This window comes from Zea mays, chromosome 1, assembly GCF_902167145.1.
Source record: "Zea mays cultivar B73 chromosome 1, Zm-B73-REFERENCE-NAM-5.0, whole genome shotgun sequence".
Taxonomy (NCBI): domain Eukaryota; kingdom Viridiplantae; phylum Streptophyta; class Magnoliopsida; order Poales; family Poaceae; genus Zea; species Zea mays.
Window position 1 is genome coordinate 197025049 of NC_050096.1, and position 71263 is coordinate 197096311.

At 48.8% G+C, this 71263-nt stretch overlaps 3 protein-coding genes and 1 long non-coding RNA gene across 4 annotated transcripts; 2 read left to right on the forward strand and 2 right to left on the reverse strand.

Annotated features, from left to right (window-relative positions):
- The first annotated feature begins 20442 nt into the window (after window positions 1-20442).
- Window positions 20443-21734, forward strand: LOC109943717 (uncharacterized). Its single transcript, XR_002266796.1, has 3 exons — window positions 20443-20520; window positions 21021-21090; window positions 21636-21734. It is a non-coding gene; the product is annotated as an uncharacterized lncRNA (long non-coding RNA).
- LOC103642718 (uncharacterized) lies at window positions 21733-23902 on the forward strand. The gene is made up of 6 exons (XM_008665927.2): window positions 21733-21795; window positions 21964-22035; window positions 22471-22644; window positions 22731-22803; window positions 22995-23053; window positions 23506-23902. Exons 1-6 carry the CDS (start codon window positions 21733-21735, stop codon window positions 23800-23802), a joined length of 738 nt encoding a protein of 245 aa, XP_008664149.2. The 3' UTR covers window positions 23803-23902.
- Window positions 23903-33906: 10004 nt separating this feature from the next.
- LOC103645163 (uncharacterized) lies at window positions 33907-35461 on the reverse strand. Its single transcript, XM_020543094.1, has 5 exons — window positions 35451-35461; window positions 34937-35084; window positions 34416-34856; window positions 34176-34343; window positions 33907-34109 (listed from the first exon to the last, which is right to left on the reverse strand). Exons 1-5 carry the CDS (start codon window positions 35459-35461, stop codon window positions 33942-33944), a joined length of 936 nt encoding a protein of 311 aa, XP_020398683.1. The 3' UTR covers window positions 33907-33941.
- Window positions 35462-47139: 11678 nt separating this feature from the next.
- On the reverse strand, window positions 47140-48961 carry LOC103642738 (UDP-glucuronate 4-epimerase 6). Its single transcript, XM_008665940.3, has one exon. The coding sequence runs from the start codon at window positions 48780-48782 to the stop codon at window positions 47430-47432; it is 1353 nt and encodes a 450-aa protein (XP_008664162.1). The 5' UTR covers window positions 48783-48961; the 3' UTR covers window positions 47140-47429.
- Window positions 48962-71263: the final 22302 nt, after the last annotated feature.

Here is a 71263-nt window from a genome sequence, read left to right on the forward strand (position 1 = left end):
TACATCATTCGGATAAATTCCTTCTCTCTCTTTCTCATGTATCTCTCTAGTTTGTGTAGAGGCGAAGCTATAAGCCTTAGAGAGAGAAATGCTGCTGAGAGCTAGAGCAAAATCTTGAGCACATTGCTACTCTGCTGGAGTGCTGTCAAGAAGATTGCAAGCATCCATGGCGTTGTTGTAACTAACATCAACATAGTGGAAGGCTCTATCTGTCGTATTGACAGATCTGAGCAAACGGAGGAAGGAGTTGAAATAGACTCCAAGCCAAGGTGTGGCTAACTCCAATGAGGACTAGGCAAGCATTTCAGGCTTGGCCGAACCTCGGGATAAATCCCTGTGTCTGTGTGCTCTGCTCTGTGTTGTGTGCTTGTTCTCTGTCTTATTCGCTTTTCACATCTGCACTTCAATACTTATATGTGGTACAAGCTATCTTTCAAGTGCAGGGCATCTTTAAGACAGGAACTTCAAATCCCGTTGTAATCTACTCGAAGGGCCTTTCATTCCACTGCGATCCAGCCTTCGAGTAGAGTAAGAATTTCCAGTTTTTACATTGATAACTATTATTCGCCTATTCACCCCCCCTCTAGGCGACATCCAAATCCTGTTCTCGGGCATAGGGAACTTTCAAAAGGCCAAAAGAGTCAAAGGAAGACAAACAAAGGATCGAAGAAAAGGTGTTGTCTGCGCAGCACCGGACGGTTCGGTGTCATTCACCGGACAGTCCGGTGCATGGTCTGCGGAACTCGTCGCTCTCGGGTTTTTCCCTAGCTACGTCGGCTATAAATCAACGGACAGTCCGCACGAGGTGCCGGACAGTCCGGTGCACCAGCCGTGCAACGGCTACCTGCCACGTCGACAAGCACCAACGGTCATATGGCGCACCGGACGGTCCGGTGCCCCACAGAAAAGGAAACCAGCAAATTAGGAGATTCTCTGTCGCGTCCTATGCTCATACTGTTCACTGTCCGGTGCGCCACCGGACAGTCCGGTGCACTAACGAACAGAAGGCAAGAATTGTCTACCAAATGGAGTTCCAATGGCTCCTAGCTGCCTTGGGGCTATAAAAGGGACCCCTAGGCGCATGGAGCACTACACCAAGCATCCATTGAACATTCTGAGACGCCTAGACTCCGCAACCACGCAATCAGATCATCGTGTTTGAGATTTGAGCACCTTTTGAGTTCTAAACTCCCTGCACCGTGTTGTGTGCTCATGTCTTGACTTGTGTGCGTGTGATTGCTGCGATTCTTGCGTGTGTTTCTTTCCCTCCCTTACTCTTGTGCTTTGTGTTGTGATCAACCTTATAAGGGTGAGATATCCAACTTATGGAGATTCCTCACAAACGGGAAACGTCTCTAAAGAAGAAAACTGTGGTATTCAAGTGGATCATTGGATCACTTGAAAGGGGTTGAGTGTAACCCCTATCCATTGGGATGCCACAACGTGGAAGTAGGCAAGTGTTATACTTGGCAGAACCACGGGATAAAATCACCGTGTCTCTTGTGTTTCTCTTCATTGTGTTGGTTTCTCTTCTTGAGTTCTCGCGTAATCACTTGTGCTATTGTTCCAAAGTTCAATACTCACTCTAAAGGAACAATCGAGTGAAGAGTTCTCGCTTTAGCAACTTGGCTTCAATCTTTCTAACATTCAAAATCAAGTTTGGACTATTTAGTGTTGAATTTTACAGGAGATCACCTATTCACCCTCCCTCTAGGTGCTCTCAGCACCGCACCTCGTGCACGCCTCCACAATCAGACGCATGTCCCACCAGTCCTCGACCATGCCGGCAACACGGGCCACTCCACCACGTCCTCGCACAAGTGCGTGTCCCAGGTGTCAACCACCGCGGTTGGTCACTTGGCTGCTCTGATTCGTTAGTCAAGACCTAACACTCGCCCTTCATCGCTCCTGGTCCATCAGCATAAGCCCACATGACCTTCACCTCAGCCATCGACCACCTTTCCTATGCTCCACACCTGCACGCCACAAGTCAACCAACTTGGTTTCACAAGCATAATCTCACACTCTGGTCAGTCCACTTACCACCCTAGAGTGTTACCCGTTGACAATCACTCATCGTCAACCTGAACCACAAGGGACAAGTCAACCTTGTGTTCGCAATCTCCCCCTTGATGAGTGCATTGTCAACACCACCATTTGAGCATATGTAAACAAAAATAGGTAGAAGAAGAGAAACACACTCAAATGACCATAAGCCAGATAAAAGCCAGACAAGTCATTTAGAGTAAGCAAAACTTGGTCCCCAAAGAAATGGGCAGCGACTCAACACGACCAAGCAAGAAAAGGCTAGCCCTCAACTAGAGGCAAAAGCAGGGTTCAACACCACTAGCCAGAAGCCAAAATCTCATCAGAGCACAAAAGGCTTTATCAGAGCATAAAAAACCAATTCAGAGCATAAGATCAGCACAAAAGCTAAAATCAAAGCTAGTTCCTCTAGAAGGAGGCAAACGACTCAACTCAACTAGCAATAGCTCCAAATAACATATCTCGCCCTCTTGAATGAGAGGAAGCCCGAAAGACAAAATTCTCCCCCTAGATAGAGAAAATGGGAAATCTCAAAATCTCTCCCCCTTGTTGACAAGTGAACTCATCAAGCACGGATAGGGGTAGAAAGAAAAACTCCCCCTTGACAAGAGAACCTCCCCTAGGAGAAAAAAAACAGAAATGCAACAAAGAGTATGAAATAGAGAAAATGCATGAGCTTCAGGAGTATACCAGCCAGAGTGTAAAAAATGCTATAAGTGATGCTGTGCTAAGCATGCAGCAATAAATGCACGTGCTAGCAGATGCTCAAACTGGGCATATGCACAAGATATGTGAAGTGTAAGTATTTTGATTCAGTTTTAAGCATTTCAAAGAGATGTTCACCACAAAGACAACACTAAGCAAATAGTAAGCAGGAAATCAACTAAGTGCCAGTCACAAGTGAACAAGGTGAACTACCCCAAATAGTGATCACTCATCATGCTAGAAACATATCTGAAATAGATACCATTTGAAATTTTCAAGATTTATCGGATTTTGCAGCGGATTCCAAATTTCATTGAAAAGCATGTGAGTGCGAGAGGTTGTAAGCATTGTCTTTGTCTAACTTTTCAATCGGGTGCAGCCTATGCAGACAAGCAATCAGAAGCTAAAAACACCGGTTTCGATCGTCCACTACACTGCTCAAGTTCATCCAAAAGTGCAAATGGAAGGAGTCTTGATACCGTGATGTGGTGGCAAATACAAACCCATCTCGATCTTTCTAATTATCACTTATCTTGATTTCAAATCTTTAGCACGATATGAATAAATCAAGACAAGTGAATGACTCAAGGCATGAGATAGCCACCTAGCACACTAGTAATAGCAAAAAGGATTTCAACACATCCTACGCATGCTAGGTGCCAATCTTAATGGTGAACAATTTTAGATTGAGCATGTAATAGTCAAGTTCACAATTATGAAAACAACTTAGCTCAACAATATTGTATCAATATGAGCAAAAAGAGCCTAAGCATGCCATATCATTATCATGTACACAAAGAACATACTACTAGGAGCAGAATCACATTCTAGCAGTTATACAAGTGAAGCTCCATATGACATGCAAATATAATACAAAAGAAAGTGAAAGCAGAAAATAAAGAGAAAAGACCAAAAGGGAGCCCTCTATTCAAAAAGGGAAACAAACACCCAATTCCCCTCGCATGAGCAAAAGTTTTTTGATCAAGGGGTTTGGTCAAAATGTCTGCAAGCTGGCGAGTGGTATCAATATAGCACAATTCGAGGTCGCCTTTCTCATAATGACCACGAAGAAAGTGAAAGCGAACATCAATGTGCTTGGTCCTCAAATGTAGCACAGGATTCTTGGCAACACTTATGGCACTCGTGCTATCACAAAGCAGAGGCACATGATGAAAATCCAAGTCAAAATCCCATAAGGTAGGCATCATCCAAAGTAACTGCGAACAACAGCTAGTGGTAGCAACATACTCGGCCTCTATGGTAGACAGGGCAACACTAGACTATTTTCGAGAAGATCATGAAACCAACGAAGTACCCAAAAACTGACAAGTCCCAGAAGTAGACTTGCGCTCCAAAAGGCAACCCGCAAAATCAACATCAGAATAACCGCACAAGGACAGAACGGACGATGAGGAGTACCACAAACCAAACTCAGGAGTGAAACGTAGGTACCTCATAATCTGTTTCACAGCCTTTCTGTGAGATGTGCGTGGGGAAGCTTGAAAACGAGCGCACAAACACACTGCGAAGTGTATGTCCGGCCTCATTGTAGTCAAATACAGGAGAGAGCCAATCATGCTTCTGTACTCCTTATGGTCCACGGACCACGGGTTCGTCATCCTCATCAGTGTCAAGTGTCATCGAGGTGGACATGGGTGTCAAAAGAGGCTTGCCCTCGCCCATGTCGAACTTCTTCAGGACGTCCTTCGTATACTTGCCTTGATGTACAAAGGTCCTGTCTTGAGTCTGCTTGATTTGCATCCCAAGAAAGAAATTCAGCTCGCCCATCTTGCTCATCTCAAATTTCCTGCTCATAAGATCTGAAAATCTAGACACAAGAGCATTAGAAGAACCACCAAAGATGATATCATCCACGTAAATATGGACTAAAAGGGTATCATTATTATGCTTGAGGAGAAAAAAGAGTTTTGTCCATAGAGCCCATTTTAAAACCCTTAGAAAGCAGAAAAGATTTCAAATGCTCATACGAGGCTCTAGGGGCTTGTTTCAAACCATACAAAGCCTTTTGGAGTTTAAAAACGTGGTTTGGAAACTTGGAACTCTCAAAACCAGGGGCTGCCTAACATATACCTCTTCCTCTATATACCCATTCAAAAAGGCACTTTTGACATCCATTTGAAAAAGCTTAAAACCCTTTGAAGCAACAAAGGCAAAAGGATCCTAATGGCCTCTAAACGGGCAACAGGGGCAAAGGTCTCCTCATAATCAATTCCCTCTTTTTGGCAATACCCTTGGGCAACCAACCTCGCCTTGTTTCTCACTACCAAACCATCCTCACTCTGTTTGTTTTTGAAAACCCATTTTGTACCGATGGGATGACAGTTAGAAGGAGGTGGCACCAAAACCCAAACCTAATTTCTTTCAAAATTTTCAAGCTCCTCATGCATAGCATTAACCCAGTTAGGATCAGATAAAGCATGTCCAACATCTCGGGGCTCAAAAGTAGCAACAAAAGTTGAGTGAGCAAAATGAGAAATGTGTTGTGACCTAGAGCGAGTGACTCACTCATGAAGCTCCCCGATCATCTGCTGAGGTGGGTGACGGCGCTGAATATGCTGTGGAGCCTCCCTTGAGGAAGTGGCCTCCCCCTCAACAGCAGCTTCAACTCCTCTAGTCTCAGCATGAGCTGGCTCGAGCGGACCCCAAGTGGTGGAAGGAGTGGGGTCGGGTCCATCAACCGTTGTAGTGGAAGCAGGCTCGACTGGGGCGGCCTGTGGAGTTGGCTTGAGAGCAACCCAATTAGCGGTGTCGTGCTCCTCCTCCACAAAGATGGTTTGTCCCATCTGATCTAGACCTGGAGACTCAAAGATAGGGGATGGACAAGGTGCAGTCTCATCGAATGTAACCTCACAAGTCTCCATAATGTGGTTAGTCTCTAGGTTAAGAACACGATAAGCATGAGAATGTAATGCATAACCCAGAAAAACCCCATCAGAAGACCGGGATTCAAACTTGTCCAGATTACCCTATTTTAGCACAAAGCATCTGTAGCCAAATACCCTAAAATGACTGACCTTGGGTGGCCGTCCAAATCGCAACTCATAAGAAATTTTGTTCAAAAAAGCCCAAAGAAAGATGCGATTGGACACATGGCAAGTAGTGTTGATCGCTTCGGCCCAAAAATGCCTAGGAGTCCTATGCTCATCAAGCATTGTCCTGGCCATCTCAACAAGGGTCCGATTTTTGCATTCAACAATACCATTCTGCTAGGCACATACAGAGAGGAAAACTGATGCTCGAGTCCCAAAGAAGCACAAAAGGTTGCAAATTGAGTATTTTTGAATTCTGTGCCATTGCCACTGCGTATAGCTCTCATGGCATTTTTAGGAAACTCATTTTGCAACCGAAGAATCAAATCTCGAGCATGAGTAAAAGCCTCATCCTTTGTCATCATAAAGAACACCCAAGAGTAGCGAGAGAAGTCATCGACAACCTGAGAGCACCTAGAGGGGGGTGAATAGGTGATCCTATAAAAACTTGAAACTTAATCCACAAAACTTGATTAAGGGTTAGCACAATAAAGCCAAGTGGCTAGAGAAGAGTTCTTGCACAACACAATAACCACAATAAGATCAACACAAAGATGGCACATTGGTTTATCCCGTGGTTCGGCCAAGTCCAACACTTGCCTACTCCATGTTGTGGCGTCCCAACGGACGAGGGTTGCACTCAACCCCTTTCAAGCGGTCCAAAGACCCACTTGAATACCACGATGTTTTGCTTGCACTTTACTATATCCCGCTTGCGAGGAATCTCCACAACTTGGAGCCTCTCGCCCTTACAAAGATGTTCACAAAGAAGCATGAAAGTAAGGATGGGATGAGCAACACACACAAGACACAAAATCAGAGCAACAACACGCACACAAGTCACAACATGAGCTCTCAACACAACTCAAAGAGTTCTCTACTCAAATGGAGCTCTAGTTGCTATCACAAAGAATCGAATGCGCGGAATTGAAGTCTTGGTGCTTAGGAATGCTTAGAGAATGCTTGATATTGTCCTCCATGCGCCTAGGGGTCCCTTTTATAGCCCCAAGGCAGCTAGGAGCCGTTGAGAGCATTCCAGGAAGGCAATTCTTGCCTTCTGTCGCCTGGCGCACCGGACAGTCCGGTGCACCACCGGACACTGTCCGGTGCAGATTTCTTTCCTTCTGTGGCGCAACCGACCGTTGAAGATCCAGAGCCGTTGGCGCACCGGACACTGTCCAGTGCACACCGGACAGTCCGGTGCCCCCTTCTGACCGTTGGCTCGGCCACACGTCGCGCGCGGATTACGCGGCCGACCGTTGGCCCGGCCGACCGTTCGCTCACCGGACAGTCAGGTGCCTCACCGGACAGTCCGGTGAATTATAGCCGTATGCCGTTAATCGCTTCCCGAGAGCGATGACTTCGCCTGTGAATAGCTCACCAGACAGTCCGGTGCACCACCGGACAGTCCGGTGATTTTTAGCCATACGCCGTTGATCGCTTCCCGAGAGCAGCCAGTTGACAGTCGCCAGCCTGGCGCACCGGACACTGTCCGGTGCACCACCGGACAGTCCGGTGCACCCAGACTGCGCAGAGTCTTGGCTGCTTAGCCAAGTCTTTTCCAAATTGGTATTTTCCTGTTTCTAACACTTAGACACAATACATTAGTCTCCAAAACAATGTACTAAGTCTTAGAAACATACCTTTACTCTTGATTTGCACTTTGTCCATCAATTGGCATAGATTAACAATTAAGCACTTGTGTTGGCACTCAATCACCAAAATACTTAGAAATGGCCCAAGGGCACATTTCCCTTTCACAACCACAAGCACATACCACTTCCCTCCAAAAGAGCAAACCCTGGCTAGACCAACAGTGTCCATATGAAGCAATTCGCCAGGATGCGAGGTCATCACCTTGGTGACTGGGGAATGGGAAGCGATAATCATTTTGCCATGACGACAAGGGTGACAGACAAGATCTTTCTCAAATTTTAATTTAGGCAATCCTTGGATGAGGTCAAGTGAGCTCAAACAACACAAAAGATCAAAGCTCAAGTGACCTAGCCTCCTATGCCACTTCCAAAGAGAAGAGGAAGATCCTGCTAACAAACATCGAGAAGGGCCAGAAGAATGTGAAAAATCAGCACCGAAAACTTGACCAAAAGGGGAAATATGGCAAATAAGATCCCCACGGGCATCCAAAACTCGAGATAAGCCCTTTTTAAAGCGCACTTCATAGTCATCCTCAAGGAGTTGTGAAACTAAAAGCAGATTGAAATGCAGATTCGAGACCAAAGCAACATCCTTGAGAATAAAGCTCTCGTTCACCCGAATGGTGCCACGAGAAACAACCTTACCTCTTGACATATCCTCAAATGTGATGTATTCCTTACCAATCACGGGGTCGAGGCTGGAGAACCATTTTGAGCTTCCGGTCATGTGGCACGAACAGTCGGAATCCATGAGCCACGTGTTCTCTAGGCCTCCGTCCTGCATCAATAGTAAGACCCGGGGTGAGCAAATGGCACATCACTAGGGTAAGTAAACTGTGAAGAATGCTAGTGCTGCGGCATTTGCCCCTGAAAAGTGTTAGGAAAAACACCAAACATCCCTGGTCACGAAGGGAAGTGATCACCACAAGAAGGAAATTGTGGTCCGCTGGGGAAGTATGAACCAAAGCCTCTGCCACATGGTCCTTGGCCATATGGCACACGACCAGCATCCCATCGGACACGACCACCACGTGGTCTCACTGCCTAAGGCCTAGCGGCAAGAGGCAAAACACCTCTAGGCCTCCTAAGACATCTCTGCTAAGCATGAACACCATGAGAGGGGTGGTTCATGTCCTTCCTGCTCAACTCAGAAACCTGTCGCTCATCTCTCTTCCTCCTAAAGCAAAAAGAAGCTAGATGCACATCCCTCTCACAATATTCACAATGGTACCTCACCTCTCTCTTGGGTGGATTTTGTTTGTGGGGGGGCTTTTGAAAGTCGCCTAGAGGGGGGGTGAATAGGGTGAAACTGAAATTCTCAAAAATAATCACAACTACAAGCCGGGTTAGCGTTAGAAATATAATAGAGTCCGCGAGAGAGGGTGCAAAACAAATCGCAAGCGAATAAGGAGTGAGACACGTGGATTTGTTTTACCGAGGTTCGGTTCTCGCAAACCTACTCCCCGTTGAGGAGGCCACAAAGGCCGGGTCTTTTTCAACCCCTTCCCTCTCTCAAACGTTCCCTCGGACCGAGTTAGCTTCTTCTTCTCAATCAAACGGGAACAAAGCTTCCCCGCAAGGGCCACCACACAATTGGTGCCTCTTGCCTTGGTTACAATTGAGTTTTGATCACAAGAACAAGTGAGAAAGAAAAGAAGCAATCCAAGCGCAAGAGCTCAAAAGAACACGACAAATCTCTCTCGCTAATCACTAAAGCCTTGTGTGGAATTGGAGAGGATTTGATCACTTTGGGTGTGTCTAGAATTGAATGCCTAGCTCTTGTAAGTGGTTGAGAAGTGGAAAAACTTGGATGACTTGAATTGTGGGTGGTTGGGGGTATTTATAGCCCCAACCACCAAACTAGCCGTTTGGTGGGGCTGTCTGTCGCATGGTGCACCGGACAGTCCGGTGCACACCGGACATGTCCGGTGCGCCAGCCACGTCACCAAAGTCGTTGGGTTCTGACCGTTGGAGCTCTGACTTCTGGGCCCACCTGGATGTCCGGTGGCGCACCGGACATGTACTGTAGAGTGTCCGGTGCGCCACTACGCGCGTGCCTGACTTCTGCGCGCTCTGGCACGCATTAATTGCTGTTGCAGGTGACCGTTGGTGCGAAGTAGTCGTTGCCCCGCAGTTACACCGGACAGTCCGGTGTACACCGGACATGTCCGGTGAATTATAGCGGAGCAGCCGTTGTAGTTTCCCGAAGCTGGCGAGTTCCTGAGGCCGCTCTTCCTTGGAGCACCAGACACTGTCCGGTGTACACCGGACAGTCCGGTGAATTATAGCGGAGTTGCCTCTGGAATTTCCCGAAGGTGACGAGTTTGAGTTGGAGTCCTCTGGTGCACCGAACATGTCCGGTGGGCACCGGATAGTCCGGTGCGCCAGACCAGAGGTGCCTTTGGTTGCCCCTTTGCTCTTTTGTTGAACCCAATACTTGGTCTTTTTATTGGCTAAGTGTGAACCTTTGGCACCTGTATAACTTGTACACTAGAGCAAACTAGTTAGTCCAATTATTTGTGTTGGGCAATTCAACCACCAAAATTATTTAGGAACTAGGTGTAAGCCTAATTCCCTTTCAGCTTTATTTTTGGATGGCTGAGAAGCTCTAGGAAGGGGTCGCTAGAGATGTCGGGAAACATGTCAAGTGTGTTCCTAAGATGATTAGGTTTTGGAAGCCACACTTGTTTCTGAGGAGGAGCTCTCATAGGTTCATCAATCACACCATCTCTCACCCAACAGGATAGACCTAGATCTCAACTTGTCGCGCTCATCTAGCAAGGTGGAGTACTTGGTCTCCAAAGTGGTGATTTTTGACATGTGTAGAGCGCACTCATCACATTCACTCTCGTCGGACACCTCAACTAAAGCTCTAGCAGACTCAAGTTCCGTAAGCGTGCTCTCGTACTTGGATCTAAACTCTCTCCTCTCATGAGCAGCCTACCTAAGCAACTTATCCTGACTAGCCAAAGCAGCGTTCAACTATTCTATCTCAGTGGCGAGATCATCGACGGAAGGTAATACCTCAGAAGTAGTGACGTCGCCGATGTCTTTATCGTCGCTAGTGCCGACCGCGTTCTCACCAAGTGCCATGGTGCAGAAGCCTCCTACGGTGTCGGCGATGAAGCACAACCCATTCAGCTTGTCCTCAACCCGCCTCTTAGTCTCCTCGTCGCTCGAGGAAGATACAACATCGTCGGAGTCATGGTCGAGGTCGCCGAGGGAGGCGAGGAAGGCACACTCCTTGATCTTTGCCTTCTGAAGGTACTTCTTCTTGAGTGCCTCCTTGTTGAGTCCTCCCTTGGACTTGTACTTGCCGGAGGAGCACTTGCCCTTGCACTAACCAGAGTGATGGTCGCGCGGGCCAGACTCCGATTTGCCCTTCTTGGGGCGGCTGGCAACGAAGTGGTCGGGATCGCCACAGTTGTAGCATCCGTCCTTGGACACACCATGCCGCCGGCTCATACGGTTGTTGTGGAACCACGTGAACCGGCTGGCCACAAGTGCCAGCTCCTCATCCCAAGGTTCTCCACCTGCTCCTCTGTAATAGACAACAAAGAAGATAGAGAAAACATAGCAGGTGAGGAGTTAGAAGCAGAACCACCTCTAGAGACCAGGGCCATGGTGGGTGCACTAGGGTTCTCAATCTTGGCCCGAGTCTGGTGGTCAATCTCTATGGACTTGAGCTTGTTGAAGAGCTCGTCCACGGTGAGAGTCTTGTAGTTGGGCGACTCGATGATCGCTGAGACCTTCACCTCCCAAACCCTCCGATCTAGATCATGTAGTAATTTCAACGCTCTCTCATGATCACTATAGGGTAGCTGTGCCTTGTTGGCACACATCTTATTCACAATTGACTGGAACCTGGAGAACATGGAATCAATGGTCTCTCCAGCCAACTGTGTGAAGTTCTCGTACTCTCGCCTGTACGTCTCAAACAGTCTGGTCTTCAGATGATCGTTGCCCTCATGGAATCTCTCGAGGGTAGACCAGATCTAATGAGCTGTAGTCGGTTGTCCAACTCACTCAAACTCACTAAGCGAGAGACACGAGAACAAAGTGTTTCAAGTTTTGTTGTTTGAATCATGGAACTCCATTTGAATTGGAATGATCCGGTCGCTTGTAGCATCGAAAATCGCGTCGAGGCAAATTTCCCAAACCTGGTAACTGATGCTCTAAAGATACGTAGACATGCAAATCTTCCAGTATGGGTAATTGGTCCCATCGAAGAACGGAGGTTTGCCAACACCTTGTTCCATGTCGCCTACGTGGATTTCGAACCGATTAGGGAAGAGAAATCCTTAACCGGCTCTGATACCAATTGTAGGAATGGTAAGGCGACCAGAGGGGGGTGAATGAGAGCCAATCAGATTTATGTCTCCAAACACTCAAAATTAAGACTTCACTTCAATTAAGATGAAGCAAGTGCTGAAACCATAAACACATCAGCGAACGAGTGATCTCATGATAAGAAAACGTTCCTAATGCTCACATGAGACCAGCAAAACAAATAGATCACAAATCGGACACCAAAAAGTCCAAAACGGTCTAATACAGTATCGTCAACAAGTGATGTTTTCAGCAGTACGAAATTCTGTTCTTGAATTCAAAACTGAACCAAACGAAATCCAATTGAGATGAAATTTTACACACACCTGAGCAAATATGTTTCCAAGATCTTCCCAAATTTTGAGCTCAATCTGACTTATGAATCACCCGCAGATTTAAAAATACAGCAGAAATTGGGGTTTTGTTGGGGTTTTCTAGAACGAGTTCAAACTGAGTTTTTTCTCAAATCGCGACCAACATCTGCAACAACTAGGTGTATGCAGTGGTCCAAAGAGTGCAACTCACCACCAATCAATCCCCAAACCAAATTCTCTCAAAGGAATCAAAGGTTTTTTTACCAACAACACAAGATCGGGAAAAGGAGAAACCAAGACTATAAAACTTTAGAAATTTCAGCAAGGGTACAAACTAAGATTTGAAGTCAAAGAGCCCTGTGGGCTGGACCAGTGATCCTTCCTCTGATTAAACTTGAAAATCAAGAACACAATCGAAGTACAAAATCACTACGGAACCCTCGGCTCAACTGGTGTCTACCTAGATAGAAAACTAGGAGCTCTAGAATGAGTGCTCAAAACAAATGGCAGCCAAGGGATGCTGAACCAACCAGCCCTCCCCTCTTATTTACAGAGAGTTATTCTCACTTCCTAAATTACCCCTATTTACATAGAGCCTATCCAGTCCATCGGGGGCAAAATGGACCAAATCCTAGGTTTTCGATCCGACGACCACGTCCTTCACACGGAGTTGCTTCGCCTTGATGCACCCTCCGCGATCACGCCGCGTGCCGCCATCGGTTCCCTCCGGAACTACCACCGCCGAGTTTTAAGGCCCAAACTCAGCAAAACCAGGCATTGAAAGCTCTCTTGTGAGTTTTGGTGTTTGGATGACAACTCAATTAAAGGACTAACAAGTGTACTAAGTGTTGAACATGTGCTTAAGGTAAAGCCTACAAGGTTCAACACAAGTGAACAAATGTGATGGTCCAAGAACTGGATTATGGATACATAATGGACATCACAAGTAAGATGGACATTGCATAAAGTGAGACTCGGGTGCGTAGCTCGGAGACAACTGATCAAAACAAGGACGGAGGCAAGAAAAGCTTCGAGGTACCAAGTGCACGGGAGAAGGTCAAGGAGGCTGAGGAACCCAAAGCCAAGGGTGAAGAAGAAGGCTTGCAAAGTCAAGGGTGATCGAGTTGAGAACAGCTACGGCACATCAAGGATCACTACATAAGGACGTGACTTACAACTAATGAGGTAACAGCTACAGTTATGTGGTGTAAGTCATAAGGCTCAAGATCAAGCTCTAAGAAGGAGATCAAGGTCACTAGAAGGGGAACTAGTGTCAAAACCAGAACTGGAAGCAGCCCAAAAGAGCTAAGTTCATCTTGATCTTTAGTTTGGGTTGTTCCTATGTTTGGAGATGTTCTATGTGACCTTTGCAGGATGTTGGAGCTAAGAAATGTCAATCTAGATCAAGTCAAGCTGACTTGATGATTTATGAGTCCAACATCAAAGCTCAAGCATATCAAATGCTATAGATGTAATAATTAAGAGAAGGTATGTTTCTAGACTTAGTACATTGGTTTTGTGGACTAATATACTTGTCTAAGTGTTAGAAACAGAAAGAAGAAGAAAAGGAAAGAGGTGCAAAAGGCTTGGCTGTGTACAGCCAAGACTCAGCTCAGTCTGGCACACCAGACTGTCCGGTGGTGCACCGGACAGTGTCCGGTGCGCCAGGTTGAACCCCTGTGAACAGGCCGCTCTCGGGAGGAGTCTGGCGACTTACGGCTATAATTCACCGGACTGTCCGGTGGTGCACCAGACTGTCCGGTGAGCCAACGGTCGGCTGGGCCAACGGTCGGCCGCGGAATCCGCGCGTGACGCGTGGACAAGCCAACGGTCAGATGGGGGCACCGGACTGTCCGGTGTGCACCGGACAGTGTCCGGTGCGCCAACGGCTCCAGGACTGCAACGGTCGACTGCTCCATTTGTGGAAGGAGATCAGGCACCGGACAGTATCCGGTGGTGCACCGGACTGTCCGGTGCGCCACCCGACAGAAGGCAAGATTTGCCTTCCTGGATTGCTTCCAACGGCTCCTAGGCCCCTTGTGCCCATAAAAGGGACCCCTAGGTGCCTCAAGCAATAAAGAAGCGCAGCCAACAAGTGTAGACATCACTCGAATCAATTCTCACTCTCCCTCTTGTGTGTATCTCTATAGTTTGTGTAGAAGGCACAGCTATAAGCCTTTAGAGAGAGGAGAAGTGCTGCTAAGAGCTAGAGCAAGGTCTTCAGCGTATTGTTACTCTGCCGGGGTGCTGCCAAGAAGTTTGTAAGCAGCCGCAGTTTTGGTGTAACCCAACTCAACATAGTGAAAGGCTCTATCTGTCATACTGACAGATCTGAGCAAACGGAGGAAGGAGTTGAAATAGACTCCAAGCCCTGGTGTGGCTAACTCCAACGAGGACTAGGCAAGCATTTTAGGCTTGGCCGAACCTCGGGATAAATCCTTGCGTCTGTGTGCTCTATTCTGTATTGTATCCTGACTCTCTGTCTTACTCGATTTTATATCTGCACTTCAACACTTATCCGTGGTATAAGCTTTATTTGAAGTGCAGGACATTTTGAGACAGGAGCTCCGATTCCACTGCAACCTACTCGAAGAGTCTTCTCACTCCACTGCGTATTAAGTCTTCGAGTAGAGTAAGAATTTAAGTTTTAAAGTAATAAGTTTTATTCGCCTATTCACCCCCCCTCTAGGCGACATCTAGATCCTGTTCCCGGGTCAAAGGGAACTTTCAGGCATCCGTAGCGCTGGGTGGTTTTGAGGCCCAAACCACCAAACCTACCGTGAGCACCGCACCTCGTGCACGTCCTCCACAATCAGACGCGTGTCCCGCCAGTCCTCGACCATGCCGGCAACACGGTCCACTCCACCACGTCCTCGCACAAGTGTGTATCCCAGATGTCAGCCACTATGGTTGGTCACCTGGCTGCTCTGATTCGTCAGTCAAGACCCAGCACTCGCCCTTCACCGCTCCCGGTCCATCAGTACGAGCCCGCACAATCTCACACTCTGGTCAGTCCACTGACCACCCTAGAGTGTTACCAGTTGACAATCACTCATCATCAACCCGAACCACAAGGGACAAGTCAACCTTGTGTTTGCAATTGTTGTTCACACACGATTGACTTGCGGGGTGGCGCGAAGAGAGATGGGGTTTATATATTTGGGTGCGAGAGATGAGTACCATGGTGTGGTGTGGCCAGTAGCTGAATAGAGAGGCCTTTGGCACCATTCTAGCTTTATATCTTTCTAGGCTTCCATCAGTCTTCCTCTTAAATTTATATATATACCAATTTACAATCGATTGTATTACTCCCTTTCTAAGCTCTAACAAGATGTCAAGTTTTGTTATTCATGGGAGCAAAAAAATATATATCCATAACTTGTTTATATTGATTGTTATTAAGGGCATTTATCAAGACTATGTGATTCTTGAGTTGTCGCTGAGAGCCCAGATTTTCTATATCTAACGAGTCCCGCCTAAGTAAATCTTCTTAATCGTTCTAACTTTCAATCATAGTCAAATTTAACATACTACGTATATATTTGAATTACATTCTTTCCTGGGAAGAGTATCTTCGGAAAAACAACTGCAAGAGGTGAACGAACCAAGGACTGCACCACGGTACAAATCGTTATCGTTTTCCCCGTCAAGTGTTGAGTGCACCATTCTAACGCCAGCAATTTAAATGAAAGATTTTTTGGGTGCATTACATAAGCTGGTGTGGTATAATATTGCATTGATGAGTTGAGTTAAGATCCCTGTTTCCAAGTCATCGACTAGTCAGCGACTAGTCATCCAGTCGGTCATGGGAGGCCGATTTGGGGGTTCGACTCGACTTTTTTGGCAAGTCGGGCGACTTGCCAGTGACTGAAATATATTAGTCGACTAGTCATCGACTTGGTCTAACATGTCAGCCGACTTGTCCCCAGTTCGGCCCAAACACTACAAAGGTCCGTTACACACCATAAACCCTACCTCCAACAGCCACCTCTAGCCCCTCTACTGTCTACACGTTGCCCTGCCCACCGCTAGCCCCACCTCTGGCCATCGCCGACCGCCCACCTCTAGCCCCACCTCTGATCGCCGCTCTCCTCTGGTCGCCTCCCCTCCTCTGCAAGGTGGTGAATCCTACGCCAGCCCCTCCTTTGGTCGCTACCCAGGCGCCCACCTCTAGCTGCCGCCCACCTCCAGCCATCGAGGCGTCTGGTGGTGAATCCTGAGCTTGCAAAGGAGGCGCAAGCTCTAGTGAGTCCTGTGTCGCCCCTGTACACGCCCTCACAAGTCTCAGCAACCTGTGCCGCCCTCACAAGTCACAACAAGCTCTAGGGATATGGAAGATGCATTTGTAGATCGACCACAAGGGGAGTCAGGAAGCCAGCAGCCATACGATCCAGCTAAAGATCCTAAGAGAAAGGCAAAATTGAAGGATCCAGCATGGAACTATTATTATTGGCCGGATTTGAACAAAAAAGATGTGGTGAAGTGCATCCTTTGTAAAAAAATGTTCATGCAAGTGTTAGAAGGTTGAAGCAGCACCCTGTTGGTGGTCATGGTGATGTTGCTAAGTGCCCGAAGACAACATCGGTAATCAGCAAAGAGATGAGTGATTTTTTGAAGAAGAATGCTAGACAGAAGCCCATTGAGTTGGATGATGATAAAGAGGTGATAAAGACGATGAAGTTGAAGTATTTGGAGAAGGGGAAGTAGAGCATCTCATTTAGTTGTTTAGCCCACTTCCAAAACAGCCCAAAAGAGAAGGCTCTCAGCTAAAGCAAGCCAAAACAATCAACATGCGTCGAAATCTTCTAAGTCAATTGCATCCATGCTTCGCAAAGCACCTGAAGATGTGGTTTGTGAGAGGCATTGCAAGGGCAACACTCAAACTACATTGCAGCGAAAGAACAAGGAGGAGAAGGAAAGAACAGATATGTATGTTGCTGATTTTATTTATGAGTGTGGCTTACCACTTAATGTCATCAACTCAAGGGCCTTTGGGATCATGCTTGAGGCGGTTGGGCAATATGGTCCTAGGTATGTGAAACCTTCATATAATGATGTTAGGGTGCCATTGCTTGAGAAGACAAAGAATAGTGTAGATAAGATAAAAAAAGACTCATGAGTTGGCTTGGACTGAATTTGGTTGCACACTTATGTCTAATGGTTGGACAGATAGGAGGGGTCGACACTTGATCAATTTCCTTTCAATAGTCCAACTGACACATTTTTCTTGGAGTCTATCAATGCCTCAAGTGAGATAGCAGATGCTCAAATGTTAGCTGCACTAGTGGAGAAAAGAATTGATGCCATTGGTAGAGACAAGGTAGTGCAGATTGTTACAGATAATGGGGCTAACTTTAAGGCCGCTGGAAAACTTTTAGAAAGAAAGATCCCTCACTTGTTTTGGACTCCATGTGCTGCTCACTGTTTGGACCTCATGCTTAAGGACAATGGGAAAATTAGAGAGTTCAAGAAATGCATTTCCCATGCTCGCCAAGTGACGACCTTCATAGGCATGGCAAGCTTCTTGATGCCATGAGGGAGAATATAAGGAGTGATTTAGTGAGACCTACAGGTACAAGATTTGCTACAGCTTTCCTTACTCCCCAGTCCATATATAAGCATAAGCAAGCTTTGAGATGCCTCTTTGTTAGTGATGATTGGACTAGGTCCAAGCTATCAAGCACAGAAGCAGGAAAGAAGGTCACAAAGATACTTCTTTCGACAAACTTTTGGAACTCAGTCCAAGATTGTATTCGTGCATCACAACCACTCCTCATTGTGTTGCGAATTGTTGATGGTGATGAAAAGCCAGCCATGCCAGAGGTTGCCGCTGCCATGGATATGGCAAAAGCAAAGATCACTTTGAGTTTTGAAGGTAGGGAGACAATGAAGAGGAAGTTGCTTGCCATTATTAATCGGAGGTGGCATGTCACACGTAGGTTTCGGGGCACCAAGACCCGGGCGTGAACATAATCACCAAGTGTGCTAGGACCAAGTCTTACACATATGATGACTCATGGTACAAAAATGAATGCCACATCTTTACTATATAATAGGAGTTATGTACAAAATAAATAAATAATTACATCATATGAAGACAACGATCTAGCAACCTAAAGTTGATTGGGAGACGACGGCCTAGACCTCTCACGAACACATTGTAGCATCCTCCATGCGCCTCATCCTGCGGTACCTATTCTTGACCTGTGGGGGTGTGAGACAACAAGGGTAGGGCTGGAAAAATAGCTCGCGGCTCGCGAGCCAGCTTGAGCTCGTCGCGGCTCAGCTCTGCTCGCAGTGGCTCGCGAGCTTAGACCGAGCCGAGCCGAGCCTATTCTGCAAACTCGTTGTACCATCGAGCCGAGCCGAGCTAGCTTGCCTAGCTCACGAGCGGCTTGCGAGCTGAGGCATGGTGTAGATACGCAGATGGGCCGTGACCAACTACCCGTGACCCACTAAGGCAAACAGCCCACCACGTGACCACATTTGGCCATAGACGGCCAGACGACTGAGACGGGCGACGGCCGCACGCCCGCAGCACGGCCGCACAAGCTGCTCCAGACTCCACTGCTAGGCTAGGGTTTGGACTTTGGAGCCGCACCGGCACCGCAGCCGCCATAGTGCCGCACAACCGCCACTCTCATCTTGCGGCCAGTCGCCCTTGGGCCTCAGCCATCGGCCCCTCGCTCGCTCGTCGAGACACCGAGTCGGCATCGACCGTCGCCGCGTCTCGCCGAGTCGCTGTCGTCGCCAAGGTCCAGCGCCCAATGGCCTAGCTCCAAGCCTCCAGCCATTGGCGCCCGCCCTCCTCCGCCGAGACGCCGAGTGCCGAGAGCTCGAGCACCCTAGCGCCCAGTAGGCTAGCAGGCTACAGGTATACGCTCTCTGTTGATGCGTCCAGGGAGTTGAGCTGAATGTCGAGTTTTTCAGGGAAATGCAGGCACAAGGGACTGAACCAAACTCTATCACGATTTGTTATTCACTTTCTTGGTATTGTTTGCAGATTGCTAAGTGATGGAATCCTTAACAGTCCATTCAACTGCGCAAGGGAAAGGGAGGAGTGAAAGAGATGAGACTGATTCAGAGAGCAACTCCTTCGATAAGAATCACTATTAGAGATATGCTTATTTAAGACGCACATTTTAAGACAGATATCAATGTATTTTATAAAAGCGACTTTTATCATATGGTGATGAGTAAGATAAGACGGTTTATTGGAGATCCGTCTTTAATAAAGAAGTGTTTTGAGACAGTTACATCGTAAGAAATGTCTCTTGTTGATTTAAGACAGATTGTTATTGAAAACCGTCTCAAATGAATATACCTTTTGAGTCATTAAGATTGCAAGAATTGTCTTATATTTTGGTTAGCTTATTAGACACTTGTGTATATGAAACCATCTTAAATAAAGATATTATTAGTTGTCTAGACTATATGGATTATTTTAAATGTTAGTGAGTATATTAGACACTTCTAAATATGAAACCATCTTCGTATCATATTTCAAAAAGACGTATTGTGAAAAAATGTACTAAATAGTAAATTCAGCTTAGTTTCATGATATATATAAAATGTAAAACTTATCTTTGTAACTTGCTACAGATGGTAAAATAGACCAACATGTGATTCGATCATTAATGTCACACAACATATATTTTGCTTTAATTCCTATCATTCACGCATCAAGGGCTTTAGTAAGCTATACCTATCCTATGTTGAATATATCAGTACTTTTACATTTATATTGTCAAACTTTAAAAACTCGGTGACTTCAAACTGTCTCCCACGGGTAGAGTAAAATATGGATACGTGACTGTTGATAATATTGTTTGATACTGTTTGTAGAGTGAAATTTGAAATAGAGGATGTAATAGGACATCGGCTGGAGATAACCTTAGATATTTGGACTCAACAAAGGAAACTCAACATCTAAATTGCAGTCCTCACCTGAACCCTAACTAGATTCAGCCTCCCGGTCCCCCAACCCAAACCCTTGCTGCCTCCGCCTCCTTCTGTTCTGCCACCGCTACCGCAACAACGATGGCGACAAGCACGGGCCCCTCCATCGCCTCTGCCTCGCTGCGTGCGGCCTCTGCGCCACCCCGTTGTCGTCCCCTCCATCCTCCCCCTCGCCCCCTGACGTGCCACCGTCGCGGCAGGCTTGGCCTCCTCTAGAAGCTCCCCTCCACCCGTACGTGCGCCGTCCTGCTCGACACCGATGGACACGGCCCTGCCTCCAGAGCCCCATCTCTCTCGCACCACGTCGCAACTGCCCCCACCCGCACTGTCCAGGAGGCAGGTATGGCGTGCATCTGCGTTGAGCATCTGAAAACCGGCTCAAGGCAGAGATCTACGCCGCACTGTGCGAGTGCGGCATGGGCCCCGACGAGATGGTCCGCCATCTCCTCTCCCAAGGTTCTGGTATGGATTGCGCTGTCCTCTCCCCAGTCCCCCACTCCCACGATTATGTATGTGCCTGTGTTAGCTGTTCATTGTAGCGCGCGTTGCTAGGGTTTAGATGGGTCTTAGTCTCTTAGACCAGCGTACTCTCGTCTTATAAAAGAAGGATTGGTGGAAGAGGCAGATGATATGTTTTCATCTATGGAGAATGCTGGTTGTGAGCTTGATTCTCGATTGTTGAATCGTGCGGTTAGGGAATTACTAGAGAAAAATGAAATGGTCAGGGATATAGAACTTACATGTCCAAAATTGATGAGAGGAATTTTTCACTTGAACATTTAGCTACAACATTGCTGATCAATCTCTCCTCAAGCAAAGGGACTTGTAGGGAACACATAAAATTTCTCCCTGAAAAAGTATCATTTTCTTGCAGGGCCAGTCCAGGTTCGATTTAGAGCACCAAGTTAATTATATTACTGATTTTGGTTTGATTATGTAAGATTTTGATGTTCGTGCTACAGCAGCAGCTCATCCAAGTGGCGCACACCCAAGCCAAGGCAGTGAGCTTCCCCGTCTCCATCACCGAGCAAGGTGTGTTCTCTGTAGCCTGTACTGAATATGATTTCCCTCCCTACTTCTATCTGAATATCTAATCAGTGCTTACAACCTTGAAGCGAAATTTGGGGTCCGGGTTCTAGGGATCATTCATGAGTTACATTTTTGGACTTGGTTAATTTATGATTCTCTGATGTTCTATATGTTTAATGATTCTCTGACCGTTGAAAAATCAGTATTACCTATATAATTGTCTTAGTACAGCAAATTCAAGTAAGGCAACATGCTGTTATTTGGAGTTAGCTTAATACATGGTGGCAATGTGTCGTTTCTATCATCATTGTTATATAGCTATAGACCCACTCTAGCATTGCTACCTCCACCTTTCCTTTCCCTTCATCCATAGCCTGAGACACTCTTCAACCATTGTCGTTTGGTGTCTTCTCCAGAGTTGGACGCCGCTGCTGTGACGTGTTCTTTGAAGACATGATGTCCCTTTCTTTTTTTTCTTTCTTTGATGCAGTGTTCTTTGTTATTTTAGTTGACTCCTAAATCCTAATGCATGTTTTGACTGTTGTTAGGCTTGCTGCAATGGCGTCGGTGATGTGAGCCTTGAAGATCCTCGTTGCACACATGGACTCGATCGGCCAGGTGTGTGCCTACCCTTCCTTTGAGGTCATGGTTGCCAGACCTCTGTTGCTCCTGTTCTTGCACATTAGGAAATGTTATGACAAGTTTCATGTATTTATTCGAAGACCGCATGTATCATGCTAAAAAGATGTAGAGAAACTTAATGGGAACAATTTGCAGCTTCTTTTCCCATGTTGTTTGTTATGGCTCCTTTATGAAGACACATATCTTACAGTGCTTAAGTCATGGAGTAATGACACTTCTTCTCTGTAACTTTAGGGGAAAGTGACCATCACTGCAAAACCTGGCGTCAAGCTAGAAATCCCAGATGGAGCAGTGATTGGGAATAAGGTATGTTTTCTCAAGAGGCACTATTGTTGATGCATCAAGAATTTTGCATTTTTAAAGCAAACGGATACCTTAATTTTGTCACATCTATGTTATCTTCAGGATAATTTTGGAAAAGGAAAGAGAAAACAATAATAGATGCCTTACAACCTGAATTAGGGATGAAATTGCTAATTGCACATGGAAGTCACCAAGAACTTGGTAAAGGTGATTCAATGACAAATCTAATGATTAACATGTGCGATGTGGTAAGTTTGGTCTTACTCAGTTTTCACTTCAAAGTTCTGGTTAGATTTGAGCGCTTGTTTTTCATGAAGGTCGGCTGAGTAACTTGAGTATTTTTAATGACAAAAGTTACAAACACCAGATGGCTAATGCTATCTGTTTCCTCTTGTAGGTTCACATGGCTGGTGCTGCTGTCTGGGATGTATTCCGCAGTCACACAAACACTCGATTTCACACATCGAGGAGCCAAACACTAATAATTCAGAAGGATCCCTGGCTGGTGCTACTGTCTGGGATGTATTCCGCAGGCAGGATCTTCCAAAGCTTAATGAATATCTAGCTGTTCATCGGGAAGAATGTGCAGCTAGATGTCAAGCAGTGTCTTCTGTAATGACTCATTTCTTCCCTATGTCAAATTAGTCTTAAATAAATTCTCAAAGGTACTGTTTCATGTTACTATACTTTTGATGTAGGTTAAATATCCTATTTATGATCAAACAGTGTACCTTAACGATTATCATAAGAAGATGTTGAAGGATCAATATGGTAAGTACTAAGTACTAGAGAGAGGATTACTATTTTTATTTCCAAATGTTTTACTGCTGTTTGCTCCATTGCATCTAGGCCCTAGGCTCTATGCTCCATTGCAAATTGGCTTGCTTGTCAACTTAACGTTAGTTCTGTTTGTGGAGTTTGGGTATTGAAGCTTGTATGTCTTGTTGGGTTCATTTTCTTAGAGGGGCTGAAGACAATCGAGCAGATTACAATGGACTCAGCTTCGGTCGAGACCAATATGGTTAGCCTGCTGTACCATTTATTTGATCCTCGTACTTTCCCACTGTTAACTGTAATTAGGGTCTTATATGCACATATCAACTCTTTGTAAGTTATTCTTTGAGGTCATGGATCCAAGTATATCACCTGATAAACTGTGTCAAGTCTTGGAACAGCACAACGTGCTTGCAATGCCAGCCAATTTAACACATCATCTCTCATTGTTCTAGTTGAGCATGATGATCTTGGTAGCTGTGTGAGGTTGCTGTTTTTCATTAGTAGATCTGTGTACCTTATCCTTGCTATACTGTCCGTATATGTTGTGTGCATGAAAGTCTTGCATTGAAAATGTCATGTGCTACAATCGTTAGGACTATTACTAGATGTTGCTCACTGCTTGCATTGAAAATGTCATGTGCTACATTGAAAATGGCATGTGAAATGCTCACTGTTTTTCTATTGGTTTGTGTGCAGTTCAAGCTCTGCAAGGTGAGGTCTGTTCAGTTTGGCCAAAAAGGCATCCCCTACCTGAACACCTACAACGGCCGCACCATCCGCTACCCCGACCAGCTCATCAAGGCCAACGACACCATCAAGATCGATCTGGAGACCAACAAGATCATGGACTTCATAAAGTTTGACGTCGGCAACGTGGTCATGGTGACTGGCGAGAGGAACACCGGGCATGTAGGAGTCATCAAGAACAGGGAGAAGCACAAGGGCAGCTTTGAGACCATCCACGTGCTGCTTGGAGCTTTTTGCTATGTCTAGTTTTCTCCTATTTGTTGTACAGGAAAACATAGAATAGAATTCAAATTTGGTGGTCGCAAAAGTGTGAAGACTTTAATTCATATAAAGTTAGGCTTAACATTAGTGCAAACAGTTGTATTTTAGTTTATATTTAGAGTACACTTATGTATGCGTTGTTTGACAATGCTTATGATATATTGAATGGTACTTATTTATATTATATTAATTATAATGTTGTTCAATATATGTGTATGTATATTTCTCTTTCAAATTATTATAACATGATATCTGAAAAAATGATTATAAATTGAAGAATGTACTACCGTGTAAGTCATTTCGTTTAAATCTTAATAAGACGGTTACCAAAATGTCTAATATCAGTCTCCTAAATAAGACAGTTTCTAAAACGTCCATTATTAGTCACCTAAATAAGATGGTTTTCCTATTGTAATCGTCTATTATTGTAGGATATTTGAGACGGTTGGATAAATACTTTATGACTTTTAATGTTTGTATTCTCTACGGCTCTTTAGAAGCAGTGTCTTAAAAAAACCTAATTCAAGACAGTTTATCGGACGAAATGACTTAAACAAATACCTTTTTCAGACGGTTTATCGGACAAAATGACTTAAACAAATACCTTTTTCAGACGGTTATAAATTAAAAATTGTCTTATATAATATCTTTTAAGACGGTTTATAACCATCTTAAATGTGGGACATCTTTTGCGACTCCATCAAAATTGGACACTTCATAAGCGTCTTAATAACTGAAAATTAACCGTCTCATATAGCATGATCTGTAGTAGTGGATGATGAAATGTCTGTGGATGAGATGACGGTGCTAGGTGGGAAAGATGCCGATGTTGTTAGAGTTGATGAATCTGATGGTGGTGGAGATGTGAATAGAGTCAAGAAAAGGCGTAAAGGGGTGAATAAACCAGTTAAGGTTGAGGGGGGCAGCAAAGGCAAATCCAAGGTTTGGGAGGTTTTTGATAAGGTGAATGTGCCAAACTCGGCTGATAAAGAGAATCCATTACTAAAGGCAAAGTGCAAATATTGTAAAAAGCTTTATAGTTATGCACAAGGGTCAACAACAATGACATTGTCGAGGCATATGAAGAATTGTGACAAGTATCAAAAGCATATCGAACAGAAGCTTGATCAGTCTCTATTGAACTTTGCTCGTTCAACGATAGGTGAATCTGGATCTGGTCTCCCTACTATCTCATCACCTAAAGATTACAATCATGAGCAAGTAAAAAAACTAATTTCCAAAATGATCATAGTTCATGAGTACCCATTTAGAATGGTTGAGCACACATGCTTTAATATTCTCATGAAGTATATGAATCTGTTGTATGAATTTGTTGGTAGGAAGACCATAAGAGCTAAATGTTTAAGGATTTATGGGTCTGAAAAGGAATCATTAGCAAAGGTCCTTAAATGTGTGGATTTCATTTCCTTAACCACTGATTTGTGGACATCTAATCAAACATTGTCCTATATGTGTTTGGTTGCACATTACATTGATAAAGATTGGAAAATGCAATATCGTGTGCTGATTTTTTTTGAGTTAGACCCTCCACACAAAGGATATGTGATAGGACAGGCTGCTTATGAATGTGTTACTGCACGGAAAATAGAAGATAAGATTGTTTCCTTCACTCTAGATAATGCTGTAAACAATGATAGTGTTATACATGGTTTGAGGGCTAGATTTGTAGCTAGGCAGGGGAATGCTTTCATTGCAAAATACTTTCATGTCTATTGTTGTGCACACATAATAAATTTGGTTGTCAATGATGGAATAACTGCATTAGCTTCTTTGATAGAAAACTTAAGGTTAACAGCCAAGTATCTTAAGAAGTCTCCATCTCGCATGCATAAGTTTGATGAGACTTGATGTGTCAATAAGGTGGGGTTCAACATACAAGATGTGGTGCACTAGTATAGCTTACAAAGAAGCTATTAAGACATATACGGATTCAGATTTAAACTATAAGTGGGAACCTACAACTGAAGAATGGGATTTGTTTATTGCAATTGAGCCAATTCTAGCCTCTCTAGCTAAAGTAACCACTGCATTGTCAGCTTCTTCTTACCCCACTGCAAACCTATTCTATCCTCACATTGTGGATGTCAAAATTGCATTGAGATCAGCAATTGGGTTCTACTAATTTAAATATGAGAAAAATGGGTAATGCAATGATGGATAAATTCAATAAGTATTGGGAAGAAAAGAACAATGTTATGGTCATTGCTACTATCCTAGATCCAAGGTATAAGATGAGATATATTGAGTGGTGCTTTGGTAAGATTTTTGATACATACCAAGTTGGTATTGAGATAGAAGAAGTTAGAGGTGAACTAGAAAAGTTGTTTGAAGACTATGAGATGCAACATAGAGAGATAAAAGCTACTCAAAGCAAGCATAGTGCATCTTCATCCTTGACCACAGATAGATCATGCAGTTTTCCTTCAGCTTCATGTGAGTTTCAGTCATACTTATCATCTACTGAAGCGAACCCATCAAAGAGTGAGTTGCTCATCTATTTGGATGAAACAAATGTGAGTTTAGCTGACAAGGAGTTTGATTTGCTTAACCGGTGGAAGGTTAACTCACATAGATTTTCAATGGTGTTGAGGATGGCAAAGAAGTTCTTAACTATTCCAACTACCTCTGTGTCTTCTGAGTCTACTTTTAGCGCTAGTGGTCGAACTCTAGATGACTATCGTAGCTCTCTAAGTTCTTCTACGGTGGAGGCATTGGTGTGCTCCTCTAGTTGGATTCGAGGTGCACATGATGGGAGTTTTACATATGTGGTATGTATTGGTACTATGCTATTCTTGTATTGTTTTATTATAGTAGGTTTCTTTAAACCACTCAATCAAATTACTCTATTTATTTTTAGGAGCAAGAGGATGATGTCGAAAACATTTCATTTCCAAAAAGTTTGGTGGAGAGCAACTAGATTATCCTTTTGTAAGTTTGTATTATGCTTAGCTAGTTGAGTGGTTTTTTCTTTAAAAGTGTCCATTCAATACTTATTTTAAGTTTACTTTGCATTTGGATCTAACTTGTTATATTTTTCTATTGTGATATCTATCAAAATTAGAGTTGGAGACTTGGAGTAGGACTGATGCTTTTTGTAATGGATTGTTGGATGGAGTCTACATGGCTGAACCTGAATGGCCTGGACCTGAATGGACATCATGGTCAATTGGTCATGGCTGAACCTGAATGGACATCATGGTCATGGTTCTCTTATTTGTATTTATTTATGTTCTATTTCTGTGGACAGCATGGATGAACTATTCTGTAATCTGCTTTTTAGTTTTTGGATGAAGAAATGCAACTATGCAAATGCAAGTATCTGTATTAGGTGCAATGAACTATGCAAATGCAAATGCAAGTATCTGTTCTGTTTAGACAATATATGATGTCATGCTGCTATGAATCATGGAGACTTGACACTTCTTATTTTGTATTATTGTGTTGTTGGATGCATCATACATATATATTTCATTAATTGGATGAATAACTGTAAGTATCAAGTGCAACTGATGAACTATTAATGTTATATTTCCTATAATCTAGAATTTTGGACTGCATTACTATTCTAGCTCGTGAGCCGCTCGAGCCGGCTCGCGAGCCTATAACGAGCTGAGCTGAGCCTCTGTTCCCAACTCGTTTAATGAACGGGCCGAGCCGAGCCGAGCTCAGTCTCTCACTGAGCCACACAGAGTCGAGCTGAGCTCGACTCGGCTCGTTTTCAGCCCTAAGCAAGGGTGAGCTCACATACGTTCATCGCGCAACAAGTTGTGGGGAATAATGTGCATGAACTCGCTAAAGGTGGGAGCTTATGTGAAATGTAAGGCTTACCAAAGAGTATGGTTGAAGCTGAGCATTGCTTTTAAAATTGGTCAAAATTTTATTAGCAATTACTAAGTATAAGTAGATACCACCCAAATAAGTAGTAGATCATTGATAACAACACCCGCGATACAATGCATATGACCAATTGAATTTAGTTCCATAAATTAATCATGCGAGAGTCCTGAGCTGTTCATGACCGCGAGCACGACTAGTATACCAGTTTTATACTATGCAGAGTTCATGATTACAGGGACAACGCTGACCGCTGACGTCAGGGGCCCACGTGACATTGATTGAACGCGCGCGACGTCCAGCAGAGCGAGTGGGGGGTCCGCCGGCGTGTGGCTTTGGGCCGGGGTGGCTGATTTCTCTCTTTTTCTTTTCTTTTGTATTTTTCCCTTATTTTACTCATTTTTTTGTTATATTTTCTAATTTATAATTTGAATTCAAATCTAAGTCATGATTCCTTTATTCAAATCAAACGCATCACATAAAAATATTATCATAGGTGCAAAGTTTCTTTTACTTATTTATGTATTACTTACTTTAACTAATGCTTCTAATTAAACTGTTGATTAAGGGGGTGTTTACTCAAATAAGTAGAGAATCCTCCAATTTATTTATTTTTCTGAGTTTAAAAATTAATTTCAAAAGTCCCGTCTAGATTTGAGCCATCTAAATTTAATATTATCCTTATATATCAATACTCATTTAAATAAATGCTTATAGTGTATATTTTAATGAAATGAATAATCATTTAGTTGAATAGAAAACCTGTTCGTTACTTTTTTTCTAAATTAATTCATGGTTTCGAAATTCAGTCATCAAAATTCAAAGCTCAAGTATAATTTTGAGATATCTGAATTTTACTATTTTATTTTTTTTCCTTATACAAATTTTTGGCTTTACAAGGCAAGATCAAATGGAGGTGAAGTTGTATTGGGTTGCGTTGTTTTTAAATTCAAATAAGTTCTTTAAACTTCAAAAAAATGATCCAACAAAAAGGGAGGTTGGTAAGCTGAGGGCAGCATTCAATGAGGTGCTATGGAAGATGGTTGACAACTATGACCTTCAAGCTATAATCAGTAAACAAACTGATGAGTATATGAATATGGTTGGCCCTGCTTTCTCATCGCCATTAGCAATTAGAGAACAAAAAAAGAGTCCCAGTAAGTTCTATTACCTCATTAATCATTTAAGTCTTGTATAGCTCGCAACACTAATTCAACTTCTCTTCTCTTTTTTAGTTCGTTGGTGAGATGCATATGGTGGCCTTACATTTGAGATTCAATCCTTTGCAAAGCGCATTATTAGCCTTTGTTGTTCCGCTTCCGGATGTGTCGGGGACCATAATTAGGGGTACCCTCAAGGCTCCTAATTCTCAGCTGGTAACCCCATCAGCATAAAGCTGCAAAGGCGTGATGGGTGCAATTAAGTCAGGAATCGGTCCATACGAGGGACTCGATCACGCCTCGCCCGAGCCTGGCCTCGGACAAGGGCAGCCGACCCCGGAGGATCTCCGTCTCGCCCGAGGCCCCCCTCCAGCGGCGAATGCGTTCCCGGCTCGCCCGAGGCCCTGTCTTCGCCAAGAAGCAACCCTGACCAAATCGCCGCACCGACCGACCAAGTCGCAGGAGCATTTAATGCAAAGGTGGTCTGACACCTTTATCCTGACGCGCGCCCCCCAGAGCCGAAGTGACCGCCGTCACTTCGCCGCTCCCCTGACCGGCCTGGCAGAAAGACAGCGCCGCCTACGCCACTCCGACTGCGGTGCCACTTGACAGAGTGAGGCTGACAGGCAGTCAGGCCCGGCCGCAGGCACCATAGGAAACTCCGCTCCGCCCGACCCAGGGCTCGGACTCGGGCTAAGCCCCGGAAGACGACGAATTCCGCTCCGCCCGACCAAGGGCTCGGACTCGGGCTAAGCCCCGGAAGACGGCGAACTCCGCTCCGCCCGACCCAGGGCTCGGACTCGGGCTCGGCCCCAGAAGACGACGAACTCCGCTCCGCCCGACCAAGGGCTCGGACTCGGGCTAAGCCCCGTAAGACGGCGAACCCCGCTCCGCCCGACCCAGGGCTCGGGCTCGGGCTAAGCCCCGGAAGACGGCGAACTCCGCTCCACCCGGCCCAGGGCTCGGGCTCGGCCCCAGAAGACGACGAACTCCGCTTCGCCCGACCCCAGGGCTCGGACTCCGCCCCGGCATCAGCCGGCGATCTCCGCTCCGCCCGACCCAGGGCTCGGACTTGGGCTCGGCCCCAGAAGACGACGAACTCCGCTTCGCCCGACCCCAGGGCTCAGACTCCGCCCCGGCATCAGCCGGCGATCTCCGCTCCGCCCGACCTAGGGCTCGGACTTGGGCTCGGCCCCAGAAGACGACGAACTCCGCTTCGCCCGACCCCAGGGCTCAGACTCCGCCCCAGCATCAGCCGGCGATCTCCGCCTCGCCCGAACCAGGGGCTCGGACTCGACCTCGGCCACGGAAGACAGACTTGACCTCGGCTTCGGAGGAGCTTCCACGTCGCCCAACCTAGGGCGCCGACCAGCCACGTCAATAGGAGGCGCCATCATCACCCTACCCCGAACTGACTCGGGCCACGGGGAACAAGACCGGCGTCCCATCTGGCTCGCTCCGCTAGATAGGCAATGATGGCGCCCCGCATACTCTGTGACGACGACGGCTCTCAGCCCCCTTACGGAAGCAAGAGGACATCAGCAGGGACTCAACAGCTCCGACAGCTGTCCCTCCACCAGGCTCCATCGCTCCTCCGACGGCCACGACATCACACCAGCAGGGTGCCAAAATCTCTCCGGCTGCCACGACGGCATGTACTTAGGGCGCTAGCTCTCCTCCGCTAGACACGTAGCACTCTGCTACACCCCCCATTGTACACCTGGATCCTCCCCTTACGCCTATAAAAGGAAGGACCAAGGCCCTCTTAGAGAGGGTTGGCCGCGCGGGGACGAGGACGAGACACACGCTCGCGTGAGGCCGCTCGCTCCCTCTCCCGCGCGGACGCTTGTAACCCCCTACTGCAAGTGCACCCGACCTGGGCGCGGGACGAACACGAAGGCCGCGGGATTCCCACCTCTCTCACGCCGGTCTCCGGCCACCTCGCTTCCCCCCTTCGCGCTCGGCCTCACGCTCGACCCATCTGGGCTGGGGCACGCGGCGACATTCACTCGTCGGCCTGGGGACCCCCCCGGTCTCGAAACGCTGACAGTTAGCGCGCCAGGTAGGGGCCTGCTGCGTGTTGACGAACAGCTTCCCGTCAAGCTCCAGATGGGCAGTCTCCAGCAACCTCTCCAACCCGGGACGGTGCTCCGTTTCGGGAGTCTTGAGTTCATGTCCCTCGACGGCAGCTACGACATGATACTCCTTCCACCGCCGTGCGACAAAGACAATGGCGGCCGACAGCCCGCCCCGGCGGCAGAATCGACGACGTCTTCCCCGCGTGGTGGAAGAACAACATTCGAGCTCACCCCGTCCTCTCCCCCGCCGATGGAGGAGGAGGCGGGGCAACCAAGGCCAAGCAGGAGGCAGCGCCTCGTCGGCTGTCGAGCGAGTCGACGGCACCAGCACCCCAACGGGGGGCGCACCGGGCCTCGACCCCGCGCTTGAGACGAAGACGAGCGCCGTCTCCCCGCAACGTGCCGATTCCGGGAAAACGGACGACGTCAGCGCGCTCGCGAAAGGCTTGTTGGGCGTCACCCTTGTACCTGAGATGACGACGCAGTCAGTCCCCGACGTGACCTCATCGCCGCCCGTCGACCAAAAGGTACCGACCGATTCCCATCCCACGTCTTTCGGATTCAGCCTCGACCCACCTAGCGGCTTCGCTTTGGCGGGTGCTCACGTAGAGGCGAGTCCAAACCCTCTGGGGTTTCGTATGCGGTCACCTTGGGACCGGCTGACGGACGTCTCGACCTATAGGCCCTCTGGGTCCGAGGAAGACGACGAGCCCAGCATCTGTTGGGATTTCTCTGGACTTGGCAACCCCAGTGCCATGCGGGACTTCATGACCGCATGCGACTACTGCCTTTCCGACTGTTCCGACGGTAGCCGTAGCCTCGGCGACGAGGACTGCGGCCCAAGTCGCGAATGCTTCCACGTCGATCTGGGGGGTCCCTCCGAAGGCAACCATCTCGGCATGCCGGAGGACGGTGATCTCCCTAGGCCGGTGCCTCACGTTGACATCCCACGGGAGCTAGCTGTGGTCCCCGTTCAGGCGGGGGGCCATGACCCACAGCTCGAGCAAATCCGCGGGGTACAGGCCAGGCTCGACGAGGGAGCAGGAGCGCTTGAGCCGATCCGTCGGGACGTCGGGCAGGCATGTGCGGGCCAACCTCCGGTCGGAGAAATACGTCATCTGCCCCAGGGCCTCCAGCACCGCATCGCCGACGACGTCAGGTTCAGGCCGCCACCCGCATCTAGTGGGGTCGGCCAGAACCTGGCGGCAGCGGCAATGCTTCTCCGCGCGATGCCGGAGCCATCAACCACCGAGGGGCGGCGAATCCAGGGAGAGCTCAAGAATCTCCTGGAAGGCGCCGTGGTCCGACGGGCCGAGAGCTCCGCCTCCCGAAGGCAGGGGTACCCCTCGGAACCTCATGCCGCGACTTCCCGATTCATGCGGGAAGCCTCGGTCTGCCCCGGGCACAACAGCAATCCAGGTTATTCCCGTCGGCCGGGTACCGACGGGATTTACTCTAAAACCGACGAGATTTAGCTATTTCCGTCGGTTTTAGTGTAAATCCCGTCGGTACCCGGCCGACAGGAGCTACCCGACGGGGATTGCATTAACTCCCGTCGGCCCTAGGTAGCCGACGGCGGTTGTCGCTCCCCGGCCCAGGGCTGACGTGGCGGGCAATTAACTCCCGTCGGCCTAGGTAGCCGACGGGAGTTATGTGTCCGCCACGTCAGCCCTGGGTGCCGGGACGGGGGAGCGACAACTGCCGTCGGCTTGGCTAAGCCGACGGGAGTTATCCTGGACAGTACCAGTTTAACTCCCGTCGGCTTTGCAAAGCCGACGGGAGTTAAACTGTCCCCCCCCCAAAACCCCATATTTATGATCAATGGCACAGAAAATATACACAATATCATCATGCACATTCACACATCAATCACATCCATCCACACACATCAATCACATCCATCCACACACATATATATAAGAACATTCATCCACATTCATACACATAAGAAGTGTTCATCCACATAAGAAGTGTCCATCCACAAAAGAAGTGTCCATTACTGAAAAGGTAGAGATCGAAGTGTTCATTACTGAAAAGGTAGAGATCGAAGCACATTCACGAACCGCGGCGGCTAGGGTTGTTGGAGCTTTGGCCGCTGCCTCCGTCCGGAGTTGGGTACGCGAATAGGGAGTTGACGAAGCCATCCATCGTTCCACTTCCTTCCTGATTGTCCTATGGAGCGAGAATGCAATTTGTCAGAAATCGTACATATTAACTGCTGAACTGTCGGCGATAGCTATAGAGTTAGAATACAAACCTGTGCTCCAGGGGCAGGTAGCTGTGCCGGCGGTGTGCTAAACTGAGGCTGCTGCGGCACAAGTCCCTGTTGAATACAAGAATAATACATATTCATGTGAGTGCAGTGCGGCACAAGTCGTCGTTTTTACTATGTAACTAGAGAATGGACATAGAATTTCTTACCGGAGGTGGAGGAGGGCCCATAGGGACGAACGTCCATTGCGGCGGAGGCGGAGGGGCCACGTACGGAATGCCCTGCTGCTGAGCTAGTAACTATTGACCAAGCATATTAGTAGTACGCATTGGATGTGTAAAGCAATGAATAAACAGTAATAATGCAATGGGCTTACTTGAATCATCTGTTGTTGCTGCGCGTGGACTGAGGCATAGTACTCACTTTGAGCCCTCAACTGCTCAGTTTGAGCCCTCAACTGCTCATCGCGCTCACGGTTCTCCTCACGCAGCCTCACGATCTCAAGCTCTTGCTCAGTGAGCCGACGAGAGCTACGACCGGAGCTTCCGGACCCGGATGCCGACCGCCGAGACGCTCTAAAATCCGTTGTGTTGATCATTCCATCAAAGAGAGAGAATCTACAATTGTTGTCAAAGAAAGATTAATTAAGGCATATGCTCATGTCACTATATAAATGGCATGTAATGTAACATCTCACCGTCCATGTGCCTTTCCTCCACCGGATTTATGCACGGCTTGAGCATCGATCGGCATGGTCCTCCAATCGCAGTCTTATCGGTGACGGTCCTTCATCTCTTCCGCATATGCCGCCTGTATCGATTATATAACCTTAGTTAGTACGTTGCGAGCATTAACCGAATATTGAGGACAACAGCTCACCAGACGCTCCCTTTGTGTCTGGCTGCACAAAGGGTTGGAAGGGTCGCTTCCCCTATGGCCAGCTTCCCACACCTCGATGGGAGTCGGCTCGCGACCTAATTGAGCTTCCTACAACACAGAGTTAGTACAATAAAAGAATATATGACATCTCAACATATTTGTTAGTTTTCTTACCAGGCGTTTCGCCTTTCGCGTGAAGTTGTCGCCACCGAAGGTGTGGTTCGGCATGGTGCCTCGATTGTCCCTGTGACTTTTTGACTTCTGTTGGAAGGCTTCAGAAGCCCATACCCCACACCAAGCTGCGTAGGCCTCTGGCCGGTTAGACATCCACGGAACCACCACCTTCATAAAAACAAACATATATCAGTACCTATTCAAATGAAACAAACACAAAGGAAAGGATTGAAATATAACCTTACGATACTCTTCCTCGCGAAGGTATATACTCGAGGCCCCTGTCTTCTTGTTCATCTTTTGCCCTAAAATTTGTTGATAATACATGCACGTGGCCTGAATCCTTGCCTCGTACAGGGCCTCCTTCACCAACCGATAGGCATTTACTTGAAACACCTTCTCGGGGGAGATCACCGTCTTCCCCGTCTCGGAGCTCGGAACAGGTGGAGGTTGTACGGCATGAGGCCTTCTAAACTTACGTGGACGCCTTGCTGGAGCTGCCTCAGCCTCATCTCCACCCTCAGCCGCACCTCCTGCCTCAGCCTCAGTCTCATCTCCACCTCCACCCTCTCCCTGCTCACCTCCTGCCTCAGCCTCCTCACCTCCACCCTCAACCTCATCCTCATCCTCATCCTCATCCTCATCCTGATCCTGATCCTGATCCTGATCCTCATCCTCATCCTGCAAATAAGTAACTCAAGTGTCACATTCACGCGTTAAAGTCTTACACAAATTAAAAGCAACAATACAATGATTCTTACATCGCCTCTCTGAAACCCCAAGGGCTGGCCCTGTAACTCTGGGTGTAGGCTTCTGTAGAGCTGCTCCTTCTTACTAGCGCTCAAGGAACTCCCTCGGAAAAGGGAGTCCCTGAACCCCTTCACCACCTGCTTAAACTTTTTAGGCATCCTGCAACAATTGAAAGTTTTTATTAGTACTGAGTAATGTAAATAAATAAACAAACGGTGCAAAATAAACCAACATTAAACAAATAAACATTCATATGGAAATAAACTTAACTTGTTACTTATCGTTTCGTTTCCTTTTCTGTGGCAATGATATATCATTGAGGTCTCCAACTAAACAATCCAATGTAGGAGTAGGGTCTATATCAAATGAGGATGGCAACTCATCTTCTTGGAATACCCCGTCAGCTTGTTGAGCCTCACGATTGTAATCATCGGGAACAGGAGTGGACAACCGATCACGGGGGTAGGTTTTGTATACGACCCACCAAGCGCTCAACTTAGGGCATGGATATGACGAGTAATATACCTGCTCCACATGATGAGCAATGAAACTATACAATCTATGCATCCATAGATTGTCTAGGTGCATTAGGCCCAAACATATGAATAAATGTGATGCATGTGCATGCTTCCGGAACGGGTGACGCCTAGGGTTAACTACTGGTCTGCGCACTTAACCCTAAAACTCTAGGAAAATAAACAGTGTATCATACTAATCAAACTACCACAACGTAGTTAACTCCCGTCGGCTTAATCAATACAATCAACCAACCGACAGGAATAAACATATTTTCGATATAAATATAAATATATATCGCAATGATATAATTTTAAATGATTTCAATCTTACTGTCTCAGTGGAGGTTGCAGCGGCGTCGGGGGAGGGGACGGGCGGGGGCAGCGGCGTCGGCAAGCCGCGGCGGAGGACGGGACGGGCGCGGCGGGGTCGGCGGCGGCGGCGTAGGCGCTGGCGGCGCTCGGGCGGGGCGGCGCACGGCGGCGGCGGCGCAGGCTCGGGCGGCGCTCGGGCGGCGCTCGGGCGCACGGCGGCGGCGGCGCAGGCTCGGGTGGCGCTCGGGCGCTGGACGGCGATCGGCGGCGGCGCGGGATGAGTGGCCGGCGATGGATGAGTGGCCGGCGGCGCGGGATGAGCGACCGCGCGATGAATAAAGCCTGGGCGAGTGGCCGGCGCGCGTGTTTTAGCCAGGCCCGCCCTAAACCCCGTCGGCCTCCGGACTAACCGACGGGAGTTATTTTATCTCCCGTCGGCTTCGTTATGGCCGACGGTAGTTAGTTAACTCCCGTCGGCAACCCTAAAAACCGACGGGAGTTATTTTATCTCCCGTCGGCTTCGTTATGGCCGACGGCAGTTAATTAACTCCCGTCGGCAACCCTAAAAACCGACGGGAATTATTATGGCCGACGGGAGTATTCAGTTTTGCTGTTGTGGGGCGCACGCGCAACACAGCGCCTGCGGCCCCGAGTCGCCTCGGCAACGAGCACCATCACCGCGACCGTCGGGCCCACCTCGACGAGAGGGTGCGCCGAGGCTACCACCCCAGGCGTGGGGGACGCTACGACAGCGGGGAGGATCGGAGTCCCTCGCCCGAGCCACCCGGTCCGTAGGCCTTCAGCCGAACCATACGACAGGCGCCGTTCCCGACCCGGTTCCGACCCCCGACTACTATCACAAAGTACTCGGGGGAGACGAGACCGGAACTGTGGCTCGCGGACTACCGTCTGGCCTGTCAACTGGGTGGAACGGACGATGACAACCTCATCATCCGCAACCTCCCCCTGTTCCTCTCCGACACCGCTCGCGCCTGGTTAGAGCACCTGCCTCCGGGGCAGATCTCCAACTGGGACGACCTGGTCCAAGCTTTTGCCGGGAATTTCCAGGGTACATACGTGCGCCCTGGGAATTCCTGGGACCTTCGAAGCTGCTGACAGCAGCTGGGAGAGTCTCTCCGGGACTACATCCGGCGATTCTCGAAGCAGCGCACCGAGCTGCCCAACATCACCGACTCGGATGTCATCGGCGCGTTCCTCGCTGGCACCACCTGCCGTGACCTGGTGAGCAAGCTGGGTCGCAAGACCCCCACCAGGGCGAGCGAGCTGATGGACATCGCCACCAAGTTCGCCTCCGGCCAGGAGGCGGTCGAGGCTATCTTCCGGAAGGACAAGCAGCCCTAGGGCCGCCCTTCGGAAGATGCCCCCGAGGCGTCAACTCAGCGCGGCGCCAAGAAGGGCAAGAAGAAGTCGCAAGCAAAACGCGACGCCGCCGACGCGTACCTTGTCGCCGTCGCCGAGTACAAGAACCCTCGGAAGCCCCCCGGAGGTGCCAACCTCTTCGACAAGATGCTCAAGGAGTCGTGCCCCTATCACCAGGGGCCCGTCAAGCACACCCTTGAGGAGTGCGTCATGCTTCGGCGCCACTTCCACAGGGCCGGGCCACCCGTGGAGGGTGGCAAGGCCCGCAACGACGACAAGAAGGAAGATCACCAGGCAGGAGAGTTCCCCGAGGTCCGCGACTGCTTCATGATCTATGGTGGGCAAGCGGCGAATGCCTTGGCTTGGCACCGCAAGCAAGAGCGTCGGGAGGTCTGTTCGGTGAAGGTGGCGGCACCAGTCTACCTAGACTGGTCCGACAAGCCCATCACCTTCGACCAAGCCGACCATCCCGACCATGTGCCGAGCCCGGGGAAATACCCGCTCGTCGTCGACCCCGTCATCGGCGACGTCAGGCTCACCAAGGTCCTCATGGATGGAGGCAGCAGCCTCAACATCATCTACGCCGAGACCCTCGGGCTCCTGCGTGTCGATCTGTCCTCCATCCGGGCAGGCGCCGCGCCCTTCCATGGGATCATTCTCGGGAAGCGCGTCCAGCCCCTCGGACAGCTCGACCTTCCCGTCTGCTTCGGAACACCCTCCAACTTCCGAAGGGAGACCCTGACGTTCGAGGTGGTCGGGTTCCGAGGAACCTACCACGCGGTACTGGGGAGGCCATGCTACGCGAAGTTCATGGCTGTCCCCAACTACACCTACCTGAAGCTCAAGATGCCGGGCCCCAACGAGGTCATCACTGTCGGCCCCACGTACAAACACGCGTTCGAATGCGACGTGGAGTGCGCGGAGTACGCCGAGGCCCTCGCCGAGTCCGAGGCCCTCATCGCCGACCTGGAGAGCCTCTCGAAGGAGGTGCCAGACGTGAAGCGTCATGCCGGCAACTTTGAGCCAGCGGAGACGGTTAAGTCCGTCCCCCTCGACCCCAGTAGCGACGCCTCCAAGCAGATCCGGGTCAGCTCCGGGCTCGATCCCAAATAGGAAGCAGTACTCGCCGACTTTCTCTGCACGAGCGCCAACGTCTTCGCGCGGAGTCCCTCGAACATGCCCGGCATACCGAGGGATACCGCCGACCACTCGCCAAACGTCCGAGCTGGAGCCCGACCCGTCAAGCAGTCTCTGCGCCGATTCGACGAGGAGGAGCGCAGAGCCATAGGCGAGGAGATCCACAAGCTAATGGCGGCGGGGTTCATCAAAGAGGCGAAAGGCGTCGAGCTCAATCCCGAAAAGTGTGTCTTCGAGGTGCCCCGGGGCATGTTCTTAGGGTTCGTCGTCTCCAAGCGGGGCATCGATGCCAACCCGGAGAAGATCACGACCATCGCGCAGCATCCCGAGCCCTTGTTGGGGACACCCGGGGGCTACACGCACCCCTAGAGAGGGCCGCTTGTCATCGCCAAAGTTCTGAAGCCCGGAACGTACAAGCTGGCCAACAGCTAAGGCAAGGTCTACGGCAACGCTTGGAACATCCAACAGCTACGTCGCTTCTACCCTTAAGATGTTTTCAAGTTGTTCGTATACCTCGCTCCCACGCGAGTTTTAGTCGTCAAGGAAGGGTCAGCCTTGCCTCGGCAGAGCCTGACCCTCCCTCGGGGGCTAAAAAGGGGGGAACCCCTCTGCGTCCAAAATTTTCAATCAAAAAGGCTTTTGCGTTCCCCCAGCTATGTCGGAAGCAGGACCCCAAGGAGCGAATGCGGGTGCATGTAAGTGGCAAGGCCGACTGAGCCGAGGGACTCCTATGCCTCCGGGTTACGGACACCTCACTCGTCACCCGCCACGAAAAGTGACCCCTACTTGGGGAAGCCACCCTGTTACTAACAGGCGAAGCCGGACACGCAAAATGAAAGGGAAAGGAGTACGACTTCATGCAATGGTAACAAGGTGTTCAGGCCTCAGCGGCCGCAGAAAGACACACGTGCACCCAACAGAAATTGTTCCAACAGAGTTAGGCGTCGCCTCGGGAAGGAGCCGCGACTTCGGCCTCGTCCCCACCTTCGGCAAAGTCCATCCCGGCTTCCGACGACGGCGCAGGTGGGAGGATCTCTGCCTCAAAGGTGGTCGCCAGCACTGCGCTCGGACCCGCGGCGGCCGCATCGAGCCTCTGGACTTCTGCCAGGGCGGCTTCATCTTCGTCGGGAAGGCAATACCCCTCGCTGACCCGCTCTAGGTCCACAACGTAGTGGGAAGCGAGCACGGCGAAGGCCCGCCTGACGCCGTGGTGTAGCGCCTCGCGGAGTCTGCCGCGCACATGATCGCCCAAGACTTGAAGGCGACTTTGAGGGGAGCTTCCTGAGGGGACGTCGCCGGAGCCAAGGACCCGGCAAAAATCCGAGACGGCCTCGGACATGGCTGCATGTCGGCCTCCCTCTGCTCGGCCGCCCCGGCAAACACCTTGGCAAGCGCCTTGGCGGACCCATCAAGGGCGGACTCGAGCTCTGCGAACAGCCAGAAGAAAGATCTCAAACACAAGCAGAGGAAACAAGCAGGAACGAAAACCGAAGATGGCCAAGGCATACCTCCGGCTCGGGCACGCTGCTCCGAGGCTGCGACCTGGGCTACGGCTAGGTCGGCTGCAAGGGTTTCGGCCCGGCTTTCGGCCTCGGCAGCCCGGCCCTGAGATTGGTCCCGCTCCTTGACAACCCGGTCGAACTCCGACTGTTGTCGTTGCACTTCTGCGCGCGCCGCGGCCGCCTCCGCGCGCGCCGCTACCGCCTCGGCTCTCAGATCGGTGCAGAGCAACCGAAGGTCCGCCACCTCCACACCCTGCTGAGAGAGGCGCGCAGTAGCCCCGGCGAGCGAGGTCCTCAGGGATCGCAGCGAGCCCCAGACGTCGACCTCGCGGCAGATGAACGACGACTTGGCGGCGCTCAGATCCGTCAGATCCTGAGGGAAGGAAGCGGGGCTTCACGAGAGATGCCTTGGTCACAAAAGAGAAAAGGTATGCCTGAAACCGTTACCTGGAGGATTTTGGGGACGTCCCTGCAGAAAACCTCCAGCGACGACCGGAGCGACCCCACCATTGCTTCGGCACACTCGCGGAGCTCGTCCCAGGACTGGTCCTCCCGTTCATCGTCGAGAACGAAGACGGGATCCGAGGCCTCACGGGTCCGGAACCGGAGCAACTGGCGCCGGCCCTCGGAGCTCCGCCGCACAGCGACGAGGCTGCCGCCCGGCGGGACGGATCGCGTCTCCACGCCCCCCTCTTCCGAGGCACCGAGCGCCGACGCCTCAGCCGTCTCGACGTCGGCAGCGACCGGTCGCTCCCCGACCGGGACGGCGGCGACTTCAGTAGCGACAGGTGCCGACATCGCCGGCACGTTCGGTGGGCCCGGGGCCACGTCCGCGTCAGCCGCCTCCCCTATCACAATGACCGCCTCAGCAGAAGAGCCAGCCTCGGGAACCCGCTCCACGGCGGCTGGTGCCGCCTGAGCCCCCTGCTGTGGAGCACCTTGCGAGAAGATCAGCTGAACGGCAAGGCCTGGAGCGGCGCTGGCCGCGCAAGCCGGCGCCGTCTTAAGGGCCTTCCGGGGTGCCAGGTCAGTCAGGCCATGGCTTCGCTTGCTGAGGGAAAAAAGAAAAATCACGGACGAGACATACGAATGAAAAGCCAGGACGAAGACATTCCAAGATACTTACCCGCTCCGGGCCATGATCAACCGAGCCTGGGGGAGGTCTCTCGGATCTCGACCCCCGGAGCCGCCGCCGAGGTCCGCTTCGCCGGCAGCTTCGGCACCACCCTTGCTTTGGGCGCCCTGGACGCCCGGGGGGCGGACTGCCCAGGCACTGCCACGGCGACCTGAGGGTCGCTCCCCTGCGCTGCCGGCGTGGGCGGCGGCTCTCGGGGAGCAGACGCCTCGGCCTGGCTTCCCGGGGTCGCCTCAACTTTTCCAGCCGAGGGGTCAAGTACCCTCTCGGATTGCCCCCGCCCCTCGGGCCGGGACCCCGGCGTCCCGACTCCAGGGACTGACAGCATCAGCCCGCTCGGGGGCTGGCTTGACGGCTCCTGGCCTAACCCCAAGCCAGGGCTGAGGCCAAGGCGGGCACCCATGTCGTCTTCCTCGTCATCATCTTCATCGTCGTCGTCGTCGTCAGGCGTTTCCGGCGATGGCTCCCTCGGGAGCCCCTCCCTCTCCTGCCGGCGACGAAGCTTTTCCAAGACGTCTCGAGCCCGCCTCCGTTCGCGAGCCCGGGCCTTCTCCGCGTCCTTCTTTTTCTTCTTCTCCTCCGCGGCAACCCGCCGCGCTGCTCGGTCCGCCGCATCCTGCGGGACCCGTGGCAGGGAAGGCTTGTGCCACCCTACCTCCTGAAGACGGATGGAAATCCCGACCGTAAAAACCAGGGGCAATCCGACGCAAGAAGAAAGAGGGAGGGGACACTCACCAGAGTCACGCACCCTTGGTCAGGGCGCATCAAAGGCTGAGAGAAGGCGCCGGGGTCCGGCTTCCCCAACGCAACGGACACCCGTCCGTGGAGGACGTCGAAGGGAAGAGGATCAGAGGACATCCGCGAGCCCTCCAAGTCAGCCTCCGGTGTCATCTCCCAAAGCGGCAGCCGTCGCTCCGCCAAGGGAAGCACCCTCCGACGGTGGATGGCGGCAATCACTCCCACAGCGGTGAGTCCCCCCTTTCGCAACGCCTCCAAGGCCTTGAGAAGAGGTTCAAGGTTCTTCTGTCTTTCGTGCGGGGTCCCGTGGCGCCAAGCATCGGCGGCGGTGGTGACTACTCGCTGGGAGAACGGAGGGAGCAACTCGCCGTCATTCTGGAGGTAGAACCACTGGCGCTGCCACCCCTTGTTCGAGGACGCAAGGATGGCGGGAATATACAGCGACGCCCGTGACTGCCTCAACAGGAGGGTGCAGCCGCCGGCCCGCACCGCTGCGCGGACCTTCCTCTCCCCCGTCGGCGAAGCAAAAAGCTCCGTGAAAAAGAGATGGGTCCACAAATCCCAATGGGGGCGATCCCCAAGTACCCCTCGCACACCGCTACGAAGATGGCGGCCTGCGAGATGGAGTTGGGGCTGAGGTTGTGCAACTCCACCCCGTAGTGGTGCAGGATCGCCCGCATGAATCGGCTCGCCGGCACACCAAATCCCCGCTCGTGGAAGGAGATGAAGCTCACGATGTACCCCGGCGGTGGGGACGGAGCGGCTCCGCCCACGGGGGGACTCCATTCCGGCCGCTGCTCATCGGTGAGAGGGCGAAGTAAACCCTCGCCAACAAGATCCTCCAGATCACTCGCCGTCACCGTGGAAAAAGGCCATGGGTCACGCGGCGAGATGATGGTCACCCGGACAGCCATCACCGAGCGGAAGGGGTGGCGGCGCAGGGGACATGGAGGGCGGTTTCCTCTTCTCTGGCTAAGTCTCTCGGGTTGCGAAAACCTGAGAGAGAGGCAGGAAGCGGAGCAAAGAACCATCGCCAGACCCTCTCTCGAGTATATAAAGACCAAGGCGAGACCGGTCCAAACGTTCCGCCCGGACCGGACGCGGGATTCAAAAACGCAGAGCGAAACAGCCGTTCCCCGAACGGCTCGCGCACGCGCAACGGCCGCCCCGCCAACCACTCGCCCCGTCGCATTAACTCCGCGGCGGGACAGGCGGCGCCTCTGGCAGGAGAAGCGGACGATGCTTCGCCTTCGCCATAATGACCGCGTCAAAAAAGGTACGCCACGTCGTTCGATTTCGTATCCTTTTCCTTTTTTCCTCTTTCTCTCTCTTGCAACAGGGACCGGGAAAGGGGGATACCCCGAAAAGGATCCTTCCCCGTGAAGGAACCAGGCTCCGAGCCTCCCTACTGATCAGAGGTTCGAAGGCTGGCCCCTCGGAAGGGTTCGACAGCCGCCTCAGATCGCGTGGGCTCTACACCCACTACTGGTCAGAGGTTCGAAGGTCGGCCCCTCGGAAGGGTTCGACGGCCGCCTCAGGCTACTCGGGCTCCGCGCCCACTACTGATCAGGGGTTCGAAGGCTGGCCCCCGAAGGGTTCACAGCCGCCTCAGACGTCGAGCGAGGGATGACCATGGGTACGTTCGATACATAACCAAGGCTCGGGCTGCGCTCCCAAGGTACCCTAGGACATTTCCGAGACCAGCGGGAACGATCTTGTAACGGAATCCCATCGGAGGGAGGCATCGAGCCCTCGGACCCCATCGCCAGGGGACCGGGTCCGGCAAATCACCCGCAGGTACTTTTGGGCGTGCCTCTGGGCCCCTAGCCGACCCCCAACGAACGGAGCATGGACGTCCACTCGGATTACCCGCTTGCAGCTCACCGGAGACACCATGTTCGGCGCCCATCGAGGGCAACATGGCGCTTTCCCCCCTCCTCCTTGCGGAAAGGCGACGCAGGGGCGTATGTAAAAAAGTCGAGTCTGTCCCTGATCGCCCTCTCGCCCTGTGCAGAGGCTCGGGGGCTGCTCTCGCAAACCCGGCTCCGGCCGAACCGTTGACAGCGTCAACATACCAGCCCGAGAACTTGGGACCCGACCGTACACCCGGGCTACGGCCAGCTCGCATGAGGGACGACCAGACCAGCCGAAGCATTACGCGAGGCATTAAGACCTCGGAGGAGTGAAACCACTCCTCCGAGGCCTCGGGGGCTACATCCGGCGGGTGCGCTCGCGCGCACCCACCGGAACAAAACGCATTCGAGAAAGGCTGGTCCCCTTGCAAAAAAGTGCGACGAAAGCCTCCAAGCGAGTGCTAACACTCCCTTTGAGGCTCGGGGGCTACTGTCGGGGACCATAATTAGGGGTACCCTCAAGGCTCCTAATTCTCAGCTGGTAACCCCTATCAGCATAAAGCTGCAAAGGCCTGATGGGTGCGATTAAGTCAGGAATCGGTCCATATGAGGGACTCGATCACGCCTCGCCCGAGCCTGGCCTCGGACAAGGGCAGCCGACCCCGGAGGATCTCCGTCTCGCCCGAGGCCCCCCTCCAGCGGCGAACGCGTTCCCGGCTCGCCCGAGGCCCTGTCTTCGCCAAGAAGCAACCCTGACCAAATCTCCGCACCGACCGACCATGTCGCAGGAGCATTTAATGCAAAGGTGGTCTGACACCTTTATCCTGACGCGCGCCCCCCAGAGCCGAAGTGACCGCCGTCACTTCGCCGCTCCCCTGACCGGCCTGGCAGAAAGACAGCGCCGCCTGTGCCGCTCCGACTGCGGTGCCACTTGACAGAGTGAGGCTGACAGGCAGTCAGGCCCGGCCGCAGGCACCATAGGAAACTCCGCTCCGCCCGACCCAGGGCTCGGACTCGGGCTAAGCCCCGGAAGACGGCGAATTCCGCTCCGCCCGACCAAGGGCTCGGACTCGGGCTAAGCCCCGGAAGACGGCGAACTCCGCTCCGCCCGACCCAGGGCTCGGACTCGGGCTCGGCCCCAGAAGACGACGAACTCCGCTCCGCCCGACCAAGGGCTCGGACTCGGGCTAAGCCCCGGAAGACGGCGAACTCCGCTCCGCCCGACCCAGGGCTCGGGCTCGGGCTAAGCCCCGGAAGACGGCGAACTCCGCTCCGCCCGGCCCAGGGCTAGGACTCGGGCTCGGCCCTAGAAGACGACGAACTCCGCTTCGCCCGATCCCAGGGCTCGGACTCCGCCCCGGCATCAGCCGGCGAACTCCGCTCCGCCCGACCCAGGGCTCGGACTTGGGCTCGGCCCCAGAAGACGACGAACTCCGCTTCGCCCGACCCCAGGGCTCAGACTCCGCCCCGGCATCAGCCGGCGATCTCCGCTCCGCCCGACCCAGGGCTCGGACTTGGGCTCGGCCCCAGAAGACGACGAACTCCGCTTCGCCCGACCCCAGGGCTCAGACTTCGCCCCGGCATCAGCCGGCGATCTCCGCCTCGCCCGAACCAGGGGCTCGGACTCGACCTCGGCCACGGAAGACAGACTCGACCTCGGCTTCGGAGGAGCTTCCACGTCGCCCAACCTAGGGCGCCGACCAGCCACGTCAACAGGAGGCGCCATCATCACCCTACCCCGAACTGACTCGGGCCACGGGGAACAAGACCGGCGTCCCATCTGGCTCGCTCCGCCAGATAGGCAATGATGGCGCCTCGCATACTCTGTGACGACGACGGCTCTCAGCCCCCTTACGGAAGCAAGAGGACGTCAGCAGGGACTCAACAGCTCCGACAGCTGTCCCTCCACCAGGCTCCATCGCTCCTCCGACGGCCACGACATCACACCAGCAGGGTGCCAAAATCTCTCCGGCTGCCACGACGGCATGTACTTAGGGCGCTAGCTCTCCTCCGCTAGACACGTAGCACTCTGCTACACCCCCCATTGTACACCTGGATCCTCCCCTTACGCCTATAAAAGGAAGGACCAGGGCCCTCTTAGAGAGGGTTGGCCGCGCGGGGACGAGGACGAGACAGGCGCTCGCGTGAGGCCGCTCGCTCCCTCTCCCGCGTGGACGCTTGTAACCCCCTACTGCAAGCGCACCCGACCTGGGCGCGGGACGAACACGAAGGCCGCGGGATTCCCACCTCTCTCACGCCAGTCTCCGGCCACCTCGCTTCCCCCCTTCGCGCTCGGCCTCGCGCTCGACCCATCTGGGCTGGGGCACGCGGCGACATTCACTCATCGGCCTAGGGACCCCCCGGTCTCGAAACGCCGACAGGATGTGAGCGTAATTGGAGCACTTTTGAATTTGTAAGTAAAAAAATTGTCATTTCAGTTTCTATCTTGTTTTAATTGATTCTAGGACAACACCACTGATTCATTATTTAACACATAGATTCATAAAAAAAGAACAGATTGGAGCACCAAAGGTTAAACAATTTGGTTTATATCCAATACAATAGAAAGATGGCAGGTAGGTTCCAAAGATTGTGTGAGGAGGGAAATATTGGTAACCCTTTAATTTTAGAGGATTTCCAATGGGACAAAGAGTGGGTGGACAATCAAAATGAAACAGTTAGAGAAGGGGATGATCTTGCATGGGCTCATGTGGATGATGCAATTGGTGCTTCTAGTTCACTTCAAGGTCGCAACTTCCCAAGAAGAGCCTGATATGAGTCTGTTTATTCAAGGTGTTGTCAAGCTGCTGCTACACAGGAGGAGAGAGTTATGGAAGAGGAAGAGCAAGGCAACAAGGGCAATGAACAAGATGATGAAGAGTACATGCCTAATGATGATGAAGAAGTGGATGACTTTGGTGAATCCCCACATAGCAGTCCAACTTAAGCTGGTGCTAGTGGTAAAGAAAATGCAATGGATGATCTTGATTTGGGAGATATTTAGGGTATCTAGTATATATCTAGTTGCAGCAGCAGCTTAGCTATCTAATGAAGTTTATTTCCTTCCAATTTTGAACTATACTTTGTTGCTATTTGATTTTTAATTTGAACTATATGTCTATATGTCTATATATGGCTATTATGACTTATGAGTTTATGACTTATCATTTATGTGGCTGATTTGGTTCAGTTTGAGGCTTCAAATGAGGTAAGCCTTGCTGTTTATTTCAGTTTCATTTCAGGATTCAAATGAGGTGAAAATGCCCTTTCTTCATATATAAATGTTATATTGTCTATATGAAGTCATTATATAGGTAAAACAACCACTATATTGGCAAGTCGACGACTAGTCGACTGACTTATCGACTAGTCACCAAGTCGGTACCTTGTCGTCTCGACTCGACTTGTCGACTTGAAAACCTTGGTTAAGATAAAAGTTTCAATTGATAAAAATGTGTTTTATTGAATAAAATTTATCTGCCAAGCTGCATTGCAACAAATCCAGAACCGAACGCGCAGCCACATGCGGTAAGACACCATTTTGGTGCAGAGAACCGCAGCAAAGAGGCAAATGCAGCGCCAAATTTGCTACGTGGGGAAGGAGGCAGAAGCTGCATGCATCAAGTGAAGTCCACCGCCGAAACATAAACATTTGTCGTTCTGGCAGCCTGCAACTTCGTAGATTTACATCAATCACAGCATCTTTGATTTCCTGGCATGAGTCGTATAGGTCACAGACTCGCAGTGAAGTAGAATGGAGATACTAGTTATCTGACCCAAAAAAAAAGTAACAATTTGAGCAGAATGATTTGAACCATGAAGGAAGCCAGTTACGGGACACTGCTAGCTAGACTAGCTCCAAGGACAATCGAATGCACACTTGAATTGAATGGTGGACGGCCGGGGAACACGCTGCGCGGCGCGGCTCCTCACGATGCTGCGGACGTGGGCATGGATTTCCTCTTGGCGGTCTTGCCGGCGTCGGCACTGCCGCCCCCGACGTCGACCTTGTAGTACCGCACGAACCAGTCGACGAAATGGCGGAGGCCGGCCTCGAGCGAGGTGGCGGGGCGGTAGCCGAGGTCGCGGGCGGCGTGGCTGACATTGGCGTGCGTGAAGGGCACGTCGCCGTTGCTCGGCATCGTGACGACGCGCTTGCGCGCCTTCCTGCCGAGGAGCTTCTCGAGGATGGCGAGCATGTGGGTGACGGGCACGGGCGAGGTGTTGCCGAGGTTGTACACGCGGAGCGGGGCCGGGCCGCGCTTCTTGCCGGACCTAGAGCCCGTGCTCTTGCCGGCCGTGTCGAGCGCGCCGAGGCAGCCCCTGACGACGTCGTCGACGTAGGTGAAGTCGCGGCGCGCGACGGCGCCGTCGGCGGCGCGGAAAAGCGTGACGGGCTCGCCGGCGACGATGCTGCGGGCGAAGGAGAAGTAGGCCATGTCGGGGCGGCCCCACGGCCCGTAGACGGTGAAGAAGCGGAGGCCGGTGATGGAGAGCCCGTAGATGTGGTTGTACGCGTGCGCGATGGCCTCGCCGGCCTTCTTGGTGGCGGCGTACAGCGACGCGGGCCGGTCCGTGCGGTGGTCCTCGGAGAAGGGCGCGTCGTCGTTGAGCCCGTACACGGACGACGAGGACGCCCACACGAGCGCCGGCTGCGGGTCGGCGTGCCTGGCCGCGGCCTCGAGCAGCGCGACGAGGCCGGCCACGTTGGCGGCCACGTACGCCTGCGGCGCGCGCAGCGCGTGGCGCACGCCCGCCTGCGCGGCCAGGTGCAGCACGTGCGTGATGCGCGCCGCGGCGAGGAGCCGCTCCAGCAGCGCCGCGTCGTTGACGTCGCCGTCCAGCACCAGCACGCCGCGCGACGCCAGCAGCCGCTGCCGCGCGCGCTTCAGGGACGGGTCGTAGTAGGCGTTGAAGTTGTCGAGGCCGACGACGCCGTCGCCGCGCGCGCTGAGCGCCAGCGAGCAGTGCAGGCCCACGAAGCCCGCCGCGCCCGTGACCAGCACGGACAGCGCCCCGTCCCGCCGCGGCGCCGCGCTGCGACGCACCTCCCGCTCCCACGACGCGGCGCCCCGTCCGTACGCCGCGGCGGAGAGGATGTAGGAGCGGGAGAGCAGGGACGGGTAGTGCGCGGCGAAGAGGACGACGAGCGCGATCGTGGCGAGCACGGTGGCGCGGAAGAGCAGGTGCGAGGACGCCGACACGAGCTGCTTCTTGGCGCCCGCCGCGCGCCGCTCCGGCCTGACGCCCTTGGCGGCCGCGTCCACCACCCCGGCCGGCATCCCGTCCTCCTCCTCTGCTGCTGATGCGGTGATGTGAAGTGGAGAGCGAGTGAGAGTGAGACTGATAGCGTGATGAGCGATGACAGCTAGGGCGGGCCGCCGCGGGCGTGAGATATAAACCGAGGTGGCCGGCCGCGGCGCGCGGGGTCGCGGATTCGGTTGCCTGCGGCTGACGGTGGTTTAGCTCCCGCAAACAGCGAACGGGTGAGGTTTTGCGGTTTTGCCCGAGTGGATCACCGTGCTCACGCTCGCGGGTGCAGTGGTGCGTGCGTCAGCACGCAGCAGCGGCAGCCTGACCGCCGTGTGTCAGGAGTCAGGACTCAGGATTCACCGCGTGAAGTCTCCAGGCAGGTGCGCGGGAATGAGTGAGCTCTTGTCCGCTTCCTCCAGGTATCTGCCGGCCAATCACCTCACCTCCGTCCAAGTCTCCAACATCTGCCTCGGGGCCCCATTTCGTAGTGGGAGAAGTCGGCGCGGCGCTGGCCAGATCCCCCCCCCCCCCCCCCTTTGCTCCTTTGAAGCTGTGAAAAATCGATGGCTCATTCCATTTTCACATTGCCCGTGATTTTGCCTTGACCCTCGTCCACGTCGGCTTCGCTTCCAACACTACAGCGCACACTAAGCTAGCTAGTTGAGACTTGAGACCCACTCCAAGGCCATGTTCCGTGACCTTTTTACTCATTTACGAAACAACACATGCTGAGTACCGAGCCGGACGACAGTTTGTAAAGCTGTGGGGACGGAGCGAGTTGCCATGAGACGTGCACCAGCTAAGGAGTACATAAATTGCACTAGCATAGAGCAGCTCGATCAGCATTGACAGATCGCCTCCCGTATGAAAGCAGTAAACATAACAGTGTCCCCATGCTTTGCCAACAAGGCAGGAAAAGTGTGCTAGGGCATTTTATATACGCCAGACCAGGGACGTTGATTGGTGCAACGAATCGACTTATGTAGGCTCTATCTGACGTACATCTTTTCGGTCCACTTCTATAAAAACCTACTGAACCATCTAAAATCAACGTGAACATAGAATCGATCGAGTCGTTGCGATCTAAACCATATGGACTATTTTGTCTTTTCTCTATATATAATCTCCACGATACTTAAATTCTATGTACAGTCAGATTCTTTCCATAGCTAGATTCTCAGAAAAGGTCCTCAGAAATAAACTAAACCAAAGAGACCCACAATGTCGTGTAGTGAATCGGTGCAACACATTAAAGATTTTCCCTCCGGTCCCTTTTAGTAGACGTTTTGGATAGCATTTAGCATACCGAATGCAAGGACTACTTTCCGATATTACCCTTATTAAATGTGTCTCGCAGTTGTTTTTTCTAACTTAACCGGTTATTAAGGGTGCGTTTGGTTGCGGGACAGCTAGAACAGAGACGTCCCCTGATGTCCTCTCTCATCTCTCCAATTTTGAAGGATAACTGGGGGTAACATCGGGATAGTTTTGTCTCAACCCTTGATTCTAAACCAAACAACCTTATTTGAGGGATCGTCGTATCCTGTCCCGTTCCGTCTGTCATTAACCAAACGCACCTTAAGTCTCCCGTGAGATACACGGATGGTGCGGCCTGGGTACGAAATCTTACTGCCAATGCCTTTCTTGTTGCGATTTTTGCATGAAACGTTACTTTATGTGGCTGTTTTTTTTTGGCATACGCATGGGCGCCATGTGCTCTTTGCATGCGCGGCCTTTTAGCCATTTTTTGCCTGCATGCGCGGGTATCATAGGAATCGTTAACTTGTCAAATTATACTCTTGCCATGTTTGGATCCTCGCGGCTAATTTGTTTGGCCCTATTTGGATCTTTCACACGCGCTGACATTTGTTTGCCCGTGGCTAATTATTAGCCGGCAAATAATTTGATAGCAACATTTAGCCAGAGTATATTTGGAGTTTTGGCTAATAGATATCTTTTCTCTTTAGACGATCTATTAGCACCTATTAGCAAGATCAAATGGCTAATGGACAAATAGTTTATTAGTCCTTTGGCTAACAATTAGCCAATTTATTTGCTAGTTTATTTGAAAGCAAATGTGCTAAAATTAGTCGGCAAACCACACGGATCCAAACAAGACCGCCTTATAACAAATGCACTGAAGAGTTTAAAAATAATTTATTCTAAAATAAGTAGGGCTTTAGCTACGTGTCGATCTAACTTTAGTTATTTTTTTGACCTTTTCTCTTTGTAGAAGCGCGATGATTACATCTTTGTAGGTATATATATGGGAGTGTGTGTACAAAACAATGGCAGTGTGTTTCCCTGCTCCCAGAATGAATGTTCATCATCCAAGGTAATGGACCCTACGTGCTTTCGCAATGTCTCCCCACGGCAACGAGGTAAACTATACTTACGTGAACTACGCTCTCTCACGGTTTGACGGCAAAAGCCAGCACACGACCTAAGCGGCGCGAGGGAGGAGGGGGGCTGCTCGAGCAGGGGCCCCAGCGGCCCGGCCGGCCCCGGATGGCACACGCGGTGACGTGTGGGTCCACGCGACGGAGGAAATGGTGCCGCCTTGTGTTCTGTTGGCGCCAAAAAACGGAGGACGCCACGTCCTTTGACGGAAAATATCTTATGCAATCATTTATATTGGTGCAAGCGTGCAATCAAGCAGTTTGGTGCATCTAATCTAGATCTAATAATGATTGTTATTTTATATTTAACCATGCCAATACTACACTACGGCTGCGACGCTGCATACTGTACGTACATCACGGGACCCTCTTTAATTCGAAATATTGCTATTTTGGCACTTCTAACGTGAACTCTCTGCTATTATGTGACCCTATGTCTATGACTTGTAGGACCATTTGTGTCTATGATTTATGGGCTTGGTGGTAAAATAGAGAAGCACACAACTGAGAGTGACAAAATAGCAAATGACCCCTTTAATTCAGCCGAGTAAACCACACCCGCTGACGTTACCACGCTGTAGATGGCACAATTTATATTTACGCAGAGGTTTGAAATAAAGGGTGAAATAAAGGATGTAATAGACTGCTGAAAATAGCTTAAGAAAGATGAAGCCTCCCTCTTTTTTTAAAGTAAAAACAGAGAAAAGGGTAAAAGGAACATGACACCCTGCGTTAAGAAAGCTTGGTAACAAATATCAAGATAAGTTGCCACCGACTAGGGCTGGACGAAATACTTGTGGCTCGTTGGCTCGCTCGACTCGTAGCATGCTCAGCTCGGCTCGGATCGGATCATTTAAATTTTTACACGAGCTGAGCCAGCGTCCCAGCTCGGTTTCTTAACGAGCCAGCTCGAGCTAAGCTCGAGCCAGCTCGTGAGCTAACCGAGTTGCCACATTGCAGCATACCGATTCGAGCCGGCCTTTCACAGTTTCACTTCTTTGGCCCATCAGCTGTAAGCCCGGGCCCAGCGCTCACCGCTCAAACAGGCAAACGGGCAAACGGCCACGGGCCACCGCACCAGGCTTGGCAAACGGCGTCTAGACACCAGACTCCAGTGTCAGCCGCTCCCGCTCAGCCGCGCGCCAACCCTAGTCGGTGTCTCAGCGTCGGTGACGGCCGACGACGACTCGACGGACGGCGGCTCGGCACTCCACTCATCTCCACCGACCACCGGTCAGCGGTCCAGGCAGCGCCGCGGCGCAGCGCCAGCGGGCAGCGGCCAACCGGCCACCGGGCACCGGCATCGCGCGCGGCCGTGCGCCCAAACAGCCACTGCTCCAGGCTCCAACAGTCCAGCGTCACTGCTCACTGCGTCTCAGTGTCTGCGTTAGGATCCAGCGTCACTGCGTCTGCGTCAGGCTCAACGTCGATATCCAGGCATCCAGCCCTGTGGAGGAGGAGAACACTCCATTGCCAGCAAGTTTGGGGTCTCGATCTCGAACTCGAACCAAGCAACTCACAAAGAAGCCACCCATTTTGACACAGAAGATGCCTGCAGCGACAACATCATCGGCGTCCGGCAGTCGGTCTAATGTTTCTATATATGTGGTGAGTATCCAAAACTTCAAATGCTAAGCTTTTGTTGTCTTCACATTCTTTGTTGTATGCTAGATTGTAATGTTGGATTGAAATGCAGGAACCAACAACTAATTCTAGAGAGGAGGAAGACAAGGAGGAGGACAATAGCCTTGACATGGAGGATGATTTCTCTCTAAGCCTATCTTCAGAGGATGGTGGGAGCCAAGGTGAAGATGAGGTTCAGGTGGCACAAGTTCATAATGCAAAGAGAGGAGTCAAAAGGGCAAAGGGTGATGTTCCATTATCTCCTTCAAAGTGTAAGGTCAAGAGGGCGAAGCGAGCCGATTGCTAGAAGTATTTTAAGGTGGTCGAAGTTCAATCAAAGAAGAAGTTTGGGGAAATGGTGATGAAGGCCAAGTGCAAGTTTTGTTACAAAATATATGTGTATCAACCTGGGGGTCCAACATCACAACTGAATCGACATCTTGATAAGTGCACTGCTGTGAGTACCCTGAAACTAGGGTACCCCTTGCTACTGTATAAAGACACAGTACCCACGCGGCTATCTCTTAGTCGCGTGGTAAAGGTGCTGTGTGTGGGACCAAACCATGACTCGCTCCAGCCTCGGGCGACTACTCTGGGTCCACAATAGCGCCTGACCCCACCACATGGGTGGGTCCGGAGCCGCCACATGTCTAGAGAAAGTAATATACTCCAAGGCATCAGCAGTGAGTCCGGACCCCCATGGGAGAGTGCTGGACCCCTTGATATACAATCTGGACCTCCAAGGTTGGTCTAGGACCTCCACGTGTGCAAGCCGGACCCCTGGAATGGGATCCGGACCCCCCATATGGGGTCTGAGCCGCCCACAATGGGGTCCCAAGGTTCTAGGACAGAACATACTCGGACCTTGAACAGGGCCCAGGCGGGGGTCCGGTGCCGACACGTGTCCAGACCTAGTCTGGTGGGTTCTGGACCTGTCTGCATACACTCCTGCTCCCCGCTCAGGCGGAGACCTGTTGCTGCCACGTGGCATACTACGCGCGGCTTAAGCCAACGGGCAGAACCTAGCATGACGCCTCTGGGATACGCGTGCCCTTGCATTCATTACGGATAACATGTGCGCCTGTCCATTCCACTGACAGGTGGCGTGCTCAGTCCACGATACGTGGGTCGTGCTGTTATTCACCATTACTCGCACGTTTCGGCTATCAATGTTGCATGGACTGCAGTCATCAAGACTCCCGGTGATTACTCAGGCGTTACTAGCATTACTTACTCACATAACATATTCCTTCCATTATGCTCCTGGGCCCGCATGTCGGGGCTCAGCATCCTTGTATGTGCCTCCCTTAAACTATAAAAGGGAAGGCACACAATGTTACAAAGGACAGACTCTCAAGTTCACATACACAAGCTCATACACACTCAATACAACATACACATAGTGGAGGTAGGGTATTACGCTCCGGCGGCCTGAACCACTATAATCCCTCGTGTGCTCTCGTGTTCATCCCAAATCCACACAACAACCGCCTACCAGAACAAGTTGGACAATGCAAAATCAAAGGTTGCTCAAGGTACTATCAGCTTTGCTCTTGATGATGGTTCTCTTGTTGTTAATCCCACTGAATATGATCATGATCACACTAGAAATTTGATTGCTAAGATGATTATTGTTCATGAGTATTCACTTCGAATGGTAGAGCACAGATGGTTTAATATCTTGATGAAATGGATTAATAACAGCTATGAAAGTATTGGTAGAAAGACTATAAAAAATGAGTGCATGAAAGTGTATGAATCTGAAAAGGACCTTCTAAAGAAAACTCTTAGAGAGGTCGAATCCATAAGTTTGACTACCGATCTGTGGACATCTAACCAAAATGTCCAATACATGAGTTTGGTTGCACACTACATAGATGTAAATTGGGAATTGCAATGTCGTGTACTAAACTTTGTGGAGTTGGATCCTCCCCACACTGGTGTAGTGATAGCTCAAGCTATTTTTGAGTGCCTGGTTGAATGGAAAATTGAAGATAAAGTTATCACAATCACACTTGACAATGCTTCAAATAATGATGTTGCCATCACCAATTTGACATCCAAGCTTCTTGCTAGAAGGAATACACAATTTGATCCCTTGTATTTTCATGTTCGTTGTGCTTCACACATAGTCAATTTGGCTGTAAATGATGGCTTGCAACCAATAGATGATCTCATAAGTAACCTTAGGGAAACAGTAAAATATTTCAAGAGATCACCTAGTAGAATGTACAAGTTCATGGATGTTTGCAAGGAGTATGCTATAAAAGTTGGAAAAGGGCTCTCTCTTGATGTTAAAACAAGGTGGAGTTCAACATATAGAATGTTGGATACTTGCATTGACTATAGGGCTGCTTTTGGTTACTATGCTGAAAAAGATCATAACTATATGTGGGAGCTTTGCAGTCGCAATGGGACATGTATGAAAAGATTAGACCAATATTAGGAACAATGGCTGGAGCAACCACTGCATTTTCAGGATCAATTTATCCCACAGCCAATGTCTTCTACCCTTATATAGTGAAAGTAAAGATTGCATTAATTGGAGCAAAGAATTCTAGTGATCCATATCTATGGAGTATGGCTGCTGCCATGTTAGAAAAATTTGATAAATATTGGGAGAAGAGGAACAATATCATGGTTATTGCTACGATCCATGATCCTAGGTTTAAAATGAGGTATATTAAATGGTGCTTTGGTCAGATTTATGACTCCATTAGGTGTGAAAAGGAGTTTGATGAGATCAACAAAGAGTTGGAAGGGTTGTTTAAGAAATATGAGTTCTTGTATCGCCAAAAAATGGGTGATAGTAACCAAAACACTCAGACAACCTCTTCATCAATGGGTACAAACAGTTCACTAGCAGCTGTAGTTCCAGATGAATTTCAGAATTATTTGGAGTCTAGTGCTACAGAAGGTTCAAAATCAGAGTTGCTTATCTATTTAGATGAAACAAATGTGCCTACTAGTGATAAGAATTTCAGCTTGCTCCCCTATTGGCAACAACATGCTCATAGGTTTCCAGTAGTCTCTGCTATGGCAAAGAGATTTTTGGCTGTCCCAGCAAGTAGTGTATCATCAGAGTCCACTTTTAGTACTGGAGGAAGAGTGGTTGATGATTATCGGAGTTCTTTGAAGCCTTCAACAGTTCAAGCACTAGTTTGTGCATCTAGTTGGATAAGGGGCTCTCAACATGAGAAAACTGCACCTATTCTTGTGGTATGTAATCTTATTATAGGTTGTAACATAGAAACTACATCTAATGTTTCTTTTAACTTTTGTTCTATGTAATGCTAATGTGTCATGTGTGGACTGCTCAGGAGGGGGATGATGGTTATATCGAGTTTGTGGAGTTCCCTAAGGGTGTGGTGGCAAGCAATTAGTAAGTATAATAGCTACTAACATCAATAGTGTTGTATTGATTTATAAACTATGCTGATTTATAAAGTTTTATACAGGCCGGAGGAAGATGTGCTAATGGTGGATGCTAGCCTTTTGGTTTTGGTGGCATGTTGCTGTCTAGTCTAGCTGACTTGCTGTGCACTTTGTGCATGTCCTGCACTCCTGCTAAGCTGCTAGTGCAATAGACAGAAGTGCACTAGTGTCATCCTTTTGGTGGTTAACTGGTTAGTGGTTAGTTGGTTGTAAATTCTAGTGGTTAACTGGTTAGTTGGTTGTAAATTCTGGTGTGGTGGCTACTTTTGTAAATTAAGCCATGAATTGATGTTGTGATCATGTGATGCATGAAGCCATGGACTGATCACAGATACATGGTTAGTGGTTGCCTGGTTGGTTGTAAATTCTAATGCTGTGAATTGTGATGCTTGAAGCCATGAACTGATGAATGTTGTGAACTGATAAATCATGAATGTTGCAGGCTGAATGCCTGATTATGAAATGTGATTTGTGTTGTCACTTTTGAACTATTTTCTGGTGTTAAATTGTTTTTGTATTTGTGTACATCAGTATATATACATATGTGTGTGTGCAGTAGGTTTTTTTGCTGTGGCTCGTGAGCCAAACGAGCCAGCTCGAGCTCGTTAACGAGCCGAGCCGAGCTGCTCTTCTGGCTCAGTTGTTTAACGAGCCGAGCTGAGCTGGCTCGATATCTAGCCCTACCACCGACTAAGGTATACTACACTACATCATATACTACTATGCCTTTACAGAATTTACACAGATCTACGCTACGCTAGCAACAAAAGAACACATGTCACTGCACATTTTTAGAACAATGACAGACATAACTACTACTTAAATCTTTATGACATATGATCGCACCAGCTAGCATAGATAGGTGAAAATTCTTCATCCAGCGGAGTACTTCATCTTTCAGTTGAATCATGGGTTTCCTGTCCATCTCCTTAAGAACTATTGGATAAGATTATGTGACTCTATCTCTATCTTCTTTGCCTATATAAATAAGCCCTCTTGTACCCTGTACGATACATCACATAATAGATTTGTTTTCCCGTGGTTTTTTCTTCTTCACATTGGAAGAGTTTTTTGCACATTAAACTCTGTGTCTCATTTTTCCCACCTACGATCCTAACAATTGGTATCGGAGCTTGATGATAAAATCAGTTTTGCTATTTGGCAGATTCAGATGAAGGCTGTTCTTACTCAATTATGTGTACGAAATGCGTTGCAACCGTGACCTGCTGATATGACTGATGATAAATGAGAAGATCTTGATGAAAAAACTTTGTCCGCCGTATAGCTCAGTTTATCTCCTGATGTTCTGCGTGAAGTAATGAATGCAAAATCTGCATCAGAATCGTGGAAGAAATTTGAGGAGCTATATATGACCAAAAGTCTTGCTAATAAGCTCTATCTGAAAGAGCAACTTTATACTATTCGTATGGTGGGAGGTATATCTATTCAATCACATCTTAATCAATTTAATTCTATTTATGTCGACCTTGAGAGTCTGGATGTGAAGATAGATGATGAAGATAAGGCAATTTTGTTGGTAGTCTCGTTGCCCCCTCTTTTAAGCATTTTAAGAAAATTTTGCTTGATGGAAATCATACTTCGCTGACATTTGAGAATGTTGAGTCAAATTTATTGTCCAAGGAAAATTTTGATGTTGATTCTCGTTCTAAGTCTAAAGATGAAGGTTTTATTGTTCGAGGTAGAACTCAACAAGCGGACAGTTCTAATAAACCAAAATCAAGGTCTAAGTCAAGAGATCGTAAACCCAACAATTTTTGTCGTTATTGCAAAGCTGATAATCATGTGATCTCCCAGTGTCCTAAGTTCAAAAATAAGGAAGAAAGACAAAAGAAAAAGAAAGCCGATAAATCAGCTATTGAGGCTAATATTGTTGAAAATAGTGATGGTGGAGAAGCTCTTATGATCACTTCTAATAATGAAAAGCGTATGGCTTGGGTTCTTGATTCAGCTTGCTCTTTTCACATTTGCTCACATCGAGAGTGGTTTTCTGATTATTCTGATGTTCATGATGGTGATGTTATTATTAGTGATAATCTCCACTTGAAATTTCTGGAATTGGTTCTGTTCAGATTAAAGTACATGATGGCACATTCAAGACCCTCACTAATGTTCGTTATGTTTTTAAAATGAAGAGAAATTTATTTCTTTGGGCACCTTAGAAGCAATGAGATTCAAAATTTCTGTTGATAATGGTGTTCTTAAGGTTTCTCAAGGAAACTGTGTTGTATTAAAGGCTGAACGTATAAATAATCTCTATTATTTGTAAGGTTCCACAGTTACATGTACTACAACTATTTCTATTGCATCCAACACTTCAAATACCAAGCTTTGGCATATGCGCTTGGGATATATGAGTGAAAAGGTATGCATCTCTTGCACAAGAGAGGTTATTTAAATGATATTGTCAAATTGGAATTTTGTGAACATTGTGTATTTGGCAAACATAAGAAAGTCAGTTTCTCTTTATCTACTCACTACACCAAAGACATTCTTGATTATATTCATTCTGATTTTGGGGTCGGGCTTCTCATTCTTCTATTGGAGGTTGTGATTATATGATCACTTTTATTGGTGATTCCTCTCGCAAAGTTTGGGATTATTTTCTGAAGCATAAAAAATGATGCTCTAACTGCATTCAAGCAATGGAAAGCTTTAGTGAAAATCAGACTGTCAAAAAATCAAGAAATTGAGAACCGATAATGGATTAGAATTTTGCAATAGTGAGTTTAATTCTCTTTATGCTGATCACGGTATTGCTAGACACAAGACTGTTCTAGGTACTCCCCAGCAGAATGGTGTTGTTGAAAGAATGAATCGTACTATTCTGAAGCGTGTTCGTTGCATGCTTTCTAATACTGGTTTATGGGATAAGCATGGTTTGTGGGCGGAAGCTGCTAATGCCGCCTGCTATTTGATTAGCCCAATTCAGCTATTGGTTTTAAAATTCTAGAAGAGGTATGGACATGTAAACCAGTTGATTATTAATCTTTGGTTGCCCTGCTTATGCTCATGTTAACAATGGAAAGCTAGTGCCTAGAGCTCAAAAATGCCCTTTATTGGCTATGGTTCTGGTGTCAAAGGATATCGTTTATTGTGTACTGATTTTAAGAAGGTGATTGTCAGTCGTGATGTTACTTTTGATGAAAGTACTTTTTCTTCATTTGGAGGGGTTTCTAATAGTGGTCCCTCATCCACATCTATGCCTGAAACTACTTATGAGAATCTTGAGGTAGTTGTACCTATTAATGTTGATTCTGTTACTCCTATTACACAGTCAGTTTCAGCTTCTGTGCCTCCTGTTATCAACAATCACTCTATTGCTCAAGATAGACCTAGAAGGAATATTGTTTTGTCACATCGATATTGTGACACTGATAGTATGGCTCATTATTGAGAGCACCTAGAGGGGGGGGGGGGGTGAATAGGTGATCCTGTGAGACTTAAAAACTTAAGCCACAAAACTTGGTTAATCGTTAGCACAATAATTGCCAAGTGGCTAAAGAGGAATCCTCAACAAAACACAATAACCAACAAGGATCAATCACAGAGATGGCACGGTGGTTATCCCGTGGTTCGGCCAAGACCAACGCTTGCCTACTCCACGTTGTGGCGTCCCAACGGACGAGGGTTGCAATCAACCCCTCTCAAGCGGTCCAAAGACCCACTTGAATACCACGGTGTTTTGCTTGCTTTTTCTCAATCCCGTTTGCGAGGAATCTCCACAACTTGGAGCCTCTCGCCCTTACACTTGAAATTCACAAAGAACACGGAGCAAGGGAGGGATTAGCAACACACACAAGACACAAGAAACAGAGTGTCAACACGCACACAAGTCGCAACAAGAGCTCGCAACACAACTCAATGAGTTCACAACTCCACTAGAGCTCTATATGCTATCACAATGAAAAGAATGCGCGAAATCGATGTCTTGGTGCTTAGGAATGTTGTAGGAATACTTGGTATACACCTCCATGCGCCTAGGGGTCCCTTTTATAGCCCCAAGGCAGCTAGGAGCCGTTGAGAGCAATCCAGGAAGGCTGATCTTGCCTTCTGTCGACTGGCGCACCGGACAGTCCGGTGCACACCGGACACTGTCCGGTGCCCGATTTCTTTCCTTAAATGGCGAAGCCGACCGTTGGCAGACTTGGAGCCGTTGGCGCACCGGACATGTCCGGTGCACACCGGACAGTCCGGTGCCTCCTTCTAGCCGTTGGCTCGGCCACGTGGCCCGCGCAGATCGCGCGGCCGACCGTTGGCTCACCGGATAGTCCGGTGCACACCGGACAGTCCGGTGAATTATAGCCGTACGTCGCCGGTGAATTCCCGAGAGCGGCCATTTCGCTCGAGCCAGCCTGGCGCACCGGACACTGTCCGGTGCACCACCGGTCAGTCCGGTGCCCCCAGACTCAGCAGATTCTTGGCTGCTCGAGCCAAGACATTTCCAATTGGATTTTTCCTGTTTCCAGCACTTAGACACAACACATTAGTCCATAGAACAATGTACTAAGTCTGAGAAACATACCTTTATCCTTGATTTGTACTTTGTCCACCTTTTTACACTAGGGCACTTGTGTTGGACACTAAATCACCAAAATACTTAGAAATGGCTCAAGGGCACATTTCCCTTTCAATCTCCCCCTTTTTGGTGATTTATGCCAACACAACATAAAGCAAGTAGAACAAATACAAAATCAATTCAAATAAGAACTCAAATTGTTTTGATTCAAATTTGACATATATGGATCACTCTTTGCCACCACTTGGTTTGTTTTTGCAAATCAAACTCTATTTTCTATCTCTAAGTCAAACACACGTGTTAAGACATAAAGAGAGTCATTCCAAGAGAAATTGATTCAAGATTTCAAAAACTCCCCTTTTTCCCATAATCAACACTTCTCCCCACTAGAAACCAACTTTTGACAAGAGAGACAATAAAAGAGTTTTGACAAACCAAAAGCTCTATTCTACTATTTCCAAAAACTCTTAAGTGGTAGCTGATCCATTTATCGCTTTGGCCTTTATTTTCTCCCCCTTTGGCATCAAGCACCAAAACGGGATAAATCTTGGCCCTTTAACCCCAATTGCCTCACCAAAATCTTCAACAAAGAGCAAATAGGCAATAAGAGGATAAAGATGAACTTGGAAAAGTTACTCTTTTCATTGGAGTGCAGTGGAAGTCTTGCATGGTCCAAGTCCACCTTTTCCCTTTCAATTCTCCTTGGAGACTAAAACAACCAACTCAAGTACATGGTTAGTCTCAAAGGGTCAAGTTGTAGCACAACTCCCCCTAAATATGTGCATCACTTGCAACACGGACTTGTGAGGTCCAGGGAGTGTTTGTACAACCTGAGCACCACAATAAGCAACAAAATGCAGAATGAACATGATCAAAGGCATAAACACATGTATGCTACATTTCAATCCAAGTTCCGCGAATCTAAGATATTGAGCTCACTACGCAGCCTGCAAAAGGTCTTCTCATCTAGAGGCTTGGTAAAGATATCGGCTAGCTGGTTCTCGGTGCTAACATGAAACACTTCGATATCTCCCTTTTGCTGGTGGTCTCTCAAAAAGTGATGCCGGATGTCAATGTGCTTTGTGCGGCTGTGCTCAACAGGATTTTCCGCTATTCGGATAGCACTCTCATTATCACATAGGAGTGGGACTTTGCTCAGATTGTAGCCAAAGTCCCTGAGGGTTTGCCTCATCCAAAGTAGTTGCGCGCAACACTGTCCTGCGGCAACATACTCGGCCTCAGCGGTGGATAGAGCAACGGAAGTTTGTTTCTTAGAATTCCATGACACCAGGGACCTTCCTAAGAATTGGCACGTCCCCGATGTACTCTTCCTATCGACCTTACATCCAGCATAGTCGGAATCTGAGTACCCAATCAAGTCAAAGTTAGACCCCTTTGGATACCAGATCCCGAAGCAAGGCGTAGCGACTAAATATCGAAGAATTCGCTTTACAGCCACTAAGTGACACTCCTTAGGATCGGATTGAAATCTAGCACACATGCATACGCTAAGCATAATATCCGGTCTACTAGCACATAAATAAAGCAAAGAACCTATCATGGACCGGTATGCTTTTTGATCAACGGACTTACCTCCTTTGTTGAGGTCGGTGTGTCCGTCAGTTCCCATCGGTGTCTTTGCGGGCTTGGCGTCCTTCATCCCAAACCGCTTTAGCAAGTCTTGCGTGTACTTTGTTTGGGAGATGAAAGTGCCGTCCTTAAGTTGCTTCACTTGGAACCCAAGGAAGTAGTTCAATCCGCCCATCATCGACATCTCGAATTTCTGCGTCATAACCCTGCTAAACTCTTCACAAGACTTTTGATTAGTAGAACCAAATATTATGTCATCGACATAAATTTGGCACACAAAAAGATCACCATCGCAAGTCTTGGTAAAAAGAGTTGGATCGGCTTTCCCAACCTTGAAGGCATTAGCAATTAAAAAGTCTCTAAGGCATTCATACCATGCTCTTGGGGCTTGCTTAAGTCCATAGAGCGCCTTAGAGAGTTTACACACGTGGTCGGGGTACTGTTCATCCTCGAAGCCAGGGGGTTGCTCCACGTACACTTCCTCCTTGATCGGCCCGTTGAGGAAAGCGATCTTCACATCCATTTGGTACAACCTGAAAGAATGGTGAGTGGCATATGCTAGCAAGATACGAATTGATTCTAGCCTAGCCACAGGAGCAAAAGTCTCCTCAAAGTCCAAACCTGCGACTTGGGCATAACCTTTTGCCACAAGTCGAGCCTTGTTCCTTGTCACTACCCCGTGCTCATCCTGTTTGTTGCGGAACACCCACTTGGTTCCCACAATATTTTGCTTGGGACGAGGCACCAGTGTCCAAACTTCATTGTGCTTGAAGTTGTTGAGTTCCTCCTGCATGGCCAACACCTAGTCCGGATCTAGCAAGGCCTCTTCTACCCTGAAAGGCTCAATAGAAGAGACAAAGGAGTAATGCTCACAGAAATTAACTAATCTTGAACGAGTAGTTACTCCCTTGCTAATATCACCCAAAATTTGGTCGACGGGATGATCCCTTTGGATCGTCGCTCGAACTTGGGTTGGAGGTGCCTGAGGTGCTTCTTCCTCTTCAACTTGATCATCCTGTGCTCCCCCTTGATCGTGCACCTCCACTTGAGGTACCTGTTCGTCATCTTGGGTTGGGAGATGCACCATAGTTGAGGAAGACGGTTGATCTTGCTCCAAATGTTCCTGAGGCCGTACATCTCCAATCGCCATGGTGCGTATCGCGGCTGTTGGAACGTCTTCTTCATCTACATCATCAAGATCAACAATTTGCTCTCTTGGAGAGCCATTAGTCTCATCAAATACAACGTCGCTAGAGACTTCAACCAAACCCGATGATTTGTTGAAGACCCTATACGCCTTTGTATTTGAATCATAACCTAATAAAAACCCTTCTACAGCTTTGGGAGCAAATTTGGAATTCCTACCCTTCTTCACTAGAATGTAGCATTTACTCCCAAATACACGAAAGTATGATACATTGGGTTTGTTACCGGTTAGCAGCTCATACGATGTCTTCTTGAGGAGGCGGTGAATGTAGACCCTGTTGATGGCGTGGCAAGCCGTGTTCACGGCTTCCGACCAAAAACGCTCGGGGGTCTTGAACTCTCCAAGCATAGTCCTCGCCATATCAATGAGCGTCCTGTTCTTCCTCTCTACCACACCATTTTGCTGAGGTGTGTAGGGAGCGGAGAACTCGTGCTTGATTCCTTCCTCCTCAAGGAACTCCTCTACTTGAAGATTCTTGAATTCGGACCCGTTGTCGCTTCTTATCTTCTTCACCTTGAGCTCAAACTCTTTTTGAGCTCTCCTTAGGAAGCGCTTGAGGGTCCCTTGGGTTTCAGACTTATCCTGCAAAAAGAACACCCAAGTGAAGCGGGAAAAGTCATCAACAATAACTAGACCATACTTACTTCCTCCTATGCTTAGATAGGCGACGGGTCCAAAGAGGTCCATATGTAGCAGCTCCAGGGGTCTTGATGTGGTCATCACATTTTTGGTGTGATGCGCTCCTCCCACTTGTTTACCTGCTTGACAAGCTGCACAAGGTCTATCTTTTTCGAATTGCACGTTAGTCAAACCTATCACGTGTTCTCCCTTTAGAAGCTTGTGAAGGTTCTTCATCCCCACATGAGCTTAGCGGCGATGCCACAGCCAGCCCATGCTGGTCTTAGCTATTAAGCATGCATCTAGACCAGCCTCCTCTTTTCCAAAATCAACTAAGTAAAGTTTGCCGTCTAATACACCCTTAAAAGCTAGTGAACCATCACTTCTTCTAAAGACAGACACATCTACATTTGTAAATAGACAGTTATATCCCATATTGCATAATTGACTAACAGATAGCAAATTATATCCAAGAGACTCTACTAAAAACACATTAGAGATAGAGTGCTCATTTGAGATTGCAATTTTACCTAACCCTTTTACCTTGCCTTGATTCCCATCACCGAATATTATTGAATCTTGGGAATCTTTGTTTTTGACGTAGGAGGTGAACATCTTCTTCTCCCCCATCATATGGTTTGTGCATCCGCTGTCGATAATCCAGCTTGAACCCCCGGATGCATAAACCTGCAAGGCAAATTTAGGCTTGGGTCTTAGGTACCCAACTCATGTTGGGTCCTACAAGGTTAGTGCAAATATCCTTAGGGACCCAAATGCAAGTTTTGTCTCCCTTGCATTTTGCCCCTAACTTCCTAGCAACTATTTTCCTATCCTTTCTACAAATAGCAAAGGAAGCATTTAACTCACGATAAATTGTAGAAGGTTCATTCATTACTTTCCTAGGAGCATGAATAATATTCTTTCGAGGCACATGATGAATAGCATTTCTCCTAGACATATTTCTACCATGCATATAGGAAGAACTAGAAGCAAACATGGCATGAGAATCAAAATCATCATAAGCATTATAACTCCTATAAGCATTTCTAGTTTGTCTCCTATCATGGTACATAAAAGCATGGTTCTTTTTAGCACTACTAGCCATAGGAGCCTTCCCTTTCTCCTTGGCGGAGATAGGAGCCTTATGGCTTGTCAAGTCCTTGACTCCCCTCTTGTAGCCAAGTCCATCCTTAATTGAGGGGTGTCTACCAATTGTGTAGGCATCCCTTGCAAATTTTAGCTTATCAAAATTACTCTTGCTAGTCTTAAGTTGAGCATTAAGACTAGCCAATTCATCATTAAGTTTGGAAATTGAAACTAGGTGTTCACTACAAGCATCAATGTCAAAATCTTTACACCTATTACAAGTTTCAACAATTTCTACACAAGATGTTGATTTACTAGCTATTTCTAACTTAGCATTCAAATCATCATTAACACTTTTTAATTTAGAGATGGATTCATGACAAGTAGATAATTCACTAGAGAGCATTTCATTCCTTTTTATTTCTAGAGCAAGAGAATTTTGTGTACTAACAAATTTATCATGCTCCTCATATAAAAGATCCTCTTGTTTTTCTAGTAATCTATTCTTGTCATTCAAAGCATCAATCAACTCATTAATCTTATTAATTTTAGATCTATCTAATCCCTTGAATAAGCATGAGTAATCTATCTCATCATCATCACTAGACTCATCCTCACTTGAAGAAGCATAAGTACTAGTATCATGAGTGCTTACTTTCTTCTCCCTTGCCATGAGGCAAGTGTGACACTCGTTGGGGAAGAGGGATGACTTGTTGAAGGCGGTGGCGGCGAGTCCTTCATTGTCGGAGTCGGAGGAGGAGCAATCCGAATCCCACTCCTTTCCGATATGTGCCTCGCCCTTGGCCTTCTTGTAATGTTTCTTTTTCTCCCTTTTGTTCCCCTTTTCCTGGCCACTTTCATTATCGGGACAGTTAGCAATGAAATGACCAATCTTACCACATTTGAAGCACGAGCGCTTCTCCTTTGTCTTGGTCTTGCTTGGCTGTCCCTTGCGACCTTTAAGCGCCGTCTTGAAGCGCTTAATGATGAGGGCCATCTCCTCATCATTTAGCCCGGCCGCCTCAACTTGCGCCACCTTACTCGGTAGTGCCTCCTTGCTCCTCGTTGCCTTGAGAGCAATGGGTTGAGGCTCATGAATAGGACCGTTCAACGCGTCGTCCACGTATCTCGCCTCCTTGATCATCATTCGCCCGCTTACGAACTTCCCAAGAACTTCTTCGGGCGACATCTTGGTGTACCTAGGATTTTCACGAATATTGTTCACCAAATGAGGATCAAGAACGGTAAAGGACCTTAGCATTAGGCGGACGACGTCGTGGTCCGTCCATCGCGTGCTCCCGTAGCTCCTTATTTTGTTGATAAGGGTCTTGAGCCGATTGTATGTTTGGGTTGGCTCCTCGCCCCTTATCATCGCGAATCGTCCAAGCTCGCCCTCCACCAACTCCATCTTGGTGAGCAAGGTGACATCATTCCCCTCATGAGAGATCTTGAGGGTGTCCCAGATCTGCTTGGCATTGTCCAAGCCGCTCACCTTATGGTACTCGTCCCTGCACAAAGAGGCTAGCAACACAGTAGTAGCTTGTGCATTTTTATGAATTTGCTCATTAATGAACATGGGACTATCCGAACTATCAAAGTGCATTCCACTCTCTACAATCTCCCATATACTAGGATGGAGAGAGAACAAGTGACTACGCATTTTGTGACTCCAAAATCCGTAGTCCTCTCCATCAAAATGAGGAGGTTTACCAAGTGGAATAGATAATAAATGAGCATTTGCACTTTGAGGAATACGCGAATAATCGAAAGAAAAGTTCGAGTTAACCGTCTTTCGTTTGTCGTAGTCGTTGTCGTCGTTGTCCTTGTGGGAAGAAGTGGACTCATCACTGTCGTCGTAGTAGACGATCTCCTTAATGCGCATTGTCTTCTTCTTCCCATCTTTTCGTCTATGACCTGAGCCCGAGTCGGTAGGCTTGTCATCCTTTGGCTCGTTGACGAAAGACTCCTTCTCTTTATCGTTGATCACGATACCCTTCCCCTTAGGATCCATCTCTTCGGGCGGTTAGTCCCTTTGTGAAGAGAACGGCTTCGATACCAATTGAGAGCACCTAGAGGGGGGGGGTGAATAGGTGATCCTGTGAGACTTAAAAACTTAAGCCACAAAACTTGGTTAATCGTTAGCACAATAATTGCCAAGTGGCTAAAGAGGAATCCTCAACAAAACACAATAACCAACAAGGATCAATCACAGAGATGGCACGGTGGTTATCCCGTGGTTCGGCCAAGACCAACGCTTGCCTACTCCACGTTGTGGCGTCCCAACGGACGAGGGTTGCAATCAACCCCTCTCAAGCGGTCCAAAGACCCACTTGAATACCACGGTGTTTTGCTTGCTTTTTCTCAATCCCGTTTGCGAGGAATCTCCACAACTTGGAGCCTCTCGCCCTTACACTTGAAATTCACAAAGAACACGGAGCAAGGGAGGGATTAGCAACACACACAAGACACAAGAAACAGAGTGTCAACACGCACACAAGTCGCAACAAGAGCTCGCAACACAACTCAATGAGTTCACAACTCCACTAGAGCTCTATATGCTATCACAATGAAAAGAATGCGCGAAATCGATGTCTTGGTGCTTAGGAATGTTGTAGGAATACTTGGTATACACCTCCATGCGCCTAGGGGTCCCTTTTATAGCCCCAAGGCAGCTAGGAGCCGTTGAGAGCAATCCAGGAAGGCTGATCTTGCCTTCTGTCGACTGGCGCACCGGACAGTCCGGTGCCCGATTTCTTTCCTTAAATGGCGAAGCCGACCGTTGGCAGACTTGGAGCCGTTGGCGCACCGGACATGTCCGGTGCACATCGGACAGTCCGGTGCCTCCTTCTAGCCGTTGGCTCGGCCACGTGGCCCGCGCAGATCGCGCGGCCGACCGTTGGCCCGGCCGACCGTTGGCTCACCGGACAGTCCGGTGCACACCGGACAGTCCGGTGAATTATAGCCGTACGTCGCCGGTGAATTCCCGAGAGCGGCCATTTCGCTCGAGCCAGCCTGGCGCACCGGACACTGTCCGGTGCACCACCGGTCAGTCCGGTGCCCCCAGACTCAGCAGATTCTTGGCTGCTCGAGCCAAGACATTTCCAATTGGATTTTTCCTGTTTCCAGCACTTAGACACAACACATTAGTCCATAGAACATTGTACTAAGTCTGAGAAACATACCTTTATCCTTGATTTGTACTTTGTCCACCTTTTTACACTAGGGCACTTGTGTTGGACACTAAATCACCAAAATACTTAGAAATGGCCCAAGGGCACATTTCCCTTTCAATATTATGCTCTCATTGCTGCTCAAGACACTAATGTTGCATTTGAACCTTCTTATTGGGAATCTATCTCATGTGATAATTCATCCAAGTGCTTAGTTGCTATGAATGATGAGTTTAAGATCCTTCAAAAGAATTCTACATGGAAATTGGTTGAGCTTCCATAAGGTAAAAAACCTTTAAAGTGCAAGTGGATTTATAAGAAGGACAATATATCTGGAGTTGAACCTGCAAGATTCAAAGCTCAATTAGTTGTGAAAGGTTTCAAACAAGGGGAAGGTATTGATTTCAATGAGGTGTTCCCTCCTGTTGTTCGTCACACTTCTATTCGAGTTATGCTTGCTATTGTTGCTTTATTTGATTTGGAGTTAGAGCAACTTGATGTTAAACTGTATTTCTTCATGGAGACTTAGATGAAGAGATTTATATGACACAACCTCAGGGTTTTTCTGCTCCTGGTCAATAGCGTTTAGTTTGTCATTTACATAAATTTCTTTATGGTTTGAAACAAGCTCCTAGGCAGTGGTATAAGAGGTTTGACTCGTTCATGCTTGCACATGGTTATTCTCGAAGCAATTATGATCATTGTATTTATTTGAAGCAGTTCTCAAATGGATCTTCTGTGCATCTACTACTTTATGTTGATGATATGTTGATTGCTTCTCATGAAAAGTCACTGATTGTTGAATTGAAGGCTCAACTTAGTCATGAATTTGATATGAAAGATCTTGGACCAGCAAAGAAGAATCTTGGGATGGAAATTCAGTGTGATCGTCGTGCTAGTACTCTTTTTTATCTTAGAAGAGTTATATTGAGAAAGTTCTTGAAAAGTATAATCTCAGTCATTGCAAATCTGTTGCTACACCATTTGCTTCACATTTTAAATTATCATCGAGGCAATATGCTGTTACTGAAGATGAGAAAGAACACATGTCTCACATACCGTATTCTAATGTTGTTGGGAATCCATGTATGCTATAATTTGCACAAGACCCGATTCAGCTCATGTTGTTAGTGTGGTTAGTAGATTTATGCACAATCCTGGTAAAGAACATTGGAATGCAGTAAAGTGGAATCTTCGCTACTTGAAAGGTACTTCTCATTTCGGATTATTGTTTGACAAGAATTCAGTGAAGGAAATTGGTGTTATGGGATTTGTTGAGGGATTTGTTGATTCTGGCTTTGGTGGTGATCTTGATAAGAGACGCTCCATATCTGGCTATGTATTTCATTATGCGGTTCTAGAGTGAGTTGGAGGGCTTCACTTCAGTCTGTTATTGCTCTTTCCACTACTGAAGCAGAATATGTCTCAGCTACCGAAGGGGTTAAAGAAGCTATTTGGATGCGAGGTCTTATTTCTGAACTTGGAGTTCCTCAGGATGTCATCAAGGTTTATTGTGATAGTCACAGTGCTATTTGTTTGACCAAGAATGATATGTACCAATTCAAGACCAAACATATTGATATCAAGTACCACTTCATTTGTGATATTGTTGTTGAAGGCAAAATTAAAGTGGACAAGATACATACTCATGAAAATCCTGTAGACATGCTTACAAAGCCATTATCTAATACCAAGTTCAAGCATTGTCTTGACTTAGTAGGTGTTCGTGGAGCTTAGCACCCTAGTGGTGTTTGGGGAAACAATTTTATATATTTAGCGTCAAGGGGAGATTTGTTGGATAAGATTATGTGACTCTATCTCTATCTCCTTTGCCCATATAAATAGGCCCCTATGTACCCTGTACGAGACACCACATAATAGATCTATTTTCTCGTGGTTTTTTTCTCCTCCACATTAGGAGAGTTTTTTCCACGTTAAACTCTGTGTATACTTTTCCCATGTACGATCCTAACAAGAAGAATACTCTACTTCTGCAACATTGATAGCACAATAAATATAACATAATATCAGTTGGAGGATAGTGGACCTTTTTCTCTATAGACATCTTGTTTCTTGTGGACCAAATAGCCCACACAAATCATCACAAAAAAACTAAAAGTATGCTAGGCAAGGAGCCCTTGTCCTGAAGCCGGACAACAAAGTCCAACACACCAAGAGTGTGATCTATCTCACTTGAACACTTCTCTCACAATTTCCTAGGATAGAAATAGCAACATGACAACATAAGAAAATGTGATCAACTGTTTCATGATTCCCACATAAGCAACATTTGCCACCCCCCTTCCAGCCCCTCTCGACTAAACATTGAGACACTTGGAGTTTGTCATTAAAGACTTGCCAAAGAAAGAGCTTACTTTACGAAGGAATTTTGTACTCCCACAAAATCTCAGCTATCATGCTGGTTACACCCCTATAAGGTAGGAACCTATATAAGGATTTAGTTGTAAACTATTTACTTTTATCAAGCACCCTGTTGGCACCTTTTTTGGGCGCCAAACACTACACAAGAACTGTGGCGGTGCTCTATGCGCAGAGGCGGACGGTCCACGGCTAGGGGCCGGACGATCCGCGGCCTGGCGTAGGGCTAGGGTTTCCAGCCTGACGGCCGAACGGTCCGTGCCCTAGGGCCGGACGGTCCGCGCGTGCGCAGGGGGCGGCGAAGGTCGCCGACGACACCTGGATCTCGCTCCCGGGAGGGACCTCGTCGGGGAGGAGAGATCCTAGGAGTTGTCTAGGCTCGGGCAGACCGACCTAGACTCCTCTAATCAATGTAGAGTCGAAGAGAAGCGGAGAATTTGGGGATTGAGAGGCTAAACTAGAGCTA

What these genes read in the sequence shown, in the direction of transcription:
- LOC103642718 (XM_008665927.2), top strand. Translation starts at nt 21,733, where the DNA reads ATGGTTGCCAGACCTCTGTTGCTCCTGTTCTTGCACATTAGGAAATGT. An exon ending in AATGTTATGACAAGTTTCAT is followed by an intron (nt 21,796 to 21,963) that starts GTATTTATTCGA and finishes CTGTAACTTTAG; the next exon opens with GGGAAAGTGACCATCACTGC. An exon ending in GATGTTGAAGGATCAATATG is followed by an intron (nt 22,804 to 22,994) that starts GTAAGTACTAAG and finishes TCATTTTCTTAG; the next exon opens with AGGGGCTGAAGACAATCGAG.
- LOC103645163 (XM_020543094.1), bottom strand. An exon ending in GCGAGGAAGAGTATCGTAAG is followed by an intron (nt 34,344 to 34,415) that starts GTTATATTTCAA and finishes GTTTTTATGAAG; the next exon opens with GTGGTGGTTCCGTGGATGTC. An exon ending in CGCGAAAGGCGAAACGCCTG is followed by an intron (nt 34,110 to 34,175) that starts GTAAGAAAACTA and finishes TCTGTGTTGTAG; the next exon opens with GAAGCTCAATTAGGTCGCGA.
- LOC103642738 (XM_008665940.3), bottom strand. Translation starts at nt 48,782, where the DNA reads ATGCCGGCCGGGGTGGTGGACGCGGCCGCCAAGGGCGTCAGGCCGGAG.